Source organism: Mytilus californianus, unplaced genomic scaffold, assembly GCF_021869535.1.
Source record: "Mytilus californianus isolate M0D057914Y unplaced genomic scaffold, xbMytCali1.0.p SCAF_19, whole genome shotgun sequence".
In the NCBI taxonomy this organism is placed as follows: Eukaryota; Metazoa; Mollusca; class Bivalvia; order Mytilida; family Mytilidae; genus Mytilus; species Mytilus californianus.
In genome coordinates, this window is record NW_026262667.1 from 6,678,471 (window position 1) to 6,750,559 (window position 72,089).

The 72,089-nt window shown below is 32.3% G+C and overlaps 2 long non-coding RNA genes across 2 annotated transcripts; both read left to right on the top strand.

Moving 5' to 3' along the window:
• Positions 1 to 18,316: 18,316 nt before the first annotated feature.
• Positions 18,317 to 37,140, top strand: LOC127727181 (uncharacterized). Its single transcript, XR_007993819.1, has 4 exons — positions 18,317 to 19,868; positions 24,169 to 24,224; positions 25,241 to 25,296; positions 36,590 to 37,140. It is a non-coding gene; the product is annotated as an uncharacterized LOC127727181 (long non-coding RNA).
• A 6,353-nt stretch (positions 37,141 to 43,493) lies between these two features.
• Positions 43,494 to 50,919, top strand: LOC127727179 (uncharacterized). The gene is made up of 4 exons (XR_007993817.1): positions 43,494 to 44,249; positions 47,128 to 47,356; positions 48,464 to 48,543; positions 49,493 to 50,919. It is a non-coding gene; the product is annotated as an uncharacterized LOC127727179 (long non-coding RNA).
• The last annotated feature ends 21,170 nt before the right edge of the window (positions 50,920 to 72,089 follow it).

Genomic DNA, 72,089 nt, shown 5'->3' on the forward strand with positions numbered 1-72,089 from the left:
TATATATATATATATATATATATATATATATATATATATATAAGAAAAAGTTAAGTAGAATCCGTATGCTGGTAACATATAAGATAATTATTAAAAGATAATAACGGTTTCAATTCATCACTTTTACTAGTACTTTAACTGCTTTCACAGATCTTCAGGTAACGTGACTTGTGACTTGTATACATAAGTATAATATAAAACAATTGATTGACGTTAACAATAGTATGACGTTAACAAATACAAGGGAGACTACTAATTTCATTTTAAGTCTTTAAAATGATACGTTAAAATTAAAATATTATTTATCATTTAATCCCAGGTTGAGAATGTTTATGAATAATTCTTCTTTCTTCCTCCGGAGAAAATCATTTTGACGATTGACCATATACAATGGAAATATTTTAAATCGTCCATATGAACAACGATGGAAATTCATAAACATTCTCAAGTGAAAGTACTAATAAAAGTGATGAATTGAAACCGTTATTATCTTTTAATAATTTTCTTATATATATATATATATATATATATATATATATATACACAAGTCTAAATTGAAAACAACGTTCAAACCTATGATTGCGTTGGATAAAAACTGCAATTTTTATACGTGTGCATGCAAAAAAAATTTCTTGTTAGAGGGGTCTAAATACAGCACAAGCAACATTTTCCAAAAGACCAAAAAAGTGAAAAAGTATATTTTAGCAAAACGCATTTGACTAACAGGTCGAACAACAAATGTTTTTTAAACCCTGCTGACTGCCATTGGCGATTGCCAAATAAACGGATCAATGATGTAATAAATGGATCTTAATTATATATATATATATATATATATATATATATATATATATATATATATCGTGTCTTCATTAAAATGATATAAGAGGTTGTGAATTGAAGAAATAATCAAATTAGAACCACATGGGATAACTGATTGATTGTATCTAGAGAAAGAAGATGAAATTCTTGCTTGGTTGATTCTTGTCTTATTTGATATATTGATGACAATATATGACAAAACATTTGCCAGAGTCGAGCAGTTGTATTTTGTCAATATTTTCGATTTTCGATCGTTATCGAAAATAATAGTCGAGAGCAGAACATGTCTTCTGCTTCAATTTAAGATGTGGTTAAAGCACGAAAATGTGAACAAAAGGAAAATAACTTAATTAAAAGTAGTCCATGTTCCAAAGCACATAATATGGTTTATCATTATTTAGGTATTAGTTGGTTATAAAACAATTCGCCACATTATTACAATTACGTACGGCAAATATAGAGCTTTCACAACAACCTTATTATTGGTGTTTACAATTTACCAAATGTTATTTTGTCAAGACATCGAAGTCAAATATGAATACTTTATGTTGCATATAAAGATCAATTTTATTTTCTAAAGTTAACGATATCATAAATTTGATACATTTATATTGTACAAAAGTGCACTATCTTTTGAACAAAACATACATGTATATGGTATCAACAATTAAATATCTTGCAATAGTACTATAAATGTCCGTTATATCCCCTTTGTAAGGTGAAATTGATATAATACACTGGGGAAGTAAAGGTTGGTATCAACACACTGACAAATCAACAAACAGTTATCAAATGTCTACATCTCACTTGATTTCGGGTGGTGAAATAAGTTCTTTTCTTTTCGGGATAATAATACTACTGTCAACATTTTTCGAACCATCAATCCTTTGAACCTAAAGTAAATTTTCTTGCTTTAATCTGAACTGGAATGTTTGTCTACGGGTGTCTACTATGAGGACAGCTATTTGAAATTGCAACGTTTTATTTAAAATCTAATACACAAGATTATGGACGCTTTAAGGAACACACTTCACATCATTAGTAATAAAAAATTTCGATCTAAAGATCATAAAGATCTACAACAAAGAGAATGAATAGAGATTGTATTTGACAATATTTTGAGAAATAATGCTAATTTGCATAGAGGCCATATTACCTTATCCTCACGACATCCATTTTAATAGGATTAAATATGCCCTTAAAATAAATAATCAAATATGCCAATTCCTAAGTCGCATCAACAATTATATAGGTGATTTGTTCATATTTTGTGCTATCTGTTCATTTAAAATTGAAAATTTGTTTGATGTGGTTGAGCTTTTGATATTGCCATTTGTCAAGGAACTTTCCGTTCTGAATTTTCCTTTGAGGTTGGTACTTTTGTTATTTTAACTTTGTCAACTTTGAAAATGTTCGGCCTTGTTTTGTTTAAAATCGGAAGCGTAAACGTAATATAATTCTATATTAAATAACCAAATTTCGTAACAAACCAAGATAAGAAATACAAATCTAGATATAAGAACAGATTTATCTTGATTTGTACGCATATAGGGAAATACTTTGGATGTTGTATTTTTAAGGTGAATATATCGCCTGTTTTTTTTTTTTAATTTTCGGCTTAAATGTTTAACACATTTGATGATTTTATCTTTTCCATATCGTAATATTCAAATTTTAATTATTTTCCTCAGAATTACACAAAGTATTTGTAACAATAGACTAAGTGTTAGATCCAAGGCTGAAAAAAACTTGTTTATCTGCAAACTGATATAATGAATATATATATATTAGATCTTGAACTAAGTACGATTATTCAATTAAAAAGGACCTAACTTTCTTAATAAAATACCTTGAATGAAAAAAAAAAACGTACGAATTTGTCTTAAAGGTCAAATAATTCAACACCTCCACTGAATGGTGGTCTTTCATGGCTTCGGAAAAGAGAGGCGAAAGATACCAAAGAGATGTTCAAACTCATAAGTCGAAAACGAATTGACAATGCCATGGCAAAATCCGAAAAAAACGATCAAAAGACAAACATCAGCACAGAAACACAACACAATCATAAAGAATGAGCAGCACTTACCCCATCACAAATCATAACATCACGGAATGGGTCATACATCCCTTATGAAATATGTCCTTAAATTTTTGTTGGATGCTTCCTTCAAGAAAAAATATTGCCACTAAAAAAATAACAGCGTAGTTGTTTTAGGTGCTTATACAGTAATAATAGCAAACCATGCTGCAATACATATATATGTACAACTTAAAATTATATATTATGTATTGCCATAGCATGTTCTGTATGCTTTTGAAAATAAATATTCATTCATTCATTCATTCAACTTTCAATTATATTATCGTTTAGAATTTCAAAGGTTCTTAAACATTTTTAAACAGTCAACCGTCGATACAACTGATATAGAAAAAATGATGCGTTTTATTTTATATCAAAATAGGAGTATGAAAAAATGATGAATGAAGGAACTCTTAAATTTTTCAGAATACAAAGCTAACCTATATTTGCAAAACGAAATCTAGCAGTTGCCGAAGTGGCTAGATTTTGATATGAAAATAATTTTAGCCAACTATATATCAATATTGATTATCTAGTTAGATAAAAACAAAAAGGATCTGGATTCGTATAAACACAAGTTAATTGAGAAATGTAGACAGGTCTGAGCATTTCGTTTACTTAACGTAGGACGGGCAAAGTTATTGGTCAGCATCCTGAATGAGAGGTCCAGGTCAAACTCATTTGACATGTTTTGAAGTATTATTTTTGTCTCAGACTCGAGAACACACGTTTTAATTTATTTGTTAAAATTTAGATCTGTTTTACGTAAAAAAACGTTTGTTGCCGACCTTTTAAAACTCGAGGGGATTCCAACGAAAGAGTTGTTGATTTGTTCTGGCCTTATCATTATAGATAACTGTGGTTCATTTATTTTCATTGGTATAAATTTCAATGAGTTGACAAAAACTTGTATTTTATTTCGTGGTTTTGCCAAAGTCTGCATAAAAGCTGATAGAAAATTTGTGCTTCGCTGAACGTTTTAATTCTAGGGACACCTATACCCACGGAATCCACGAAAAATGGTATCCCTCGATTGATAACAAATCCACAGTATAAATCAAGTCTATCGAAGCATTTTACGCTTTACACCACTATTCAATATGCTCAATTGAAAGATCGAATAAAATTATATAATCTTTTTATATAGAGCTTTTTTTAGAAAGTGGGAATTGCAAATACACATTTATTGTTATAAGCCATGAAAACAAAAAACCCGAGTCCAAATATAAATACACCCAGAATGATATAATCAAAATGCTGGACCTTTTCATCGACAACATATTTATTGAGTTTGGTGAGTTGATATTTCAATCAATAATCTTGACGAAAAAGACAAGTCGAAATTATTATGTAGTTAATATCCATAGATTTTCACTATCTATTCTTTAAGTTTACTTGCATTGTAGTGCAATACCTGTTTCTCGTAATTGTTGACATAATTGCTAGCAACTCCAATCTTTTCAGATAACCTGTTAAATAATTGCATATTTCCAAGTGTCCTTGACAGTTAAGTTTCCCTAAACATTTTAGACTACCTGCAGTTTCGAAGTAGAGTATTTCAACTGAAAATTACTAGAAAGCAAAGATTGTTTTTTTTTTGCAAGGGAAGTGTTTTCTGTTTCAGCATGAGATCATTGTCGATAGAAAAAAAAACACAAATTATATGTGAAAGATGACATAAAATATAGTAACCTTTCAATTGTTCAATATTGCTTTCTGCCACACTTACAATATAATTTTCAGTGTATAATATCAACTGAAAATATTCGACAGTGAATTTTGTTTATCCAATAAAGCATTTCTTGTAAAACTGTATTTGACAGAAACACAACAACAACAAGGTATATATTTGAACATTTAACATTTTATCATTCTACCGATCGTAACTAGAACGGTGGAAAAGGGGGGGGGGGGGGGGGGGGGGGGTCAACTTTGCTTGTTAAACCCTGTCATATATTCATGTGCTTGTCCAGCTTGTCCATACGAAGGAACCTCGTTGGTGGTTATCTTACAAAAAATACGTATTTTAATACATGAGCTGCGTCGGATTAAAGTCGACCTTATGTATTATACATCTGTTATCCTATTTTGGGATGAAAAAATATCTCTATGAAAGTCTGTAACTGTTTAAGAATTGAGTTGTTATAAGAACCCTACAAAACAGACTAAAATACATCTTTTATTTCGTCATTGAATGTTCCAAAATCAATCAAAGTCTTCTACATGTATATGGCTGAAACAAGGTATATATAATAGCAAAAAAGTTGTATTTTATTTTATATAGTTGAGTGCCGAAAGTGAACCATGAGGTACATTCATATGCAAAATTATGTCCAACCATAGTTTGAGCTTGTACCAAGTCAGGCTATCTAGACCATCATGGTTGTTTTTTATGTCTTTTGTTGATTGTGTGTTTTTTTCCCGAGAAGTTGGGTGTTTGTGGTTGATTTTGTCTGATGTTCTGTTCAGCTTTTTTTGTGGGTCCTGTTATATCACTTTGAATTATTATTAAATATCGTTCACTATTATTTTCATTAATACACTTTTTGGGGGAGGGGGTTTCAAGTATGATTGCCGTGCAACAGAGAAGAATTAAGTTTTTCTCGTGCGTTTCATGAACAAGATAGTGGATAAATGTTTATACATAAGTTCAATTTATGTATAATGGTGTTCAGAAAGCACATAAAATCGGCGAACAATGTTTTTCTTGAAGGATTTAAGAGTCAGTTATTTACTGAACAATTTTTTTTTTATTTCTGCTTTTTGTTTTTAAATACTTAGAAAAAAATGTTCAAAGATAAAAAGAAAATCATTTAATCCTCCAAATATTTATGTATCCATCATAATGGCGCTCCAACATGTGTGGCTTGTTGTTGATTGCGAACTTGAATCGGGGTTATTTCAAAATAAATTACTCTATTGTTGCATACTATATATACCCTGCATAAAGTGTGTGTTTTTTTTTTAAATTTGTGTCACCTTTTTTTTATCAATATATGCCCCCATATGCGTTTATCTATACATAAGGGTAAACATAAGGAGTAACTGTTTCAAGAGGATACTTAATCTTGGGTTTCGCTCTTTAGGTTTATAGGCATCACAATTCTGAAGGAATAATCTAAGCATGACAGCTTTATATAAAGTTATCAATATATTCTAATGTTTAACAGTAAGTATAAAACCAAGGTATTGTAATTTACACAACTAAATAAATCAATAACTGTCAGCATGTCCGTCACACTTAAAATATTCTTAAAAACAAAATATCATCTTTTATTAATACCGCAAAAGAAATAAAAATACATCTTAATAATTTTAAGTTATTTCTTTGCATGAATTTTATAAGTAGCTGGTAGAATTTTATGATTGACAATGTCGTATATTTGATTTGCCATACTAACCAGTAGTAGCAGGTAAATATATATTAATTTTTTCCAATAAATTGAAATGAGGATTTGTATTTATAATAAAACAGAAATATCAAAATTGCATTTTATATCATATGTGATTGGTGATTAAAATCCTACAAAGGGAAACGAAAATATAAGACTTTTTAGAGTATTATGTCCTAGTGTGTTTGTGTTAAATGACAATATATAGGATGCATAAAATATCTTGGAATACAATGAGATTTTTTTTCTAAATCTGTGCAAAATTAGTATAACAGGAATGCATATATTAAATACTCTTTTCTAATTAAAAGGTGTTGTTAAAAGCAACCACATGTTCAATATAAGAAATGAAGTTGAAATAAATCCCTTGTAATCAAAACCGAATTTGATATGAATCATTTATATTTTAGATATTGAAAATATTGCATCAAAAGGATTGAAGGTTGGACATGTAAAGCACGATTGAAGGTTTAATGAAAACAAATTTTATTTGATTTTTTCATCCTCACAATTGAACTTCAAACAAATTTAAACTTTATAAAATGTTGACCTAATGTCAATATTGTACTGGATTCATTTGACCACGTTGTCTAAACTAACTCAATTATCAATCCATAGATATAGTTTGCTCATTTTTTAAGTTCTAATTTAACGTTCGGCAACTAGCGTCCACGGTAAAAATACCAAGATGAAATCTGAAATGCGCACCGGACGAACCTTAGTTGTAATGTTAAATTGAGTTAACATTTAAATTTAGAGAATAAAATATGCTGATGTAGAAAATACTTAATATCTAGATTTCATGATTTATTTTTAAAAATTCAATTTGTAGATTTTGGCTATTTTAGTAAGTAGTCAGAAACTGGCAAGTGAAGTTTAATAAAAAAAAAACAATACATGCAAGAAGAGAGACAGACAAAGACATATTACTTTTCATTTCAGTAGAGTTACACTAGCACCAAAAAATACGCATACACATCTAGGTGTGATATTTAGTAGTAGAGCTTGTATAGGGAGTACGTATCATATTGATACACTGAAAGAGGAACTTTGAAGCAGCTAAAAGCTAAAAGCTAAACTAAAAAATGAATACTAAAATTTCGAGTGAAAAACAATATGTGGAAAACGTATTTGACTTGTATTCGTACGATACTTGAGCATTCACCAAACATTTGGGTGATTGTGGACAACTTAGTTCTAGTTGGTTGGAAAATATTCAAACGTAGGCTGATCATATAAGTACAGGATTATCTTTTATAAATATTTAGGATCAATCGAAATTATTTTTTCTAACTGTAGGCATCGATAGCCATAGCCATATATTACATCAACCTTTTAGAAAGTTTGTTTTACAACTTCGTTGTCAGATTAGTGATTTGATTATGACAGTTAATTCCATTCTCGTCGCCTGGTTATACTTTGCTAGTATTTGCAATTAAGCTAGCTTACTTAAACATCACAGTGTGACCTTGCTTTCAAATCGTGGGCCGTCTTAAGGTCAAGTTACAGTAAATGGCACAGATGTTTGTAAAATTTTGCAAGCAACTTTGGCTCGTTGAACTACAACCAAAAAATGGTAAAATTATACATTCATCTCTTTTATTTCTGAAATTTAAAAATTGAATTCTTTCAAAATAGAGGAACAATTGTTCAGAAAGCACATAAAATCGGCGAAAAATGTTTTTCTTGAAGGATTTAAGAGTCAGTTATTTACTGAACAATTTTTTTTTTATTTCTGCTTTTTGTTTTTAAATACTTAGAAAAAAATGTTCAAAGATAAAAAGAAAATCATTTAATCCTCCAAATATTTATGTATCCATCATAATGGCGCTCCAACATGTGTGGCTTGTTGTTGATTGCGAACTTGAATCGGGGTTATTTCAAAATAAATTACTCTATTGTTGCATACTATATATACCCTGCATAATGTGTGTGTTTTTTTTTTAAATTTGTGTCACCTTTTTTTTATCAATATATGCCCCCATATGCGTTTATCTATACATAAGGGTAATCATAAGGAGTAACTGTTTCAAGAGGATACTTAATCTTGGGTTTCGCTCTTTAGGTTTATAGGCATCACAATTCTGAAGGAATAATCTAAGCATGACAGCTTTATATAAAGTTATCAATATATTCTAATGTTTAACAGTAAGTATAAAACCAAGGTATTGCAATTTACACAACTAAATAAATCAATAACTGTCAGCATGTCCGTCACACTTAAAATATTCTTAAAAACAAAATATCATCTTTTATTAATACCGCAAAAGAAATAAAAATACATCTTAATAATTTTAAGTTATTTCTTTGCATGAATTTTATAAGTAGCTGGTAGAATTTTATGATTGACAATGTCGTATATTTGATTTGCCATACTAACCAGTAGTAGCAGGTAAATATATATTAATTTTTTCCAATAAATTGAAATGAGGATTTGTATTTATAATAAAACAGAAATATCAAAATTGCATTTTATATCATATGTGATTGGTGATTAAAATCCTACAAAGGGAAACGAAAATATAAGACTTTTTAGAGTATTATGTCCTAGTGTGTTTGTGTTAAATGACAATATATAGGATGCATAAAATATCTTGGAATACAATGAGATTTTTTTTCTAAATCTGTGCAAAATTAGTATAACAGGAATGCATATATTAAATACTCTTTTCTAATTAAAAGGTGTTGTTAAAAGCAACCACATGTTCAATATAAGAAATGAAGTTGAAATAAATCCACATTTTATTTCGGATGTATGTAATATATCAATGCCTTCCCATGCACGTGAGATAGTTATTCATTTAACGAATATGAATTTGTTATTATAATTTCGGCTGCATGAAAATGATTTCTTTTTAAAGTAAATATACGGCAATAAGGAGGAACAGACCTTTTAATAAAACCTCTGTTATAAGTGTTTACCTCTAAAGTAGTAATACTAACCCTTACATCAGCAAGTCAAATATAAATATTGTATTGCATCGTGAAAATTATGGTTTTATAGTAAGATTAAGTTAAATAATTCAAATAAATATTGGATTATCCTGTACATAGTTCACCATGTTTTGAATGATATCATATCTTTCTGTACTTCTTTAAAGATTTTGTTATATATACCCAGTTTGTAAACTGAACTTGATAGCATTATGAAAGATCTTGCATCGATGGATCAAAGGGTTGAAACGAACAAAATGATTTAAAATATAATTCAAACTCCAGATTTTTTTTGATGATTGTATCTGTCTGGGTACTAGAGATGAAACCTGACAATTTACATAATAAACACGACACACTAGAACATATACCATAACGATTCATTACATTACCTTTTTAAACTGACACTGAAATCAATCATTTAAGCATTAACACTATGTTGCTTTCTTTTATTCCAATTGACCTTTTGGCTAGGAGCTATGAGTGTGACGGTGGAGATACTAAGATAAACGGTAAATGTACACCGGACGTACTTAATTGGTATTATAATTAATTGTAAAATTCAACATGAAACCTTTTCATCAAAATGATTTGAAATGTATTTTAACACCAGTTTTTACAAACTTTACATTTTAGTGCACATTTAAGACATCGTAAACTGAATTTGATACTAGTTTCTTTTCTTTTCTTTATTCAAAATGAACAATTGACTGAATGTTACAATGGAGAATGAAGGTGTAAATATGTTATTTTAAGACATTGTCAATTGGTACTTGGGTTCGAATAAGTTCCTTTCAAAACTATCAATACCATGTTACATTAAAGGCTGCAGTAGTTTACCGATCTAAAAATCAATGTATGAAACAAAACCTTCGGGAAAAAAGAAACGAAATTGGGTACTTCGACAGGTATCCGTCATCTGCTGTGCATGCTTAACCCGCCTTGATAATCCTGAATCAGTCAATATTTTACAATAAGAATATAAATTTCCTGACACTTAATATGGGATATTATACACTTGGTTATCAACATAAAACATGGTATGATAGCCACTGAAACAACTATCTACTAGAGATCACACAACGTGAATGTAAAAAGGTGTGTACAAATGTAACTTTACAGCTTCAAACATAATACCATATTTATATCGTACAGTAATTTATAGATGGCCCCTACATGGCAAAATGTGAAACATTAAAAAGAAAACCAATGACCTGATTTAAGCCAGAAGAAAAAGTCTTTGGCTGTTTTCTGCTCTTTGGTCGGGTTGTTGTCTCTTTGACACATTCCCCGTTTCCATTCTTAATTTTATATATAATAAACCAACGACAATCACTGAATTGTGGGAATTTTGATATTGGAGATTGGCGCCGCGATAGGAGTGGTTCAGTATGATATTGGGCGCTCAGCCTTCCTCTTACCTGTGTGGGCTATCTTGACCTTTTTTTTATCTTTTGTTTGTTTTTCAATAGTCAGGATTTTACATACCCCCATACATTACCACCTGACAAGGGTATCAATGGCTAAAATATAGGAAATAATGCAGTATACAATATGCATCTCTGACTAATTGATGTTTTACAATAAGAGTATTTAAGGTTAAATATAAATTTTGTTTGATTAATCTATCTCTCATGTTTGCAACCAAGAAACACATTGTCTTTGTTGAGAACAAAGTTTACAAAAACGATTTTAACAATATTTGAAAAAAGACTGCAACAATTGAAAAATTATTGGGCATTAAAAAAAGATGTTCAATGGTTCCTTCACCATGTTTACATAAAGTCTATGACTTGGTATCTTTTGATTTAATTTTATACAAAAAGGTATTAGATGCTATGATTTTAAGCAAACATTTGTATTGAAAGCTTCTAAATAAACATCTCGACATTTCGGTATCATGAAATATTGTGACCATTCTGTTGCATCAATAACCAACAATTCTTCCCATTTCATTACTTTTGGTTGTTGAATAACTTTGATATACACATTTGGCTTTCACATTACACATAATTCTCTTTAAGAATGTATAACCAGTGCTAGACTGATCGAAATCTTGATTTAAACAGTTCTTTTTAAGGCATTTTTTCATAGTGTTAGGAAGTTCTGAAATCAGACCATAATATTTGATAAAATTGTTGATTTGTACTCTTTCTTGAAATTGTTCAAATTTTTACGATTAATGAGGTCACTTACTTAAAACACACCTCCCTTTTTCCACATTGAATATAATATGGTAAATTATCAAAAGAAGAAAATTTCAAAATATCTAGGGATTAAATGCCACTGACAGATATCTCAGTATAAGTTTTGCAATAGAAAAGCAGAGTAAAATTCCTTCCAAAAATAATTTTTACATCTTTTAGAAATCTCAATTAGATTTTCTTTCTGTAGATGTTAAACCCTTTTCATCCCCATACTGTATAAGATCTGCCAGTAACAACTTCTGCCAACCAATACCAGGGCTGTCTTGACTTGGAACAGCTACATCACGAATTGTGCCGTGGATTGGGTTAGGGGTACAACATGATTTTTAAGCGCTCAGCCCTTCACTCAACATTACCAGTTGTGTGTTTGCGCACAATAGGAACAGACTGTAAAAATAGGTTGAAATGGCTTTATTCATTAGAACCGTACGATAAAAATGAACTAGCATGTTAGGATAAAGTGTAAAAACTTCATAAATATTCAAACAAAACTTTATAGCAATACCTATTTGTTTTTTCTTATTTTCCGTGGAATATGTTTTCGTGGGTTGATACAAAAATGTATTTTCGTGGATATTTAATTTAGTCGTTTATCAGAAGTTTGTATACAAACCTAAATACAATGTTAACTTCGTTGTACATTTAAAACCATGGTTTCCTTATACCTACGAAAGCAACGAAATCAAACAATAATATCGATAAAGAAACAATTCAAAAGATTTACATTTTATTCTCATTTTGTCATCAACAGATTTGAAATAGATGTGGACAAATCCTTATCTGTTCTCTTGAAAACAGTTGTTATTTTCATTTTAATATATAAATTTTCATGATGACAGAATTAATTATGAATGTAGTGCAAAATTTATTTAAATTAACGATTCCTAATCCCTGACTTCCTAATTTCATGCATTTGGTGGTCGTCTGACTTAAGACAATATTGCGGAATTCCACAACATCAACATTTATACAATGTCGGTCTATATAACAATAGCAATTGTAAAAAGAAAATCTTTGATTATGTATAGCATATGAATTTAATTTGTAACAACTGAAATTGCAATATCAGCAATTATGATTGATCACAGTCAGGTAAAACCGGTGGGTCATTTTGTGCTGAGTTGTTAATTGTCTGTTTAATTCGTTTGTGGTTTGAATTCTGTATTTTCGATTCATTTCACATATGTCTTATTTATCAGTATAGTCGAGTTACTAGTTGTTCGTCTACAGTGTTTTTGTTTTATGTTGTTTGTTTTCATGTGTGTTTACTGTTTGGTCTTACATGATCTTGCCTTATATTACAGTTATTTTATTTTTATTTTCTATATGTATGTAAAAATCAGCTATTTCATTTATATGATTTTACATTTAAAGCAACTTTATGGACAGGATTTTTTTTTGTTTATACACAGTTTTGATTTAGAAGAAAAACCGATATGGTTAGAAAATACAAATAATAAAACCATTACAAACATAATTTCATTTTAATATACTTGTCATGGTTAGAAAATGCATAAAATACCACCATTACAAACTGAATCCCAATTCAATATTCTTTACGTGTCTATAAATAAACAAATCTGTTTTATTTTTTGAAAATTTACCTGTGATAATATAAACGTCACAAAAAATACGTCACGTTTTGTGACGTTGATCCATTCATGTGACGCGCAGTTTATATTTCGTTTGTGGTGTCCTGGTGTGCTGTCGTACATTCATGGGAGGTGTCCGTTGTTATTCTGCGGTTTACATGTTGTAATGTACTATAATATTATGTTTTTATCTGTGCTGAGTGTTCTTGCGTTTGTTTGTACTGTATTCCTGTCACGTAGTGTTGTCATTTTAGCGGTATTTTTAACATTGCCATATAAGGGGGAAGTTTGGCTAGCCATAAAATCAGGTTCAACCCACCATTTATTCTTAAAATGTCCTGTACCAAGTCAGGAATATGGCAGTTGTTATCAGATAGTCCGTTTCTATGTTTGTTTGCGTTTGCTTTCGTTGTAGTTCAGTGTTTCTGTTGTTCCGTTGTTTTTCTCTTATAGTTGATGTGTTTCCTTCGGTTTTAGTTTGTTACCCGGATTTGTTTTCGCTTAAGCGAATTAAGACTATTGAACAGCGGTATACTACTGTTGCCTTTATCTATATCGTTTCGGAGATTTTTTATAATTGTTTATAATCATTTATCTCTAACAGATAATGTAAATGTTTGACTGACATAACGGAGTCAATTTTTGCGGTAATTTGATTAGGGACATTTAGTTTTGAATTTTCCTCGGAGTTCAGTAATTTTGTGATTTTACTTTTTTTTCACCTAATACCCGTATGATCCGTGAATTAAGAAATTGTCCGTCGTTTAATGATGAGTCAGTGAATATTGTATTTTGTCAACGTAATATAAAACAGTCCTAGGTATATTAAAAAATAAAAAATAACATCAACTTTTGTATGGAAGATTATTAGTGCCACATGATTTTTCTTTACTTTGTGTTATTTAACACTATTTATCATAAAGCCACTGTTGTGTCGCCTTAAATTCAAACATTAATCAGTACCATACATTTAATTTGAACATTCTGCAGATTTTCACAAGACACTAGTCTGTCAGATATCAGAATTTTTATAGTTTTCAATTTTTGTTTCTTATGTGCATAAGGGGTTTAAACGTCTTGCATCTAGTGCAAAACTGTAAAAATAACAACATTTAAAGATGTGTGTTACATGTTCTCATGGGTAAGGCTTAGTTGATATCTGTTTTGTCCAAATCTATGTGATAAAATCGACATGTAAGGTAGTAATATCAATTTCGACATGTTTGTGACATCATAAAGAAAAAAAGTTAAATTTTTGCACCAAAGGCTCAATAGAATCCAACTTCTTTCTATGATTGACTTAAGGTGGTTTCGACGTTTTGTGATATTTTTTTTCATTTAGAACACTTCTTTGAATGATGTTTACTGTAAACCAGAAGTCGGGGACCCTATCATTATTTTACATCATTAAAAAGGAAATTTTCGTATCTACATATAGTTTTTCCAGAAAAATCTATGTATTAGAAATTAGAAATTTTATGATTTTAAGACAAATTTATGATTTTTTTTTAACTAAAATTAACTTTTTTAAAATATCTATGGTGAAGTCATCATTGAATCATTTTCCTCTTGCTGCAAATTTTGGTGCAGTGGAGAGAAAGCTGATAAACAGTTCTTGAAATCTAAAAAACAATGCACGGATCTTAATGATAATCGTATAAAACATTTTGAAAGTGTATAATGATACATATTTCTAACAAACAGTTCTATCAACATTATATCTTGACTTTATAGCTTGCTGTTCGGTGTGAGCCAAGGCTCCGTGTTGAAGGCGTACTTTGACCTATAATTGTTTACTTTTTATACATTGTGACTTGGATGGAGAGTTGTCTCATTGGCACTCATACCACATCTTCTTATTTATATTTAGGACAAATTAAATACTATAGTACACTATTTTTGTTTGCAAATGGCGTTGTCGTTGTCGTTGTTGTTTTTTGTAAGTACCCTTCTAAAGTACTCAACCCTTTTTAAAAAAAATCGGGTACTGGGGGTATGATAATAGATAAACAAAATTCAACAAAGACTGAACTGGAAGCTTCTACTGAACACTATAAAATTAAGAGATGTATTGACTTCCCAGATTGCACATGGATCCTTATAAATTTTGTTTAATATCTACATCAAATAAATGTCTTATTACACATGTTTCAGTTTTCTGAAATAAGATATACTTACAATTAGTTTAAATGTCCCTTTGTTAGCTTTCGCCTCTCATTTACAACCGTTTCGGAACTTGTTTCATGTATCAGATATTGTTAAGAAGTTTTGTTTAATAATCATAATGTATAGTCAATTGTTTTTGTTGTTTCTGTTATGGTTTAGGTTGGATAATCTGTTATGTCTTATCGTTTTTAGTCAAAATAATTATAAATTTGCCTTTCAATACCATTATTGTCATGAAAATTGTGAAAATAATTGTATAAGTTCCAGATTGCTTGTTAGTTACGTAAGCGCGTCACTGTTTTTGATAACCTGTGGTGTTTTTCGTTGATGGAGAATATGTTCGTTGTTGTTCTGTGGTTTGTATGTTGTGTCGACTATTATATTATATGTTTGTGCGTTTCTCTGTTATGAATGTTCTTGCGTGTGTTTGTGCTGTTTTTCTGTCACTTAGTGTTTTAGCGATATTTTTTAACATTGTCATAAAGCGGGAGGTTTGGCATGCCATGAAACCAGGTTCAACCCACCTTTTTTCTTAAAATGTCCTGTACCAAGTCAGGAATATGGCAGTTGTTATCAAATAGTTCGTTTCTATGTGTGTTGGCGTTTCTTTTTGTTGCACTTCGGTGTTCCTGTTGTTCCTTTGTTTTCCTCTTATAGTTGATGTGTTTCCCTCGATTTTGGTTTGCAACCCGGATTTGTTTTCTCTAAATCGATTTATGACTTTTGAACACCGGTATACTACTGTTGCCTTTGTTCATCTAGACAAAACAAAATATCCCTTGATATTGTTCACAATACCAGCAATTATGTATATGAGATATTCTTTATTACAATCCGGATTTGCCTTTATACAAGTATACAAATGAAATGAACCCATCTGAAGTAATTCCTTTTAAAACAAGCTTTATAATAAACAAATAAAGTTCAAATATTATACTGTTTTCGATTTCAACATTCAATTTTGTGACTGTGCACCGGGTTTTAATTCCAAGATAGCAAACACAACGGATGTCACCAGTGGTTCATGCACTGTTTAAACTTATACAAAAATAAGGAGATGTGGTACGATTGCCAATGAGACAAATATCCACCAAAATTCATATGAAGTGGATATACCCAATTATAGGCAGCCGTGCGGCATTTAATTGTGTTTAAAATGGGTTCATAAGGCGTTTTCCTTAGTTGATTAATGCATTTAGTGATATTTGTTTTCGAATATCTGTTTTTGTTTTTGAATGTAATAGTTTTATATATTTATTAACATTTTTACATTCAGCTTTCTTGAAGTTTATGTTATCTACATACCAAACGTTTTATCATTTTGTTTTTGTTTGTCTTTGATTGTCATGGTGTTTTCTTAAATTCATAGCTTCAATTGCTCTTTTAATATTTTCTTGTTTTTTCATGACTGTAAAACGTTGTTTGTTCTACATTAAGTATTTTCGATATAAAAAAAAAGAAAAAACGAAAGAGACGCACAAAAGGATGGGCTTGTGGGTAGTATTCCTGTGGCTACTAATTATTTTCTTCTCATCGAATATTTGTTCTATTGGTGTAATAAAAATATGACAACCGAGACAAGCTCTTTCCAAATCAAAATTTAACAGAAATGTTAAGCATTTTTGACAACATATGAGTTTTTGATACTCAAATCATACATCTCAATCATGTTAATTTGAACCAACTATGCTGCTCTTTATGCTGGCCTTTTCCTATATTTTTATGAGATAGACTTCATATAATAGCTTCTTAGGAAGAATGAAAAGAAGCCATTATTATCCTTTAAGTTGACGTTCCGCTATACGGATGATGTCCTCCCACTAAATAATTCAAAAATTGGTTACTATGTTGAACTCATCTATCCCATCAAACTTGAATTAATCTCAGTTCAAATTTGACATTTCTCACTTCCAGAGTGATAATTCTTACTCCATACTTCATATTTGTCCCTTTCAAGTTGACATTTCTTACATTCAAATTCATATCTATCACTTCGAAGTTGACATTTCTTACTTGCAAGTTAATAATTCTTACTTCATAGTTGTTATTTCAAACTAAAAACTGAGCAACACGATAATGTAGATTAACATTTGAAAATGTATACCGATTACCTAATGCCAAATTACCTTCAAAGATAATAGCTGTAGAAAATAACAACAAATCTTGATCTCCTTTTTGTTTTTATAAAAAGTATGAAAATTTGAAAAGAACTTTTCTAATTAAATCAAAAAGTTTTTTCATATCCCTCAAGGCTATAACCGTTGTGAAAATGTCAAATATTGAACATGATTTCTATGTTGTCATCAGTAAAAACATATTTGAATCTTAAAAACACTGGTTTGAATGGTTCGCAGGTTATTCCTTGGAAACGACATTAATGGCCATTTCCTTAATTATCAAACAAGAAACATTATTTCATAAGTCGAAGAGTAAAAAAGTATATTGAATATGACCTAAATTTTATTATCAGTAATAACATATTAAGTTTCAATCGGATCGGATCGATCAATCTCATGATATCTCAAGAAATCGACCTAAAGTGTCTTTTAAAAATCAATCAACGACAATAACTCCAGGCAAAAAGGAAAATCCCCAATATAGAAATTGCCCTACACTTTTGTGTCAATAAACGCATACTGCAAAGTGGTTTATTTTCGTGGAGCTTAAATTTGGTGATTTAAACGGCTTTCCAGGGTTTTACTTTTGCATTTTTCTTGATTTTGAATATGAATCTCGTAACAGATTAAATTTACGTTGGGGATTTTTTCACAGACAAGTTAATACACTTTCAGAAAACAATTTGCACAGATTTTGATGATTGCATTGAAATATTATAGTTTTATTGGACATCCATAATGTTTCTGCTTGACTCAGTTGCATTCAGTCAATGCTGGTAAAACTATATTTAATAACAAATTGGTTAAGCATTGCGATGGGTAAATATCAGTTACAATATCATGTTGTTAAGCTTTTGTTTGTAGTCTAAGGAAGCTCTCACATTGGCAGTACTTTTTTTATTACAAAGCTGCATTCAAGTTTACTTAATTGGCATTAAGAAAGTCAAAGTTAATATTTAGATTTCCAATAATTGTTTACAATACCTTTTTCAGCATTAATATAACTTGAAAGCAATGATGTTATAACACACAGTGAAATTGAAAAAAAAAACAGACAAAAAAAACGCGCATTTGCTTCATTCGAAGATCAACACACACAAGCAAATTGTCAGACCATATATGATATTTATTGATATAACTTGAAATCTATGCATGGAAAGAGAATTGTTAAAGATACGTGTGACAAAAAACTGGTAACCGTGTTTAATATGAAATAATTCACTTCATGTCACATGTGAATTCAATGAAAATTTTGGAATCAAGCCATTGTCAGTAGGAACAAAAATAAATATTAAGAGGATGATATATGTGATACAATGATTCAAAAACTTTGAAGACAAAGAAATAAAAGAATTTAATCAGAGGAAATCAAAGATACCAGGCTTATAGTTGCATACGTCAGACAGGCGTTTTAGTCTACCCAATATTCATTCTTGACGCTCAACATTTTTTTAATATAAGGCCAAACAAAGTGCGAAGTTGAAGAGCTTTTAGAACAAATATTCAGAAAGGACAGGACTGTGAACGTGTGAGATCAACACATAAAAGAAAATTATCTGGTTATTGAAGTATTTTTTAGATCTATTCATAAAAAGTGAGATGTTTAAAAATGTGTGTGAAAACTATAATTCTAATATCCTATTTTGATAGGCTGAGATCCGTTGATGTGTGTATTGGTAAGTATATGTTTTGCAGATCTTTGGGAATGTGCCAAGCATTCAATATTTGCGATTTTTTTCTAATAGTGAAAATCCCGTTTATAGTATTTATTTGTGAACAATGCTAATTGAACGGTCCTGAAATCATTATGAAGATACAGCTGGAGCCAAAGTCAGCCACTACCCGCCATTCTATCCCAAGTTAAAAGAAGTCGCAATAGAAATATATGGTTGGATTTTTTCATCATTTCTGAATGCTGACTAATATTTGGTCATTAAACCAGAATCAGGGTAACTTCAAGTCAAGATAATATTCCCCTTTACAACAGCGAAAATCATGATAATTAATTACAAAAGAGAGGCAGATAATACCAAAGGGATATTCAAACTCACAAGTCGAAGACAAATTGACAACGCTATTGGAATAAACGAAAAACGACCGAAAGACAAAACAAAACATAGAAAACTATAACGATTGTACAACACTAACCCAACCAACAACAGGTGTGATCTCTGGGGTTCAAGATAATTAAACAGAATGTGCTCAACATGTAGCAACTATGGTATCTCTCGTGAAAGTGCAAAGTCGGTGATAGATAAAATTCGAGGAAAAGAGGACTGGATTTTGGATTGGAGCATAAATGTCGGCATCTGTGAAAATGATATTCCATTACGCTCAAAACAAAATGTGAAGGCGTTCGTTACATTTGTAAAGAAATGACCTCCACTTCACCTTTGAAAACCCAGGTTTAATATACAGCTTCCTTGTAAGCAGCAACACTTTTCGGTGAAATCATGATAGAAATGCATGCTCTGGAATATTGCATGAGTTGGGAGAAATATATTACACACAGAGGTGCTGCTGGAATGTTCTACACAGAAATGAAAAGTTCTCAATCGGTAAGCTGAAATCATATTTATTGTCGTAATTTTATTTTTCTCAACCGACCCTCACTGTTAATTTCTAGAAGAAAGTCTAGATAAGAGGTACCCTTAACTGTAGCTGTTGTTTTCTTGGAAAAGTGGGGTGGGGAGGGGGTAGCAGGGGGAAAAGCGAAATCCCGCAAAAATAAAACACTTTTTCCCCGACCCCGAAAAATTAATTATTAATTCCCGAATCCCGATGAGTGTAAATCTCGACGTCCGACATTTGAAGAAATATAGCTGTATTTAGATTTATGAATTTAATGTTTGAACAGCTAAATGAAATTAGCATACATGTTGTCTTATATTTTGAAGTTTATTAATGTTTTAACCTTTGCATTTATTCTGACAAAGATTAGAAAAAAGATGAAACAAAAAGTTATGTGGAGGCTTTCGAAATGTACCCGCTATGCTATTTAAAGATATCAAATTAAGAATAATGTATGGAAGCAGCAAACACACAAGTATCTATTTTGAAAGAGGCCCTTTTCCCCGTGAATTCGAATATCAAAATGTACAAACACCTATCTTCAGATGATGATGAAGATGATGATGATGAAGATGATGATAAGAATGTCATTTTACTGTCCAGTGGCAAGAAAATAATGCATATCTATAACAAGAATATGTTAATAAAATTTTGAAAGGAATATTGCCTTGTACTAGATCGCTGATTGCGACGAACTTATAATGTGCTAGTCTACGAGGTAATATTTCGCAGGAAGACAAACCAATCTAACAGGACACATTATGCTGATTCCAGGCCAACCAGTCTAGCCTTCATCTAACTTCCAAAGGGACTCAGCAACCTTAGATGTTCGAAAGATTGAAGATAATAATCTGTCAGCTATCATTATTTTCATTTTCGAACTGCTTGGATTTAGTTCAAAGTTTGCAAAAGAATGCCAAACAAATTCTCATCATGAAATCTTATCATCAATATTTATATGTTAGCCATATATTAACCCAAAAAGCTATCCTGCTACTCGATCTTTTTTATACAAAGATGCTTATTTCTGAAAAAAATATCTTTTCCAGAAGTCCTTGACTCATACCACTTCCCCACAACTAGATGCGTTAATTGGCCACAGTTGGTCAAATATGTCCATGTCGACATGTTTTTGACAATAAAGTGACATCAAAAGTACCCTTTCATCAGTTATGAGTCAAGATGATTCAATCGTTTCATTTCATCAATGAAATTTATCGTCGAAATTCTTTACTAAATTTACTTTTTTTTTCAATTTCATAGGCCAAATAACTGCTCTGATAAAAAATCTTCCTATTAATTTCATCATAGCAATATTAAACCTTTCTTGGATGTATCTAAACCTCAACTTAATCTGAGAGAGTTTCCCAGTATCCTTGTAAAATAGAAGGATACAGCCTTGATAAAAACAGATTGGCTACTTACATAACACAAATAACGTCACAATAATGTTAAATTCATAACCAGACCTATATCTGAATTCAAATATAAAAATAACAAGATGTGGAATAATTGCCAACAAGACAAGTCTCCACAAGAGACCAAATGACACAAAAATTATAGGGAACCGTACGGCCTTCAACAATGAGCAACCCAAACCGCATTGTCAGCTATAAAAGGCAGCGAAATGACAAATGTAAAGCAATCGGCCTTATTGGATGTATCAAAGACTGTGTCATTAACCGTTGAAAATATTGAACGAATCTGAACGAAATATGAACCAGCACTTTTCCAATTTATAACCACCGCTTTTACATATATAACGTTTCAGACAATAAATTGTAAAACAATCCATTTTAGTAAATATAACTGTATTGTGAGTTATGGATATCAAATGTTGAAAGACTTCATGAAATGAAACAAAAACAAAAAATATTTAAAAACATGTCTAGCTAAAACAAAATTTAATTTCACATTTTAACTCTTCGCAGATCTGATTTCAAAGGAACCTTTAAAAAAGAGGGACGAAAGATACCAGAGGGACAGTCAAACTCATAGATCGAAAACAAACTGACAACGCCATGGCCAAAAATAAAAAGACAAACAGACAAATAATAGTACAAATGACACAACATAGAAAACTAAAGACTAAGCAACACAAACCCCACTAAAAACTGGGGGTGATCTCAGGTGCTCCGGAAGGGTAAGCAGATCCTGCTCCACATGCGGCACCCGTCGTGTTGCTTATGTTATTACAAATCCGGTAAATAGTCTAATCCGGTAAGTCACATTCGGGAAAAGGGAAGGGTATTGTAGTTACGACATAAGGAATATATCCGATATCATCTGTGAAACGGTTATTCCATAACGGTCAACCAACTCGTGATGGCGTCCGTAAAATTTACGAAGGGATGATTTCAACTTCACCATTTGGAACTCTTGGCTTAATAGCTTCCTTGTGAGCAGCAATCCTCTATCAAGGAAATCATGATAGGAAACACAAGCCCGGGAATATCGTATCAATTGGGAGATATATACTCCGTATGCAGAGGCTGCTGGAATGTTGCTACATAGAAATGGAAAGTTCACAATTGGGAATAAAAAATAGTCGAAAATATTGACCCAATTTGATAAAAATAAAAAAATAATAAACACGGATCTGTTCATTGATTTAACAATCAAAAGATTATTCAGGCATAATGTTTCATGCAATATATTGAATAACAAATTGAGCAAACACAACTGTATTTTGAGTTATCGTTAACCATGTTAACGGTTTGGAAAAGCGTAATGAAAATAAAGAGAAAAATATGCATGTTTGAAAGAAATAACACACAGGCAATGTAGTTTCAACCATTTTGTGTAAAACATTCGAGGACGACTTTAAATGTCGACTTAGTTCGAGTAAAGAATGGCGCCGTGCATGTATCAGTACTTACAGAAAGGTACAAAAAGTATTCGGTCACAATGACAACGTGTTTTCTTTTTTTTTCTGCTAAGTTTTAAATGGCCTTGCCCTCCGTCATTAATGTCACTGAGTATTTATCTTTAGCGTTCTGCATCACATGGTATACCGTCATGTGACGTTTGTTGTCATCTGCTATTTTGGTATCGCCGGAACGAGTAAAATAACAAGGTCAGGAACTGTCAACGGATGTCAAAAACATGATAATAGAATTGTTCCGGAATTGGTTTTCTCCTCGAAAAATTAGTGACCTCCTTAAAACCCCAAAGTCAACAGTTATTGACATTGTTCGCAAATTTTCAGACACAGGTTCTGTTAAAAATTAATCGAGAAGTGGCCGACCATTATAAAACCACGCGATAACCGCAAGCTAAAATGCATTGTAAAACAAGTCATTGTAAAAAATATAAAATACTATTGTTATATTAAAAATAAATGAAGTGAATATCAGTATAGAATTATACTTTTATCTTGAATTAGAGGAAAGTCTTTAAAATTGTCAAAGTTGACCAAGTCTGACAAAAACTAAATTGGATCAGCTGTTAACCGTCTAGAGCTTGCATTTTCTATCATGATTTCCATGATAGATGGTTGCTTCTCACAAGAAAGCTATCAAACCAAGAATTCCAAGTGGTGAAGTTGAAATCATCCCTTCGAAAATTTTACTGACGCCATCACGAGTAAGTTGACAGATGACGACGGATATGTTCCGATTGTTGTGACCACAATCTGAACTCTTTTCGGAGCACCTGAGATCATCCCCATTTTGGAAGGGTTTGTGTTGCCCAATCATCAGTTTTCTTTGTTGTGTTTTGTTTACTAGTGTTTGTCTTTTCGTCGTTTTTCATTTTTTGTCATGGCATTGTCGGTTAGTTTTCGACTAATGAGTTTAAATATCCCTTTGGTATCTTTCGCTTCTCATCTTTAGCACTGGCCAAGCCAATACTAAAAAATTGCTCACTTTGCAACCTCAGACTAATAACCACGAGTGAAAAAAAAAACAACATCTGCACCCTATACATATATCATAATCGTCCAAAAAAATGGATAACAAAAAATGATTTCTTCACCCGAGTCAAGAAATGCCCACTTAACCGTTTTATTGAGGACTTCTTGAGAACTCAAATAACAATTTTATGACAAACGAAAAAAATGTGAAATCCAAGTTTTGGACACAAAACAAAATATTTTTTCAAAGTATTTGTCAGAAAATATGAAAATGTGATATTTGCACAATAAACTATAGTAAATATAACTGCATTATTAGTTGTGAATTATACAGTAAAACTTATTCAAAATGTCTTTAGCGTTGTCAACAAAAGATGTTTTCAAATGATCGTAAGGAAATATGTTAAAAGTTTCATTTTACAGAATTGTTTCAGATATGGGATTCCTTTCATCATTTGCATGCATACATATTAAACAGAGAGAGACACCTGTACGTATCAGTTATTTTGAGTCTTTTCATTTATACTGACTATGTCATATTAATTTTTGTTACATAAAACGTCTTAAGATAAATGTAATAGAGGGGCGAAAGATACCAGGTGTACATTCAAACTCATAAATCAAAAATAAACTGACAACGCCATGGCTAAAAAATAAAAAGACAAACAGACAAATAATAGTACACAAGACACAACATAGAAAACTAAAGACTAAGCAACACGAACCCCACTAAAAACTGGGAGTGATCTCAGGTGCTCCGGAAGGGTAAGCAGATCCTGCTCCACATGTGGCACCCGTCGTGTTGCTCATGTTATTACGAATCCAGTAAATAGTCAAATTCGGTAGGTCACATTCGTGGTGAAAAAAGAGGTGGATTGTAATTACGACATAAGGAACATATCCGATATCATCTGTGAAACGGTTATTCCATAACAGTCAACCAACTCGTGATGGCGTCCGTAAAATTTACGAAGGGATGATTTCAACTTCACCATTTGGAACTCTTGGTTTAATAGCTTCCTTGTGAGCAGCAACCCACTATCAAAGAAAATCGTGATGGGAAATACAAGCAATATTAAATTCGTTACCATATGGATCTTCAATTCGAAGAAAGTCTTGGTAATTTACTTATATATTTATCAAACCAGAAAGGAAAACGGTTTAGCGTTGTAAACAAAAGATGTTTTCAAATGATTGCAGGAAATGTGTTAACTTGACTTTTTAAACAGTAGATATCCACCATTTTCTACATAAGGAAATGCCTGTACATTTTCAGGAATATGACAATTGTTTTCCATTCGTTTGATGTGTTTGAGCTTTTGATTTTGCCATTGGATAAGGGATTTTCCGATTTGAATTTTCATTGGAGTTCGGTTTTTTGGTTATTCCATTTTTTTTGTATTACTGTTTGAGGAAATGTATTTGTATTATGATTTATGATTTATAATGGCCAATCTAAATTAAATTAACGTTAACAAAATGTTTCATTTTAAAGAACTGTTTCAGATATGGGATTCCTTTTATCATTAGTATGCGTATGTATTAAACAGAGACACAAACCGGTACGTAACAGTTATTGTTAGTCTTTTCATTTATACTAACTATGTCATATTAATATATGTTACAGAAAACGTATTAAGACAAATGTAAGAAAGCAGCAAATATACTAGCCTTAATTTAGAAACCTCTCGTATTTTCATTTCAAACGACATGTATATACTTGTCTTTTTACAATTTGTTGGATAAAAGATAAATTTTATTGTAAAATTTTATTCAAGTTGTTAATCTTAATTTCAATGAACACACTAATAACATATGAACAAAATGGTTCAGTGATTTTGTTTAAGTGAACGTTACGTCATTGTGACTTCTGGATTAACATTTTTTAAAAAGGTGAATGAAAATGAAACTTAATTGATTACGTCATCAACAAATCAAATACTAAATTGAGGCGACACAAGTTTATCGATCTTCAAATATCAAATATCAAAGACAAATCAAGGTAACAAAGAAAAACTTTGTATGTAATCGCATTAACTCCTATGTCACTCGAGTCCACACACAATCAGAATGTCACAATCTGGAATAGGACATAACCGGTAAAATTACAGATCAAAGAACTATACTTTTTTCTAAAGATCTAAGACCGCGAAAATATGTTTTTGAGTTTAAACACCAACACATCATATCGATCAACCAATTCGTGATCGTAAAACAATAATGACTTTTTTCAAGTTTTTGATCTTCAATTTATAGAAATTCTCGATAATCGTCAAAATTATTATACAATAACTATATTTCTAGCAGATTTTGAAAATATATTCCACGAATAAAAAGATTTTCTTCGAGTTTGAGATATTGGTAACGAGTTTTACATTTCATTAGCCTTTTGATTTATTGGTATGAAGCTGTCAACATTTACCAGCAAGACAATCATTGCATGTGTCCATTGACCATAATAAAGAATAAAAAGTTTTAAAGAATAACTTAATGAGACATAAACTCAATGAAAAGAAACCCATGATGTCTAGCGGTCAACATTAAAATCAATATTCGACGGGAGCCTAACAAATTATTGCTCGTCCTGCCAATGAAGTCAATGATCAATCTAGTTTGAACAACATATTCCCTTCCAACACTCTTTTAACCCTGTATACCAACATTCCACATGTGAAATTATAAAATTGTTTTGAATAAACATTGAATGACAAAATTTCTTCTTATGTGACGTTTACATTTTCTGACGTCAGACACGCGAAGCAATCAATGTGGTTTTTAATTTGATAGATGCTTTTGTTCTTTTTTGTAAATAATTGTTTGTTTTGATATTGTAACACAGTGATGACTGCTGCACCCATATTTTGACTATTTTATTTATAATGTCTGTTTTGTTCACGCATCGTTGTAAATATAATGGAATTTGATGAGACTGTCGTACAAGTGAGAGGTTTAGCGCTTTAAACCACGTTCAATCCACCATTTTCTTCATTTGAAAATGCCTGTACCAAGTCAGGAATATGACAGTTGTTGTCCATTCGTTTGATGTGTTTTGTCATTTGATTTTGCCATGTGATTTGGGACTTTCCGATTGAATTTTCCTCGGAGTTCAGTATTTTTGTGATTTTACTTTTTAATGTTTGTATATCTCACATGCCATTCTATACTTCTGTTTTTAATCTTTTTCACTCTAAACTCTGACAACAGTATGAATGATATAAAGTAGTATACAATGTAAAATGTAAAAAGTGGATATGTGGTATTCCATAGTTAACCAATTTTGATCTGAAATGGTCGTTTTGATCCACACAGTCTTTAATGGATTGAACAATAAATTATTCGATTATTTTCAGTCTTTTTGTCAATTTTTAGCCTTAATCACTGCGGTAAGTTCATATCTGTTCAGTCTATGTTCCAACTGTTCAGTAGTTGTTATTTACCTGTACACATCAACAACAGACTATATTGTCTGAAAAGCTACCAAACAGTACTGAACTGACTGCAAGCGAATTGTCTGAACAACACTGACTTTATCGTAATCTAGAAGTCTAAAAATTGACCGAAAGACTGAATATGACTTAATAATTTATTGATCAGACATTTCATGACCTTCTACGACTATAATTCATTTACTACTGATGATTGCCAATGAGAGAACTTTCCAATTGCGATCAAATGACGATCAGTTAGTAACTATAGGACACCGTACGACCTTCAACAATGAGGAAAGCATACACCATATAGCAAACACGAAATGACAAATGATTAACTTTTCAAACGAGAAAACTATCAGTTTGATTTTTGTACAAACTAATAAATGAAAGACATATTTGTTTATCTCGTTTGTTGTTTTGTATAGTGTGTTCTTGTGTTGTGCTGTTGCACCACTGTCCTGTTCGGGGTGGGGTTTAGTGCAATATAACTAGTTTAACCCCGCCACATTCTATATGTGCCTGTCCCAAGTCAGGAGTCTGTACTTCAGTGTTGTCGTTTGTTGCTGAATATCATATTTATTTTCCGTTCATTTTTTTGTACATAAATCAGGCCGTTAGTTTTCTCGTTTGAACTGTTTTACACATATCATTTCGGGGCCTTTTATAGCTGCCTATGCGATATGGGTTTTACTCATTGTTGAATGCCGTATGGTGACCTATAGTTAAAATTGAGAATGGAAATGGGGAATGTGTCAAAGAAACAACAACCCGACCAAAGATCAGAAAACAGCCGAAGGCCACCAATGGGTCTTCAACACAGCTGTTCATTTCTGTGTCATTTGGTCTCTTTTGAAGAGTTTTCTCATTGGCAATCATACCACGTCTTCTTATTTTTATATTCATGATATTTATCAACAATTGGTATCAACTGAATCACAAGCTCCTGACTAGGGATATACATAATGTGATGGGTTTAAACATGTTTGCAGTCGCCTAACCTTCACCCTGATCCTAGAGAGTGGTGTATCACACAACTTAAGAACAATTTATAAAATCAGTTGAAAAAGGCTTGACTCATGAAATCGAAATACAAACATCACAAACAAAAGAACTAAAAATACAACACAAAGTACAGATCTTAGAGTACTCGGTAATTACTGAAAGCTATTTCAAAGCCAATAACAACGTATAAAAGCATGTTTCTAAGACTATAGTACGTCACGTGTAGTATATTTTCCAGTCACTCAATAACCCATATTTTAACTAGTGCTTACATCCTTGTGAACTTGCGATTAAGGATACTTCCGAATGTACAAGTTCAGGTTCATATCGTGACCTTTTCCTCGATATTGACACGTACGAACGACTTGAAACTGGAATCTGTGACAAACGTAATGATTTGAACTTTCAGATCGTAAACTGCACATTTCTTACTATCAGTAACATGCCCTCTGATTCGTAGTATGGCGTTTACATACATCGAATGAAACATTAAGCTCGTACATATTAATGCTACATAGACCTCATTGGCATGGTATCCTCCTCACACAAAAACTGATCAAACAAAAGTTTTTATAACATCACGAGTTTGTTAGCAGATATATATGATTATGTATCTCAAATCACCAGCGATATGCTATCGTTGACTTAGAAATCAAATTACCAGAATATTCGTCTAATTTGTCATTTTACCGATTGCATCCTATTCCCAAATGGTGATATTTGACTGAATGTGGATTTGCATGGCGGCTGATGTATACATAGCAGTAGACGCTTATCTTGTCGATGCAGCCGTTCTCTTTTTTTATTTAAGTTCAAGCGCTTCTCGCAGTTTTCATTTTTACCTTGATTTGTCTTTTCAATCGATTTATGAGATTTGAACATCGGTAAGCTATTGTTGCATGTATATATATATATATATATATATATTGCTATTTTGTGTCGTCTCTTTCAATGCAAAACTACAATTGTATAGATCTTCTTCAGTAAGCTTAAAGATAATCATTTACTCACAATTAGTTATATTTATGTACAATTTATAATATTAAGATTTTTGACGGTCAATTTGAAATAGCTGTGGACAAAAGCACAAATTATTTATTCATGCATATGTGGTCAATATTTTCGACAATTTCGGACAGATTGCTGAAAGTCAAGAAAAAGATACTTTTAGAATTTAATGTTGCTTTTAAGTGTGATTATTTTTACGGATTCACTATTTGCTCTATACCTTATAACAAAAATATTCAATATTATCCAATCAGTTGTATTTTCATGATTCTGTTTTTACACAAGTATTTCCCTTTTTACACTAAAAGACAAAGTGAAAGAATTGGTCCTAGTTTGTTTCAATAAAAGAATGCCAACGTGATAAAAGTATTCTGTCTTAGGGAGGGATAAAACACTGATTCAACAAGAAAATTATTTGAAACTGACATTATCAATGTGCTTGATTTCTTGATTCACAACATATTTGTAACGTTTGGAGGACGTGATTATCAACAAGAAATCGATATTCCCACGAAATCATCCCTTTAAAATTCACTAGAATTTATGAGATGAAAGTGCTCTTTGAAATATGGGATATTGAGTGATTGAGTGATTGGACACCATTCATATATCCAAAAGTGAAATTAAAGAACTTTGCAAGATGCTTTCTTTTTCTTTTTGAGAAAGTTCTGTGTGAAATCTACTTCATATTAGTACAAAAAACAAGTCTGGCAATAATGCATAAAAACACAAAAAAACGGCATTTCATTTATATACATGTATTATATACATAAAAACTATCAAAGAAGTTATCATTAACGTTTGTCCTAAAGCATATGCAATTAATTGAATTAATTTATTTTGCAGTGTAAAAAAATCTTTTGAATGTTTTAGACATAATTGCATGCTTCTAGATGTACTTTTAATCCGGTTTACAGTTTGACTTTTTGACTCTCTACACTTCATTACACGCAATTTAATCAACCAAAAGTTCTCCTATTTAAGGTGGCATGGGAGTATAAAAGAAAAATGATAGAATTTGTTCATACGTTGCCAAAATGAAGTATAATAAACAAAACAATAAAATTGATAGGTCATCATTTTTTTCAAGCTACATGTTGTGAAAAGGAAACATTTTGTATGGATTATACAGAATGTAACGTCATTATGTGAATATAAGGTAACTAAATGATAGAATTATGAAATGAAATACGAGAAGATAGCTCTTAGAAAAATGTTTTCAGAATATCAATAGAAAAAATTAGATCACCGTACGTTTTATTCTGTTATAACATAAAATAGAAAAATTTCATGTAGATTCCTAAGGAATGATGCTACTTCAGAATTATCTCCCCTTAATATGCTTATTTGAAAAAGAATGAAAACCAAGCGAAGACTATTTTTGTTTGTGAAAATGTGTAATTATAAGTTCAAATCTTATAAATGTGTTCGTTTAATTGAAAATTCACATTTGTTAAGTTTATTCCTGGATTAAAATTTGCTAACTTGATTGACAATCTGGACATATTCTGTTCTACATTATATATTTAACAATCCTAGAAGGCGGAAGACAACCATACGACCTGAATTAAGTAAAATTGAGAACGGAAATGGGGAATATGTCAAAGAGACAACAACCGGACCAAAGAGCAGACAACAGCCGAAGGCCACCAATGGGTCTTCAATGCAGCGAGAAAATCCCACACCTGGAGGTGGTCCTCATCTGGCACATTAATAAAATTGTTTGCTAGTTCAGTGAAAATGGACGTCACACTAAACTCTAAAACATATAAATGAACTAAAATTTAAAAAACATACTAGACTAACAAAGGTCAAATGCTCCTGACTTGAGACAGGCGCCAAAAGGTGGTGGGGTTAAACATGTTTTGTGAGATCTCAACCCTCCCCCTATACCTTTAGCCAATGTAGAATAAAGAAACACATAACAATACGCACAGTTAAACTCAGTTTAAAAGAAGTCCGAGTCCAATGTCAGAATAGGTATTTCCGATGCAAAGACCCTATGGGTGAATCAATATTAATACCAAAATATGCAATCCTTAATGACTTGACAACAGTATCGTAACCATATCCATTCCGAATTAGTCTATTTAAAGGTTTGGTTAGCTTTTGAGGTGAATGCCGACATTTTTGTGCTTTGTAAAGAATATTACCATAAAATATTGGATGTGAAATACCTGAACGTATAAGATGTCTGCATGTTGATTTATATTTACGTGTTCGTTTGAAATATATGATTGCTTATGTATTTGCAACAACTCATTTGAAGTCTTTTTCTGTAATAAAAAAGGCAAATATGGTAAATATATTTTATGGAAGTTTGATAAGACGACTAAATTTTCCTTGACAACAACTATGTACGTTTCAGAAATAAAATGTATCAAAAGGTAGTATGCTTTCCTATTGGCACCAATGTCGCCCCTTTAAAAGCAGACGTGTTCCTGTATTGTTATCGATAATACTTTATGAACAAACTAAGTAATGACCCGTCTAAATCCATTCAATAGATACATTTAACAACACTTTCCGTTATCTTGATTATAATTTTTCGTTAAATAATCATAAACTCTCTAAAAATACTGACGATATTTACCTACAGGAACTTTAATAAATCAAATATAAACAGCCCTTGCTGTCCTTTCCTATGTTAAGATATTTCAGTTTCACACGGTAAAATATGTTAAAAAATGTACGATAAAAGAGACGATTGCTCGTTCCCTATTGTTAATTTTCCTTTTTTGGACGAGTATGTTCCTTTACCCTCTCTTACTGTATATATACCCCAACTCGTTCTTTATGCTTTAGATACAGCGCTAACACAACGCTGGAACTTAACGTATTTAAAGGTATTACAACGTAAAGACTTTGTGACGTTACTGTATACTTTGGCATTGTAGTGCGATTACATTTTATAACATGCCAGGACGAGGAATGTACGGGAAGACAATACATAACATACCGCACGACCCAGTTAGAAACGATTCGATAACCACACCAATTCGTATTGTTTACGTTGTAGTTAGGGTTAGCTAGTTGTAGCTAGTTGTAGACAATCTGATCGGTACCAGAGATTAAACGACTGCTTGATGAATACACCGCCCGTTCTTGATAACTTGACAAAACTGTTATAACGGTTCCGATTAATCACCATTGCAATTTCAACAGACATTGAAAAGGCATTCTTACACATAGAATAATGTACATAATGAAACACATATACAATTGAGGATAACTCGGTATTATCTACATTGACCGATAACCTTTATGTCCATCAACAACCATTTGAGTATACAGCGACAGGAATTCACGACTTAGTGAAATTGACCGATTTTTTTCGTACAAGAAACTATTACAAACGACAGCCTATGTATTACGCTTCATTCAAAATTGTAGATTGTCATAGGAAGATAGAACGTTTACTCCATGTAATGTGAAGGAAATACAAAAGTCAGCATTTTTTTGGATTCGGTCATGCCAAATCCTAACTACCCCGAGGAATACGACACGCTAGTAAAAGGAGATCGTACAAACAGAACAACATTATCCGATGTTACAGAAGTATAGATAATGCACCAATTCTCCAGCCTGCTTAATTTCGGCAAACACACTAGTAACTACGTTGATGTAGTACCAGATGCACTCGAGAGTTTACTACACTCAGGAACTAGTAGTATCATATAGCATCGTCAAAACTTTTGGATACCGTCAGTTTGTAAATATTATTTTACGTAAATGCACTACATGTCTTTAAGTAAATGGGACTTCGTATAAAGCTCCAGATCCGCCGCCTTTACCAAAAGCACGCCTACAAGATGCACCGAAATTAACAGTGATCGGTATCGACTTTACAGGAGTTTTACATGTAAGAGACGAGCACTTAAATATAACTAAACATATGTGTGCTTATTAACATGTACGTCAACAAGAACAGTACCGAATTTATCAAAAGAATCTTTTATGCAAGCTTTTCGCCGTTTCACAAGTCAGGAGTCTACACAGACAATGCTTTGACTTTTGTTGCAGCTTCAAGGAAGAAAGATAAGAAGTTAGCAATATCCTTTAACTCTACGTTCCGCTATATAGATGATGTTCTTTCACTAAATAATACAAAATTTAGTGACTATGTTGAACGAATCTATCCCATCGAACTAGAGATAAAGGATACTACAGATACAGTTAAGTCTGCCTCATATCTTGACTTACATCTAGAAATTGACAATGAGGGTCGGTTGAAAACAAAACTTTACGACAAAAGAGATGATTTCAGCTTCCCAATTGTGAACTTTCCATTTCTATGTAGCAACATTCCAGCAGCGCCTGCATACGGAGTATATATCTCCCAATTGATACGATATTCCCGGGCTTGTGTTTCCTATCATGATTTCCTTGATAGAGGATTGCTGCTCACAAGGAAGCTATTAAGCCAAGAGTTCCAAATGGTGAAGTTGAGATCATCCCTTCGTAAATTTTACGGACGCCATCACGAGTTGGTTGACCGTTATGGAATAACCGTTTCACAGATGATATCGGATATGTTCCTTATGTCGTAACTACAATACCCTTCCCTTTTCACGAATGTGACTTACCGAATTAGACTATTTACCGGATTTGTAATAACATAAGCAACACGACGGGTGCCACATGTGGAGCAGGATCTGCTTACCCTTCCTGAGCACCTGAGATCACCCCCAGTTTTTGGTGGGGTTCGTGTTGCTTAGTCTTTAGTTTTCTATGTTGTGTCATCTGTACTATCATTTGTATGTTTGTCTTTTTATTTTTTTGCCATGGCGTTGTCAGTTTGTTTTCGATCTATGAGTTTGACTGTCCCTCTGGTATCTTTCGTCCCTCTTTCAAAGGAAGTCAAACAAATAATTGAATCGCAAAATGTACAAAATGAAATCGCAGATTTAGGTGAGCAGTGGATATTTATTTCTAATCGTGATCCCCGTCATGGTGGATTTTGGAAGAGACTAATAGCAGTAGCAAAAACCACGTTGAAGAAAGTACTCGGAAAATCACTGGTCGACTTTTAAACTTTGTTCTCTATCGTTAAACGTTACGGCAGTAGAAAGTATAATGAACGACAGACACTTACTTATACCTCAACTGATATTAACGACAGCGAACCACTTACTCCACCGCTTCTGTTATATGGTAGAAGAATAAGATCGTTATCTTATCCACATTTAGAACAGAATCAAGTGAACCCGTTTTAAGGACTATTCGTCACTCACTAAACAAAAATTACGACAAAGAGAAATATAAAGACACTTTTTGACAAGATGGAAAAATTACTATTTAACATTATTAAGAGAATATCACAAAGCATATGAAAATAACAAGGAACACATTAAAAGTGGTGACGTTGTGCTTGTACACGATTAGTCATAGAGAATCAATTGGAAAATAAGCATTGTAACTGAACTTATTCGAGGAAACGATAGGCATTCGTCCAAGACGTCAACCGAGTTTAAAAGCTGGTGAACAAGTACGTAATTGGTTGAATCTGCCATCAAATCGAGATGATAAAGAACATATGTGAACTGTTAACAACCCCACTTTTATATGAACTGTGAATCGTAATTAAGTGTTAAAGTTTCAAATTTTGTTACCAGTATAGAGAGACATTAATTATTTTCTATACATAGAGAATTAATTTTCAAGCGTCAAGATATTTTTAATTTGAAATTTTTTATTCACATTGTATAGTTGTATTGTATTGTATATAGAAATTTATCTTTTTTACGGCCCCCAGAATGTTGTAAATACAGTGCGTACACAACGCTGGAACGTAACGTATTTTCAGGTATTATAACGTAAATACTTTGTGACTATACACATGTTTACTTGGGCATTTTAGATCGATTACAATTTATAACACGTATTCTCGACACTTTATGCTCGTGTATGTGGTAACGTTTCAGATTTCAATACAAGTAATCTTTCAATTCGTTTGATGTGTTTGAGATTTTGATTTTGCCATTTGATAAAGGACTTTCCGTTTCGAATTCTCCTTGGAGTTTTGTTTCTTTTGTTATTTTACTTTTTTCCCTTATTTTAATGTGTTTGAGATTTCGATTTTGACATTTGATAAAGGACACCGTTTTGAATTTTCCTTGGAGTTCGTCATTTTTAATATTCTTTTTTTTTTAATCACTGCTATTAAGTCAGGGATTTCGTTTACACAAATTACTGAAAACCTTCGCGTTTATTAAATTCTTTCAGAGAAATAAAGATTTGTTTGGAAGTTAAGCTGTAGAAAACTTATCACAAACTGATAAAATAAATCTTATTTTTTACGGTGATGTTGTTTATAGAGCTTGTAAATTTAGATACGATTGGGGTAAATTTATCAAGCCATTAAATAAACTCATTAAAAAAGGTTCTCAAATTAACACTGGAATACATGATCTAGAAATCGAGGATGTTCAGAGTTATTGAATCTAGTTTTGCGAAAGCATTGATTTTCTATCAATAATTTAAATCATAACTAAATATTATTGCTATACATCTCTGAACGTTAACGGTACCTATATGTTTGCATTATGCAAGATCATATATTTTTGTAATGGTTTATAACGTCTTTTTACTTAACCCATTGGATATTTACTGTTTTATAGTTAAGTCTTAGATACCTGCTATTAGAGATTTCCAATAAATGACATACGTACGTAACTCGACGTACGGACCTAATGGGACTGGTTATTGCCAACGATTGAATTTGATTAAATACGTCGCTGAAGTTTAAACAAAGTATTCCAAGACTATTGAAAGCACACACTGAAATTTTGGTCCATATACAATAATTTTATCATGACGAAAAATGATAGATATCTTCCATTTTTGTTTATCACGTGGTTCTCCAGATTCCCGCCTTTATTGTCACTGACATAAGATCACGTATAAACATACGTATTCCATACCTATCATACGATCGATTTGAGTTATCATTCATGGTTTTGATTATGACAATTATTTTTCAATATACTTTGCAGATGAACGCCCCATTATGCTTTTTTTGTTGATATCCGATGTTTTTCTTCTGTCTTTCTTTCTTCTTTATCTATCTTTTTATTATATTTGTTGCGGGGTAAACGTTTAGAAGGATATTTTGACAATTTCAGAAATGTCGAAACTACTGTTTGTCAGAATCTCTCTCTTTTTAAAAGTTGAAAATTGAGATAAAACTATCGCTTCTATTTAATTTCTTAACAAAAGTATGTTTCATGTATTATAAAATGTATTGATAAAAAATTCCCTATATAGGTTGTATTTCAAAAGGTGTGCTCGATTTAGGATTGTTGTTTTGTTTAACGAGAATGCTATTGGAGTCCAAATACAAAAGACATTTCCAGGCATTGTTTTTTAAATCCCTTGAAGTAAATTAACTTGTAGTATTTTATCCATTTTATAGATAAGCAATTAATGGAGGTCACAGACTTTGTATTATACCGCAGGAAGACATGTTACCCTATCCGGACACATGATTCTGGACCGACCAATATCTGCTCTTACTCCTAAAGATTGTTTGCTTGGCAGAGAGGCAGCCAATCTTCGATTTGAACCGGGCAAGGATCGAGCCAAAGACTTCCGACACTCCAGCAGTGGTGCAGCTTCCATTGACGCAATTAGGCAACCGCCTTATCAAATTGTTGACCATTTAAAAAGAGATATAAAGAGAAAATATATACCGTGTATTTCATAGTATAGAGTATACAGAGTGACGACGGCTCAACACGTTGACTGCTTTACTCTTTGCTCACTCATTCCTCATTATTAACGTCTTGAAAAAATATACGTCACACTTTCTTTCCTAAAATTAACAAGGTAGATGCAAATATCTTTTTTAAGGAACAGACAAAGTATACCTCGCAAAAAACTGTTTCAAACAAGAGGTCATAACTGTGAAACTGACATGATGCTTGATTTTTGTTTTTTGAAAATAAACTTGTTACTTTATTTGGATTAGGTTTTCAACAGACACTTGGCATTCCTACTTTTTATGTAGTACTCTTCCTACTGACATGTACCGTGATTAATATAAGCAAGACTTCATAGTTCACCCAGGTACTATATTCTATGCATTCTGACAAAAGCTAAACGTATAAAGTTAAAAGACATAGTGGATCATAAACTTTAATATCACCAAATCTATACATTCCAGCAGCGCCTGCATACGGAGTATATGTCTCCCAATTGATACGATATTCCCGGGCTTGTGTTTCCTATCATGATTTTCTTGATAGAGGATTGCTGCTCACAAGGAAGCTATTAAACCAAGAGTTTCAAATGGTGAAGTTGAAGTCATCCCTTCGTAAATTTTACGGACGCCATCACGAGTTGGTTGACCGTTATGGAATAACCGTTTCACAGATGATATCGGATATGTTCCTTATGTCGTAACTACAATACCCTTCCCTTTTCACGAATTTGACTTACCGAATTAGACTATTTTCCGGATTTGTAATAACATAAGCAACACGACGGGTGCCACATGTGGAGCAGGATCTGCTTACCCTTCCGGAGCACCTGAGATCACCCCCAGTTTTTGGTGGGGTTCGTGTTGCTTAGTCTTTAGTTTTCTATGTTGTGTCATCTGTACTATTATTTGTCTGTTTGTCTTTTTATTTTTGGCCATGACGTTGTCAGTTTGTTTTCGATCTATGAGTTTGACTGTCCCTCTGGTATCTTTCGTCCCTCTTTCTATACAAAAGCATTTTAGAGGATGTGATATATTTAGTTCTGTCAATTATTTTTGTTTTGATTGGTTTGAATACTGAGAATTAAACTTTTAATCAGCAGTTTCATTGAAGTATATTGATTTAATGCGCACTAGAAATATTATTATTTCATGACAAAATTCCACAAATATGGACTTTTCATAGATAGGATCTTTGTACCAGTGTGTGACCTATCAAGGAGGCCCGTTGCAAGACAAAATGTCTGCCCCTATATAACATGCTCTCTTTTCCCGGTATAATTGAAATATATGCTGTTATCATGGTCGACCTAGTATATATATCTATTGTATTATTTTTTTTACTTGTCCTGAATATGCATGCAGTTTTTCGTCTCTTAATGTCCGGCAACAACAATCAATTAGTCAATTAATCAAAGGTGTTTAAAATTATAATTTTTCTTGTATTTATAAATGTTGAAAACTATTTTTCGATTCAGATGTTCAATTAACCGTCCACTCCCTATTGACATTGACGTCTTTTAACCAAGTTGAGGCTTTGACTGCCAAGGTTCAAATAATGAGCCTCACCAGAAATAAAATTCCCTACTGTCGATTGATTGATAGTTGGTTGCTTAACGTCCGGTGGCAAATTTTTCATGCATATTTAACGTGCAGCAAGCGTGGAATTCTCTCTACAGGAGGCATCGGCTTTAACGTCCCCACTCTGATCGGAAGTGACTGCGTAATTGTACATCCCGCACAGCCAAACGGACTCCCCACTTTGACAATGGTTTAGATGCCGGTCGGAACAAGACCAATAGTGACCATATTTCTATTCCCCGGTTACCCTTGAGGGTTTACTGGCGAGGCGAGCACGCTACCATAAGACCAAAGAGACAGTTACGAATATGGAATATACATATACATGTACATGTATTAATCAAAACATTTGCAACAAGAATATTTGGCCTTATGACACCGTTCCCCTTCACATGATCATATGTCCATGTTCAGTGCACAACTTAATCCTTGTCAAACTCTAATTTGGTATTTAATTTTAAACGTTCTATATTTCGAACCCAACGGAAGAACGGATGGATGCACAGACCAGTAAATATAATATCCCCTTGCTATCATAAGTTGCTCATAAAACTAAAATGATCATCCTACTTAACAAAATTTCAATCAAATATTCCGTTTTTTATACGTATTTGCATAATTTAAACGCAAAACATTTTAGAAATACAATTTAAGAGCAATGACATTAAATTACGAATACGTTTGTACGGAATCCATGCATCATTATAATTAAAGACAAGAAGTAAAAACAATAATTGATTCAGTAAAGTGCAATCATATTTTTTCTTGGAGATGCGTCCTCATAAATTCCATTTGATAAAATTCTACGGAAAGGTGACAAAGTATTATCAGAAAGATGCACCAGTGATCTGAATTTCTACCTCTGACAAAAGTATCTTGAAATAAATTATAGAAGTATGCTAAAAAAAAAAAAGAACAATCAATTCGTGTACAACTTTTACATTCCGGCGTGTTTGAAACTCTTGTTTTAATCTTATAACTTATAAATCAAAATGAGAATATCGTCTCGCTTCAGATTCCATTTTTTTTTTTATTTTTTCAAACTTAATTTTGATTTAGTAGCTTTAAGAATTCGCCGTTTGAGAGATAGATATATGGGTCAAGTGAAATGACAAAGTAATGATCGGTGCATTTGATTACCGGTACCTGAATTAATTATTCCCTTGAAAGGTTGTTGTCAATAAAATCATCCCAAATTTAATAACAAAATATGTAAAGAATTCAAATAGCAGATCGTGCTAATTTTTAAATAGCATCTATTCGACCAAATATGTGTTTTCTACGAGCCAAAAATTTATGCAGTCTATGCTCCCCTCCGTCATCCTTCTATGCACTAGGCCGAGATACGGTCAGATAGGTTGGTTATATCGAGTAATGTCATTTTATTGGAAATCTCCATTACTAGTTGTTATTGGCTTTAAATTAGCTTTCAGTAAATGCAGAGGACTCAAAGATTTATTTTTGTTTCGATCTGATGAGTCAAGCCTTTTTTAATAGATTTTTATAGTTTGTATCTATGTTGTGCTGCTACACTACTATTTGGGGTTAGGGAGAGGGTTGGGGGTCTTCAAACATGTTTAAATCCGCCATATTATGTATGTGCCTGCTCCTAGTCAGGAGCTTGTAATTCAGTGGTTGTCGTTTGTTGCTGAATATCATGTTTGTTTTTCATATATTGTGATGTACATATAAATCAGGCCGTCGGCTTTTTCATTTGGATAGTTTAACATTTGTCATGTCGGGGACTTTATAGCTTGATATGCAGTATGGGTTATCCTCGTTGTTGTACGATGACCTATAGTTGTTATCTGCTACGTCATTTGATCGCCATTGGAAAGTTGTCTCATTGGCAATCATCACTTGTAAATGAATTTTAGTCTTAAACGGTCATTTTGATTTTAAAAATATCTGAAAAGTGTGAACAATAACTTATTAAGTCAGTATTTCAATCAATTTTCCGACTTATTGATTAGGGAAAATTAAGCTCTGTTCAGACAATTAATTCGCTTGCAGTTAATTCAGTACTGTTCAGACAATTCGTTTGCAATCAATTCAGCACTGTTCAGTAGCTTTGTAGACAATTCAGGATGACGTTAATGTGTATAGGTATATAACAATTATTTAAGAGGCAATAATGTTTTAGGCTCCCGTCAAATATTGATTGCTAAGTTGTCGGCTAGACGTCATTGTTTTTTTTTTATTGCGTTTTGTCTCATTTAGATATTTCTAATAACCTTTTCTTCTTTAGTGTGGACAATGGTCAAATGCGATGGTTGTCTGCATGGTAAATTTTGACTGCTTCATACCGATAAATCAAAAGGCTTATAACGCAATGTAAAATTCTTTACCAATATGTCAAATTCGTCGAAAATATTTTATTAGTCGAAAATGACAGAAATATAAGTTTTGCGCTTTTAACAAATTTTTTTTCCAAATAATCGTCAAATAATATGTCAGATAAGGTATTTTTTGGAAAAACGGAAAAGAACAGTTATGGTGAGTCTTTCCGAATATACATGCTATTTCATTTAGGTAAAATAAGACAAATGTACTCAAGCCTCAAACATACATATCTTTAATTTGGAAACGACCATATTTTCATTTTTTAACGACAAATATCTGTTTGTTTATTTAACTATTTTTCATACATAAGATAATAAAATCTTAATTGGAATTTAAAATCTTTCAAACATATTGACTAAATCTGACCAAAATAATTCAGTAGTTTTGTTAATAAGTATATTTCACATTGACAATAACAAATTATGGTAATCTAAAGTTTTTGAGAATAAATTGAATTAAGAACATTTTGACAAATGTTTCGGCATTGGGAATTATGGGTTACCAGTGTTGAAAATCTAAGTAGAAGATATAATATAGATTTGGCTGCTGGATCCCAATTTTTGTCATATTAAACTATTATGTCTGTGTGGGTTGCTCACTCAATTTTGTCAACAACTAAAACAACGGAACTATAAACAACTGTCATGCATGTGGAAGGTTATGCTAGCTATACAACCAGGTTAAACCCACCCTTTTCTTCGGAAAATGCTATTAATATAGATTAACAAGTGTCATATTTTTACCTTCAACTCTCTTTGATTGGAGGCAAATAATTAAAAATGTATTCTCCTCCCTATTGGTTTCTGATAAAGGATTCATCTTTTCAATAAAACGCGTGTCTTGCAGACAGTAATTATGACAAGATTTTGATTTCAAGTATTCGAAAACATCTCTCCGTTTCTCTCTAGAATTTACACCTTGACAGTTGTATGAGAAAAATTTTAATGTATCCTTAGTCATTTAAATAGCTGGATATAGAAAAACATCCATTTATAAATTTCATTTCTCTGATTACACTTTGACTCATACAACTGTCTATTTATAAATCTAACTTCATGCATAAATAAATCTTGGTAAAACACTGTGCAAACATAAAAGTTGTAATAAATAAAAAAAGTAAGAGTTAAAAAAGTCACGATTGTCATATTATGACATTTTTTGTCTTTCTTGAACAATTAAAAACAAGTTTTGGATTACCTGTTTCCAAAGAAAAGGGTTAGGTGGAAAAAAAACCCAACAAATTTATACCCACTAAACTTAATTTCAACACTCAAAGGGAGATAATCCAAATCCAAACATATTATCTCTCCTTAATTGTAGGATTGAAGAACATTTGTTTTAGTCAGTATAGCAATTGTAAATATGCCTAATGTGACCTTCCAGGTATTATAGATCGAACATTATAAAATGTGTGAGTTTTGTTTTGTTCAATATTTTGCAGTCCAATTTGTCTTACTGAGGTTCTTTTCGTTGTTATTCTTATCAGTTTTCTTAGTTTTATTGTACAAATAAACAGGGCAAATAAAAGTTTACCTTATATTTTCTCCCTTCTTCTATGGTTTACTATATATATATATATATATATATATATAAGAATTAGAGCAAACACAAAGTTCCATTCATTATATAAGTAACTATACGAATGCTGTAAAGTTAATGAAATTATTGTTGCCTTTTAATTTAATTTCATATGTATATATAATCAGTCTTAATAGCTAGAGATGTGTTTGTCATTATATAAAAGTGCACTTTTTTGCTTTTTACTTGTTTCTTTTATTGTCGCACACATACATGTAAGTGTACAATGTATGTATAAATTCTTTTTAAATTGTTTTGGTAGCATTTTTATGCTTATTTTTTCAGTCTTGTTTTGAACGTTATATAATTAGAGTAGTAAGTCCTAGCTGTTTTACATCTTTAACATTCTTTTTTGGTTTTTTTATTGTTCTCTTAATGAACATGTATTATGAGAGTTCAAAATGTTTGCATTATACATGAAGGCATATACGGGGGAAACAAACGATATGTACTACAATAACAAAATAAAAAGTGGACCAAATAAGCAAAGCAACAAGAAAATCAATTAAGTAATTAAAGTAGCATGCATTTTCATATAAATGAATATATATCTAATATATAAGCAATGCAAACATGACACAACGTTGGTTCATGTCTGTCATTTTTGTTTTTCGCAAAATGTTTTGTTATGAATTAGGCCTTTAGTTTTCTCAATTAAATTGTTTCATATTTTCCATGTCGGTGCCTTTTATAAACGACTATACGGTATTGGTTTTCCACATTGCTGAAGGCCGTACAGTTGGCTATAATGGCTTACATCAACTTCATTTGAACTTTGGTGGATAGTTGTCTCATTGGAAAACTTAACACATCTCCTTATTTTTATAAAGTAAATGTAGGAAGCATCAAATATACTATTCGCAATTGAAAACCACCTTAAGTTTATTTTAAATGACAAGTTATGATAGTCTTTTCTTTTTTGACATAAAAGTAAGATAAAGCGCAATATCAATATAAAAGTCTATTTTTGTTTTATATTCATTCATCACACTACATATCTACACATACTATACAATCACTATACCCGATTTTTAATTAGATTTCCAAAATCATCAAAATGTTTGTCAACAAGCATCTCAAATTAGCCGTCAGCAATAAGTAAACCTAGATGTAGATTACTGTGTGTGGATTTATGGATTTATGTTTTTCTAAAACTGAATAACAAAAAAAAAATGTATCTGAAATACTAGATCAACTTTATAGAACTTTGCCCAATTCTGAACGAAAAACGGATTATCGCTCTTGTCAACAGATATTTTCAATTGTTCGTCAAAAATTGTAAAATTGATATCTTATTACGATATGGATTTTTTTACTGACATATTGTAAACTGTAGGTTTTGATGGAAATTTCGGTGGGAAGTGGTTTTATTCGTTATCTACGGCAGCGATAAAAAAAGATCACAAACAAACACATTCAAATGCTTTTCTTGAATTGATGCCGATCCTTGTGGCAGCTGTTTTAATGAGGTGTATCATTGCTAATAAAAATGGTGTTATCTTGATCTGCAAAAAAAGTCTACTTTCGAGATTATAAAGAAAAGCACAGATCAAAATCTTTATATATCATGCAACTAAGAAGGACATGAACATGGTGTGCATGAACAAACAATTTCTTTTTTCAGTACAAAACACGTAATAGGTTAATAAAACGTTTTTAATGATGCCTTTTCTCAGTTTCAGTTACATCGATTCAGAACACTAGAATCGGATGCACACCCTTTTAAGGACCCGAGTCCAAACATTGGGTTTAATCAAACTACCAAACAATTACGGACAAGTCAATATCTAAAATGACTTAGAACATGGATGATTTTGGGATCATACAAGTTAAGGAAATCATCCCTTCGAAAATTTAGCAGACGCTATCACGAGTAAGTTGACTATTATGGAATATCTGTTCACAGATGACAACGAATATGTTCCAATTGTCGTTACCACAATCGAGTCCTCTTTTCCTCGAATGTGATCTACTGTATCATACTTATCATCAGGTGTGGACTTACATGAGCAACCCATCGGGCACCACGTGTGGAGCAGGATCTACTTACCTATCCTGAACACTCCCGGTGTTGATGGGGTTCGTGTTGTTCAGTCCTCAGTGTTCTATATTTTGTTTTGTAAACTGTTGTTTGTCTTTAAATAGTTTTTTACCATGGCATTATCAGATTTTTTTCGACTAATGACTTTGAATGACCCTTTGGTATGTTTCGACTCACTCTTAGAGATTTAAATGTTAAATGATATGACATTTACGAATAACCTGGCCGCATTATCGGAAGAAACATTTATTTATTCTGTTTTCCATTGTCAAAAAGTTCTTCAACTAAATTATTCTGTCATTAAAGTCCACCTTTGTGGAATAAGATATATAACTATTTGAAGGCAAAATGTAAAGATCTTTAAGTATTTTGTGACGACAAACCATGTCCTAGGCTTCAATTGATTTTAATATTTGGCAAATGATCTAAAAATTAGAAAAAAAACAGACAAAGCTTACCTATCATTTATGATATTCTCTAAAAAATTGTTACAAAATTACAAACGGGAGAGTTGTTAGAGTTCATTGACGACTTGTTAGAAACATCATGTGATTTCTTTCTGTGGGTTCCTCCGATGCGGCAAACTAACTGTTGTCAAATCAGAACAATTAAAACCTGCTATTAATTTATTATATCAGACTTTCATTAACAGATTATATTACTAACATACACTTAAAACAGTCAAAACTAATCCATTTCGTTAAAGTATATTCAGCTACACAAAAGGAATAGTCTTAGTTCGTATCTAGTCTTAAAAAGTAAAATCACAAAAAAACTGAACTCCGTGGAAAATTCAATCGGAAAGTCCATAATCACATGGCAAAATCAAATGACCAAACACATCAACCGAATGGACAACAACTGTCATATTCCTGACTTGGTACAGGCATTTTCAAAATGTAGAAAATGGTGGATTGAACCTGGTTTTATAGCGCTAAACCTCTCACTTGTACGACAGTCTCATCAAATTCCGTTATATTTACAACTATGCGTGAACAGACATAATAAATAAAATAGTCAAAATATGGGTACAGCAGTCATCACTGTGTTACAATATCAAAACAAACAATCATTTACAAAAAGCACAAAAGCATTTATCAAATTAAAAACCACATTCATTGCTTCGCGTGTCTGACGTCAGAAAATGTAAACGTCACTTAAGAAGATATTTTGTCGTTCAATGTTTATTCAAAACAATTTCATAATTTCACATGGGGAATGTTGGTATACAGGGTTAAAAAATCAAAAGTTATGTTAGAATTAATTTCAGAAATAGACCGAGATTTAAAATTGTCCAGAAGTTCTTTAGAATTTTTAAGAATCCACATATGGTTAATACCACTACGTGAGTAAAATAAATTTGTCGTTTGTCGTTCAAAGTATTTTCAAATTTATAATATAACAATAACATAATGACATATAATAGAACAATAACATAATGACGGGATCTTTTAAAGTACAGAGTCACGTTATAAGAACCAAAGAAACACAAAAAGTCGCATATACAAAACACACCAGCAAAAATGAAAGATAATACAAACACATTGACGGATGTATAAGTAATATCAAATGGATATCACAGAAAACAAACCAAACAGTAAAAGTAATATTAATAATAGAACAAAGACAAATGAAAGAACAATATAAAACGTTGTTAAGATGATAAACAACGTCAGTACGCAGAATGTATATTTCAAGACCATCATGTATTATTTGTGAAGTTGGTCTTGGTACCTTCCGATGAACATTTTTAGAAAAAGGACGAGACGTTCTTTGACATACCCCTGGTTCATCAACTTCCTGCTCAGACACTGGTGACGTTTTACAAAGTCTGTGTAGGAGCTGCAAACTCTTGAATATCGAATAAGTTGGGAAATGTATATCCCATATGCAGGTGAAGTTTGTATATTGCTACTAAGGTGGGGGAAATTTATAATTTTAAAATTAAAAATCGTCTCGTTCGACATATATTCTGGTACTGAGATGACTGTGTATGTCAAATTCGAGATATAAGTCTAAAAATGAGGCGGAGGAAGCCGTGTCTGTTGTTTCTTTAATTTCTAGTTCTCGGGGATATATTAATGGAACCCAATCAGAAAAGTTCGGATTGTTAACTGAAAGAAGATCATCAATATATCTAAAAGTGAAATTAAATAATCTGGCTTCTTTGATCTTCTTGTTTTTGACAAGTGTCTGAAGGAACTCCGATTCATATGAAAATGAAAGAGTCTTAGATTGTATGTACTCTAAAAGATCTTTGGAATTTTTTAGTATCCACATCTAATTCACGCCACCTCTAGAATAGGCAGTGTCACAATAACTTTGAAGCCCGGCTTTGATTGCTGATAAAATTGATGTTAATGATTTAGAAAGAGGTTTCGTGGAGCACTTGGAAGACCCAGCAATATACTGTTGTTTGTAGGGACACTTATGTAGTTTAGGTATCCAATACCGTGACGGAAGATTCAGTTCTTCATCTTTGGTTGAAATTCCAAAGGAACATAGCACAGACCTATGATTATCTAGGATTTCCTCTTCAGAAAGTGTTGTGGGGGTATATGTTGGGTTTCCAAGTGAATTGTCAATACCTAATACATACTTCTAAGTATCGACATGATATAGGACCATAAGTGTTTATTACATATGTAGTTTAAATATATAGTATACATTATTTGCTAGCACAATATACATGATAATTGTTTGTGGGTAGATAATGACAATTGAAGACACATAGTTTGGAAAGTAGCTCGTTACTACAGGAAGCTAGCTAAGGTAACCATCACTATTGGTTGGATACTCTTGCAAAGGAACAGGATGCCAGCTGAGGCAACCATTGCTATTAGTTGAATACTGTCGCAAAAGAAAACAAAAACTTCAGGAACAACACTCGAAGCCTCAACATAAAATTTAATTGAACTTGGCAGTATTTGTGAAACACAGTAAGTAAGTATTTAATCTCGTCAGATCATCGACAGAAACTGAGTATCGAGTGTATCACGCATGTGGCCATATGCTGTCCAAGTTTAAACAGGCGGGTTGCTAAGGCATTCCCAACAAGTAATGCTGCAAAACACTAGGTTTGGTTATTATAATTTGGGGCGTAAACCTTACATTTTATGACGAGCAGAGCGAGGCAAAACAAATTTCAAAGCGTTACCGATATAAGTTGGGAAGTTCTGGGTATTTGTTTTGCTTAATAATTTATCTGTTATGCCTGGCAAAAGCGTCCAAATATGGTCTGACAACAGCCATTTCAAATTAATGCGAACATTTCCCATAGAGTAATTGCTGGAAATATATTTACCCTACCTGCCAAAAAATATCAAAAAGTATGTATTCTCTTGTGGATACTAGTTAATAATCTGTATGTGATACTTTGTTTTTAAATAAAGTTTCATAATTAGCAATATGCATCAGCGGGTACCAGAGAGGGAAGAAAGACTGATCGGTCCATTTTCATTTCAAATATTACAATATTCATATTTTTAGGAACAGGTAAGCATGTCTATGCCACTCCTGAACAGTGAAATACGAAAGATTTGTAGTTAACAATTAACAAATGTGTATAACACTAATAAATCTTGTCTCTACTATATCTAAGATTGACTTTTTGCAAATGTTCTCCTAATACTTTAGATTATAAGCAAACAATATATAAACGGGACTGAATAAGTGGTAGCAGAATGGTTGTTGTAGGTCGGGAACATCGCAACAATGATGTTATATCTTCTTATAGATAACAGCTACGTTGTTATAAAACTCAATTTTCGATTCCTGTTTATGGTACATTAGGGAGTGACCTCTTTTATTTGTCTTAGGCGGAGCGCTGTATTTTTTTTTTTTTTTGGTCTTTAAAATTAGATTATAGCAAAAATTCCCAAACAGAAACTTCTTGTTTTCTTTCTCTACGATCAAAGAAATTTCTTCACAGTTGAGAAATAGATTTTTATTAAGAATAAAAAAACTGTCAACCCTCCCTTACAGTTACATGGTCGCTCACTTTATTCTACAATACTTAATGAATAGTATACTGTGGTTGGTTTTAGGTTCAAGAACAAGAACAAGAACTATTAGATACTGGATAACGAACTAGATATAACTTCGCCCAGTGAGCCCTACGAAGAATGTAAGTGGGTGACAGTGTCCAACTAACAGCTATGGCTACCTTAGATAGCTTCATATTGTAACGAGTAACTATCAAAATTATTAGCCGTTTTCATTTCTTAGTTCAAGTTGGTTGTCAAATAAAGGCAACAGTAGTATACCGCTGTTCGAAACTCATAAATCGATAGAGATAAAAAAAAATCCGGGTTACAAACTAAAACTGAGGGAAACGCATCAAATATAAGAGGAGAACAACGACACAACAAAAACACAACAGTAAAATGTAACACACACAGAAACGAGCTATAATATAACAATGGCCATTTTTCTAACTTGGTACAGGACATTTTAAGAAAAAAATGGTGGGTTGAACCTGGTTTTGTGGCAATGTTAAATATAACATTAAAATGACAACATTACATGAAAGGATTACAATACAAATAAATGGGAGAACATATAGGACAAAGAAACACACGAATAATAGCTAACAAAAGGCACCAGGTTTAAAATCCAACACGCCAGACGTGCGTATCGTCCACACAAGACTAACCAGTGACGCTCAGATGAAAAATGTTTGAAAGCTAAAACAAGTACAAAGCTGAAGAGCACCGAGGACCAAAACTTCTAAAAAGTTGCGCCCAACACGGCCAGGGTTTTCTGCCTGGGACAAGAACATCCTTATTATTTAGAATAATTTATAATTTTGCAAACAGTAAATTTTATAAAATGACTATATAATAGATATACATGATAAAACCGAAGTGGGGACTAACTACAGAATAAAATCGGATACATTACATAAAACAATTTAATCCAACACAATAAAATACACAGCCGAGTTAGCCAAAGCCTCAACGCACAAAGTGACGTCACATTTGACATTCTAAGAAAAAACACACAAAGTGACTTCACATTTGAATTTGTCAGCTTGTTTGTATCTGCAATGTCCTGGTTTTCTTTGTTTATTTCAGTTTTACAACTTACAATCAAGATAGGTAAAGGGGGATTGAAATGGGGATGGAGCGCACTTCACACTTGTTTCTATGGTTCAGATAGGTAAGAGTGGAGATTTGTAGGCATTTAAAACCGGTTAAATCCTAACAAATGTTGGCTCGACCAGTTAGTTTCAATCAGGTGCAGACTTTTATTCTAGTACCAATCCAAAAGTGGCAAATAGCTGAAGATACAAAATAAAATACAATTTTACAATGTGTCAAATGATTATTAAAGTGAATAAATCATTTGGTATGGAGCAACGACGTTGTCTGGAATTTTGCAATTAAATGCCCCCAATAAGGCGTAGTCCAGAATGTAGCAGTGCATTACTACCAATATAAAAATAGTTAAATTTCTACTAAAACTTGAGTTAACAATTAAATACATCACTGGCAATGGGAAGGCATTGAATATGATATTTTAAAAGTTACTAACGATTTGGTAAGCCACAAATTGTGACACAAAAAGAATTTTTGAAACAGTCCTCCTTTGCCAAGTGATGTGACGTGGCATTGTCATTTACAAAAGACAGATATGAGCCTGCAGTAACAATAAAAATATAACGGTAAAGTGTAGATTTAACCCCGGATAATATAAATTGATCGTGAATACGAATAAATAACTTATGTACACAAATTAACACAGTTGTTTGTTGTTGCATGTGTGTGGGTCTTTGAGAAAATATGACAAAACTAAAGTAATGCCTATTGATCAATTACGTAAAAGTGTGACTTGTGGTTTTAAAACGCAAATCAATGAAAGGAGAAACAAAATTAACACTTATATGTAAATACACACACGCACAACAACAACAGCTATCGTTGAAAATAGTCCATTTCTGACAACTTGAAATATATTCTAAGAGCAGCGACACCAGTTGGCAACACACCAATTTGGCGTCATTGTGAGTTCCAATTACTCCAAAGTCTCCAACGTGTGATCTTGTCAGTAGTGATGCTGACTGTCCAGATTTATTATTAGTTACATGCGAAAGAACTTGGTCAGTATATTATTACAAAATGTCGACTGATACAGTGCAAACAAACGACAGATAAAAATACTAGTCAAGTTGCCGTAAATGGTAGACTGATGTTTTGTTTATCTTTAAACTGATGGCAGTGATTCTGTATAGTCGATAAAAACCGATTGCGTAAGCATTTTAAATGAATTGGGTCGGCATTAGTCAGCTTTCCTGGCTAAATGCATGTTAGTAAAAAAACGCCGTCAACACAACATAACCGTCCATAAACTCATAATACAAGTTAAATAAGTTTGTATTTCATCTTGTCATATATAAGGTTCCTTATGGATTAAATTTTCTACTATGTATGTCCTACTTAATCTACCTTAATCCTATAAACCAAATATCATGTCAAACATTTTGCCTTAATTTATAAGCCAGACATGCACTTAGAATTACACCATTTTGATACGTTAAGTGTTGAAATATCGCCATAAATAAGCTGTAGTATTGCTTTATCAAGTAATACATATGTCTTATTCAATTTCCCTTAATTTACATAAGAATCAACATCATGTAAAATAACATGCCTTAAATCTATAAGACAGAACGCTATTTGGGATAACTTAATTTTAGTGCTGTATAATTTGATACATTGCCATAAATAAGTCGTCTTCTTCCATTGTAGGGCACTTTAAAGAGAGGCAAAAAATACCAAAGGGACATTCATACTCATAATTTGAAAATAAATTGACAATGCCAGGGCAAAAAACGAAAAACGAAAAACGACGAAGAGACAAAAAACAGTGCACAAAACACAACATAGGAAATAAATGACTGAACAACCCAAACCTCACCAAAAACAGGGTTTGATTTCAGGTGTTCTGGAAGGTAAGCAAATCCTGCTCCACGTGTGGAACCCGTCGTGTTGATCGTGTTAGTCCAACCCGGTGATATGCTTAGGTCGGTAGGTAACATTCGAGGAAATGAGGACGGAATTGTTTATGACAGTTGTAACACATTTGTCGTCATCTGCGAACCTTATTTCAGTTTGCATTAACGGGATTACGCAGCTATTACGAGGTTCATATACGATTCCATACGTATACAGATCCGTAGGTTGAGGTTTATTTTTAAGACTGACAAAATTTGAAATCATAAGAAAACGAATTTTAGTCTGAAACGGTCATTTTCATCAGAACAGATCTTAAAAGTCTGAACAATTAATTATTAAGTGATGTTAAGTCTTTCAGTCTTGTTTTATGTTCAGACTTTTCAGATGATGTTAAGATCAAAATGACTGTTTCAGACTAAAATTCGTTTACTAGTGAATAGATTTATAAAGTTAGTATCAGTATATTCTTTAACCTTTTTCAATCGTTTATATTAACCAAATGCATATTATATAAAATTTGAAAGATAACATATTACGATAAAGTGTAAAAAATGTAACTAGCCTGTTTGTAATCATCCTATTTACATTTCAACATAACAAGTAATTATTATTCAACTAAAACAACCAAACTATAGTGTGTTATGCTTCAACAATTTTCCGACTGTGAAGAAAAGAAATCACTAAACTTTATAATTGGGTTCAAATAACAGAACGGTATTTTACCTTTTTTTTAATCTTCCACCATGAAACAAAATGCTGACAATTGCATGTATTGCAAAGCAGAGTACAAAGTTGGGAGTTGTTGGCACTGAACAACATTATTAAGTATTGATTAGGCACCAACTATTCCGTTCGGGTTGTATATTTGAAAACACTTGTAAATGGAGTAATTAAGGAATATTTTGTAGGAACCTTTAAATGATTCTATTGTTGTGTGAACTAATATTTGAAATACAAAAATAACTTAGAAAAAATAATTACAGTAAGTTAAAAGAGAAAACAATAGTTTGCCATATTCAAGTTTTAAAAAAAAGAAGATGTGGTATGAGACCAAATGACGTAAAAGTCAACAACTATAGGTCACCGTACTGCTTTCAACAACGAGTAAAACCTATTACGTATGGTAAGCTGATTGAGACAGGCACACACAGAATGTGTCGAGATTAAACATGTTTGCTGGCAACGAACCTTCCTTATAACCTGGGACAATGATATAACAGTACAACATAAGAATAAACTGTTAAAATCAGGTGAAAAGGGCCTAACTCATCAGGTCGATAGAAAGCACAAAAAATAAACAAAATACGAAAAAGACACAAAAGACACAAAGTAAAGATATGAGAGTACTCGCAGTTACTGAAAGCTGGTTCAAAGCAAATAATAATTTTACAAAATCATGTATCTAAAAATAAAATATCAATCAGTAAACATCCAACATCCAATGAATTTAGTGTAAAGTCGTCATTAACAGCAAGATAAAACATGACAAAATATCGGTATCGACAGATTATAGAACCATGCATGTACATATATGTATAATAATAATATTAACTTGGGTTTTGATTTATTGATAACAAAATCAATATTTATACCGATAATAACAATATTAAAGATCTAATGACAGTGTAGATCGATTACATATAATTGTCTTTTCATAATGCTGATAGAAGTAGGAAAAATGGTTATAGTGCCATACGAAAACGAATATAGTTTTCCAGGGGGTGTCAACAGCTTACTTTATAAAGCATAATTTCATCTTATTAATGTTAAGTTATAACATCAAAACGCCAAGGTAAAATAATTAAAGCAATTATTTACCTAACAAAACCAAAAAAAAATTATTTAAAATGAACTTTGTCAAAGTTTAAAATGATATAAAATAAGTTATCATATACTAAGAGTAAATAACTTATAATTGTTACAGTATGATAATAGGATTAAATTTACGTGAATTCCATATTTTCCGAAATGGTGATTAGCTGGCTGATATGAAAAAATTATCAACTGCTTCCGGCTATTATCGCATGCTTTTCCGTAACGTTATCGCATGGCATTCCGACGTTACTCGGCAAATTCTTGAAAAATACACCGCAATGGTACGTTTTCAGTGAAAAACATAACAAAGTAGGATACAAAATAAATATTAGTAATCAGGAAAGTATATTATGTAAAATGCAAAACAAATGATACAATAAATGCATTTTTCAAAGTATCCAGCATAATTTAGCAAGTTACTTTACAAATGTTGACTTTTCCAAACAGTGTTCATTATGTTTTTGTTGATTTTTTTTATCGTCAATATTAAGGTATATTATATTGTTGTTTTTTCCTCTGTTGAGGCATATGATAGAAAGATTTCATATCAGATGTATTACATTTGGCTTCCGTCGACCGTAAACTTTTCTCTTTTTTTACTTCTACTTGAAAAACACTTAAAGGGATTATTATATTAAACTGTTATTTTTCTCCATTGTTGAAGCATATGGTAAAAAGATCATAACATGTCATTTTTCATATCAGATGTATTATAAGCCATCGGTCAATATCAGCCCTCGAGCCTTTGGTTGTTGTGTTGATATTGAACCTTGGTCTGATATTTTGTTTATTTTCTTTGGTTACATCTTCTGACATCAGACTCGGACTTCTCTTGAACTGAATTTTAATGTGCGTATTGTTATGCGTTTACTTTTCTACATTGGCTAGAGGTATAGGGGGAGGGTTGAGATCTCATAAACATGTTTAACCCCGCCGCATTTTTGCGCCTGTCCCAAGTCAGGAGCCTCTAGCCTCTGTTCGTCTTGTATTATTTTTAATTGTAGTTTCTTGTGTACAATTTGGAGTTTAGTATGGCGTTCATTATCACTGAACTAGTATATATATTTGTTTAGGGGCCAGCTGAAGGACGCCTCCGGGTGCGGGAATTTCTCGCTGCATTGAAGACCTGTTGGTGACCTTCTGCTGTTGTCTGTTCTATGGTCGGGTTGTTGTCTCTTTGACACATTCCCCATTTCCATTCTCAATTTTATTTTTTACAGAGTTTGTCTTTAGTGCCGTGTGGAGACAGTAGAGTGCCTCCCCGTGCTTCAGGTTTATGCTCTTGTAATATACTAGATTATGGAGTGTGTGTCCGAGCGAGAACTTCTCTAGTTCATTACTTTAGGAATATTTATCAAAAAGTAGTATATCAATATTCAGCCCCATTCTACTATTTAGTCAGACGTCAGTCACTACCCTGATATACCCTTTCTTTTTCGGGTAATTAATACGGATAGCGTTTGACATCTTTAGCCGAACAGATTTATCATTTTTACATAATTTAATTCATTGTATGCTGGTTCATATTCTGGACGCCAGTCTTTGCTCCTTTCTAATATAATTCACAAACAAAAAACGAACATGAAGCTTAGAAATGGAAAAATATTAAATACTAAACTCGTTCAAAGGGTATCTACACGTCTCAATCTTCAAAATCGCTTATCTAAAAATACTACCATCGCTAACATTTTTAACAATAAAAATCGTGGTTACCCTTCTATCGATAAGTGTCACGCCAAAAAATGACTTACATGTCCCCGTCTTTCCACCAACAATACGGTAAGGTCCACGTTTAATGGTCGCACATTTTCTTTAAATTTTGAAACTGATATAACTTGAAAAACAAACAGTATAATTTATTTACTCACATGAAACAAACCGGGATGCGGTATTCAGTACGTAGGTGAATCTGGACGATATTTATCTAAGCGCACTCAAGAACATCTGTATCGTTTTAAAAGACCCAATAAATTCAAAAGTATCATTTATCAACACCTTAAGAAGCACAATCATCCTATTAAATATTTAGCAGTTCAACCTTTAGAAGTAGTAAATAAGCAGCCTGGTGAATCTCATTCAAAGTTTGTACGATCGCGGAAAATAATTGAATTAAATTGGATTAAAAAATTACAGACAGTCTACTCTCTCGGTCTTAATGATAATATCATGGGAATTGGTAATATATCAAGAACCGATTCTGTTAACATTTTGGATATAGTTTCTAAAACTGTTCGTAAAAACCGTTCTCATGGTCGTAGAAAAAATCGCAATCAAAGAAAATTTCGGACCAATCATACCAATGTTTCTGACCTAATTTCTATTTCAAAAAACAACGGCAGACATCTGTTAACAAAGCTCTGTTTATTACCGGTTAATAAGTTAAATAAAATTTTAGAGGATTGCAGCACAATTTCATATAGCAGTCCTAAGTATGAAATCGTTCAAATTATAATGGCATATTGTTATTCTAAACTGTTTCCCAAAATTGATCGCCCTGAAGATCATAAAAAACAGTTTATTAAAATAAAGTATGTCAATAAAGGTTTTGATTTTGTAAATATTGCCGGTATTTTTAACGACCATTCTGTTAAAGAACAAATTCCGGGATATTTTGATAATACTGAGCTCCCTCTTATTTGTTATATTTACAAGAAATCTACCCGGAAATTTGTGTTTAATTATAGCCAATTGTGTAAAGATGTTAATATCAGTGAAAATACACCTACTCCATTTAATTGCAGTAATTCCGAATACATTTATGGACCCATTTCCCATGTTATAACAGGAGATCTTAACATCGTTCAAGACCGAGAGTTAAAATCATTCCTCAGTAAAGGACCTCAATATCGTCCCCCGTCAATTATTAATTGGAATGAGTGTCGTAATATCATCCACGACTCACTCCATACTTACTGTTTGAAATGGATAAAACGGGAAAAAGCTGACAAAAAAATTTTTGGACTCTTTTTTTAAATCAGTAATGAACATAGTTGATAAACGTATTCAACATTTTAAAGAACATTTTACTCTTAACAATAACCACAATAAACCTATTTCTCGTATCAAACATAAACTAAAAGAACTAGCCAAGGAATTTGTTTTTGTCCCGGCCGATAAAGCTGCTAATAATATTATTATTGTTTGACCTAAATTTTACATTGAGGTTCTGAAAAAAGAAATCACCAATTCACCAACATTCCAACTGACTCCATTTTCAGAAAACGACATCTGTAACAAACATAAACTTTTAGCTACCGCTTTACAAACAGAACCAAATACAATGAAATTCCCAACTATGTATTGGCTTCCGAAGCTACACAAAACACCCTACAAATATAGATTCATTTCGTCTTCAAGCCATTGTTCCACTACTAAATTGTCTATTCTTCTTACCAGTACACTTAGTACAATCAAAAACCTGATAATAAATTGTTCAAATAAGGCCTTCGAAAATAGTGGAATTAATTACTTTTGGAGTGTCAAGAACTCGTTGGAAGTACTTGATAAATTGCATGCATATATTGGTGATTTTGAATCTGTTCAAAGTTTTGATTTTTCTACCCTATATACCACATTGCCTCACATTCTCATTAAGAAAAAATGCAAACACCTATTTAAATGGGCATTTAAAAAGTCAGAATGTGAATATATATGTTCAAACTCTTTTAGGTCATTTTTTAGTAGCAATAAACAAAAAAACTATGTCAATTGGACATGCTTTGATATTATATATGCCCTTGAATTTTTACTAGATAACATTTTTGTTCGCTTTGGAGATTCCGTATATCGTCAGGTTATCGGAATTCCAATGGGGACTAACTGTGCACCACTTATTGCGGACCTTTTTTTGTATTGCTATGAGTTACAATTTATGACAAAAATCAGCAAAGACCCATCGAAACAACATCTGATACACAAATTTAAAAATACTTTTAGATATTTGGATGATATTTTGGCTCTCAATAATGACGACTTCAGTATGTATACTAAAGAAATTTATCCTGTTGAACTTACTTTAAATAAAGCTAATACTAACAATAACCACTGCCCTTTCCTCGATCTTGATATCTATATCATTAACGGAAAGCTTAATACTAAAATATATGATAAAAGATATGATTCTTCATTTCCTATCGTTAATTATCCATTTTTAGATGGTGACGTTCCCTTGTCACCATCTTACGTTGTTTATATATCTCAGCTTGTACGATTCGCTCGTGTATGTAACAATGTTTTAGATTTTAACGAGAGAAATTTATGTATTACTGAAAAATTATTACACCAGGGTTTTCGATATCACAAACTAGTCAAAACATTTACTAAATTTTATCATCGGTATAAGGACATCATTCGTAAATATAGCTCAACATGCAGACTTCATATACGTTCAGGTATTTCACATCCAATTTTATATGGAAATATTCTTTATAAAGCACAAAAATGTCAGTATTCACCTCTGAAGCTAACAAAACCTATAAATAGACTTATTAAGAAAGGATATAGTTACGATACTGTTGTCAGGTCATTAAAGATTGCATATTTTGGCGTTAATATTGATTCACTTATAGGGTCTTTGCATCGGCACTAAACACATTTATTTAAAAACCAGTTGTTGGCATGACACGGGTTATGTTCTTCTCATATATGTTATGATGGTATGATACTAAACCCCTAACGGGAAGGATTGTGCCTGATATTCATATGATGAAGACATAATCTTTCAATCAGTTTAATTGAAGTCTGGAGCTGGCATGTCAGTTAACTGCTAGTAGTCTGTTGTTATTTATGTATTATTGTCATTTTGTTTATTTTCTTTGGTTACATCTTCTGACATCAGACTCGGACTTCTCTTGAACTGAATTTTAATGTGCGTATTGTTATGCGTTTACTTTTCTACATTGGCTAGAGGTATAGGGGGAGGGTTGAGATATCATAAACATGTTTAACCCCGCCGCATTTTTGCGCCTGTCCCAAGTCAGGAGCCTCTAGCCTTTGTTCGTCTTGTATTATTTTTAATTTTAGTTTCTTGTGTACAATTTGGAGTTTAGTATGGCGTTCATTATCACTGAACTAGTATATATATTTGTTTAGGGGCCAGCTGAAGGACGCCTCCGGGTGCGGGAATTTCTCGCTGCATTGAAGACCTGTTGGTGACCTTCTGCTGTTGTCTGTTCTATGGTCGGGTGGTTGTCTCTTTGACACATTCCCCATTTCCATTCTCAATTTTATGAAAATATATCTGATATTAACATTTTCAATACATATATTTACTTCTTGTCCTTAATTTAATTTTTTTCTCTGAAGGCTTTTTTCCAAAGTATGTCTTCGACTCTTGGTCAACTTTGCTTTATTATTTATGGTTACTTCCTTTACTGCGATTTGAAACCCACCCCATAATAATCAACAATGCCTCTTTTTCAAACACACATTTATCTATCAAATTATTAGTTAATTCTTGGTTCACTTTATCTTGCACATCATGAATAATTTTTTTTTTCCAATACACAGTTACCTTTTCTGATACCCAAGTCTTAAATTTAAGAATTATTCTTTTATGAGCTGTAGACTGTATAACAGCAGGTTTAAATAACAGAAAAAATCTTCCAGCTGTAAAAAAATCTGATCTTATGAAGATCATGTCTATCCTACTAGCTTGTGACCAGTCTCTTCCTCTCTATGTGAATTGCTGTTGACATCCAATTAAGCTCCTCCAAATATCTAACATTTAAAAGATTTTATCAATGTCAATCAAACCGTATACGGGTTGAGTAAATTTACATGGACAGTCTTATCAATTGGTTTAATTGTCCTATTGAAATAGCCCCCCTAGCATTGGTATTCCTAAACCGTGTTCTTTCAAATTATCAATTATGTTTAAAAAAAAAAGGATTTTTAGATGGTATACAGGTGGGTGAATATATACTAATAAATATAAAAATCGAATTATTTATGTATGAATAAGAAGATGTGGTATGAGTGCCAATGAGACAACTCTCCATACAAGTCACAATGTATAGAAAGTAAACAATAATAGGTCAAAGTACGGCCTTCAACACGGAGCCTTGACTCACACCGAACAGCAAGCTATAAAGGGCTCCAAAATAACTAGTGTAAAACAATTGAAACAGGAAAACCAACGGTCTTATCTATATAAAAAAAACGAGAAACGAGAAACACATATGAACCACACCAACAAACGACAACCTCTGAACAACAGGTTTCTGACTTAGGACAGGTGCATACACATGCAGCGGGTTTAAACGTTTTAACAGGCGCCAACCTTCACCCTAACCTGAAACAGTAGTGTAACATTACAACATAATACTATAAAATATCAATTGAATGACGTAACTCGATCAAAAAGACATATAAACAAAAACAAGTAAACATACACTGAACGAATAAGTTTGATCTATGACACAATATAGATACAATATAAATAAAAAAAGATGTAGAAACAATGTCAAAAAGACAACTCTAACCTGGGACAAAATGACGTTAAATAAAATAACTTACACAGGTAAATTTGAATATAACAATTTTGTTGTTAGGAGTACGGAAACATTTTTTACAAAATAAATAAATTCGTTGTTCACAGTACGAGTACAGAAGTGAAAATTTATCGTCATACTAAATAATCAAACTTGGTACATATCAAAAATAGTGAGATGAGATATAACACAAAATAAGTAAACATTGAATAACAGAAATGCATTACAAATTGTGTCAACAGGTTCAATTAACAAGAAAACACGATTTGAGAGTACTAGCAGTTACTGAAAGCTAGTTAAAAGCCAAAAACAATAAGTAATAAAAAAACATGCATCAGAGACTAGAACCAATTGAAACACATCCCACGGATTTAGTGTTTTAACGCCATGGACAGTCAAAGAAGACATGACTTGTGCAATGCCAAAATAAAAGTATCGACAGGTAGTAGGATAGTTAGAATTTAACCTTATATTATATAGATAAAGCAATCTCTAAATAGAAAATAAACGTGGATGTGTGTTTATACATCCAAAAACCATTCGAAAAGAATACAAATTTAGTTATGTATTAATTTGTTGGTGACAAAATCGATGTTAGTGCCAATGTAAGCAATATTCAAAGATCTTATTACAACATTAATGAGATAACCTTTACTTATAAGTTTGTTTAAAGGTTCGACGAACTTACACGGATCACATAGTACAATATTATCGTAAAATTTAGGATGTGAAATACCGTTTTTAATATGTTTTCTACAGGTACAGTCAAATGTACTAATCAAATCTTTGTATCTATGAAAAAAAAATAGTAAATGTTTTAAGTAATTTATGGTAACGAAATCCCTGACTTAATAATTTACGAGTGATGCATTGATTACGTTTGTTTAAATATATGACTTCACTACACACACGGACATAACGAACGAGTTGGGATATATAAACACCGTATGATGGAGCCAAAAGAACATCGCCGTCTGAAAAAGGAAAATTAACATAGGAATGAAAAATCGTCTCTTTTGTCGTCAATTTTAGTATGGAGTGTCCCTTTAGAAACTGAAATGTTTAAATCTAGAAAAAGACAACTACTGCTGTTTATGTTAGATTTATCCAAAGTAAGTTTCTTTGGGTAAATTTCGGTAGTATATGAGGAAAACGCTGGATTATTTAACGAAAATATCATCACGATAACGGTAAATATTGTTGAATGTGTCAACTAAATGTAACAATGACGTGTCTTTACTGAGTTTGGTCATAAACTGTGATTCATAGCAATACAGGAAAAAATCTGCTATTAAAGGGGCGCAATTAGTGCCCATAGGAATACCTACTACCTGTCGATACACTTTATCGACGTAACGTACATATATGTTGTCCAGGGGAAAATTTAAAGCTTCAATCATCTCTTCACATTTCCTGTAAGTGTATCTAGCATACTTTCCTTTTCCGTTACAGAAAAAGGCTTTAAACGAGTTGAAGCAAAAAAATTTGCAATGAGATTTTTCAAAAGACCATTTAATTAAATCTGAAAACTTTTTCTTGATAAGATTGTTTGGAAGTGTAGTGTAGAGAGTAAAAAAATCATAACTGTCAACAGAATGAAAAGGACCATATAAAGCACGTATTTTATCTATATGCACATTTATACGTACTAATCGTGCGTCCCAATATCTAAATATATTGATTGCACAAGGTCATGTTTTTCTCTGTCTGTTAATGACGTCTTTACACTAAATATATTGGATGTTGAACGTGTGCTGATTGATATTTTAGTTTTAGATGCATGACTTTTTTATTAGTTGTTATTGGCTTTGAACTAGCTGTCAGTTACTGCGAGTACTCACAGATCTGTAACTAGTGTCTTATTTGTTGTAGGGGTGTATTTATACCCTGCCACGTCATGTATGTGTTTTTGTTACTTGTTTTTCTGCTTTGTATCGATCTAATGAGTTAAGCCCTTTTCAACTGATTTTTATTCTTTGTTCATATGTTGTACTGTTACACCACTGTCCCTGGTTAGGGGGGGGGGGGGGGGCTTACAATTCTAATCCTGCCACATTCTTAATGTGCCTGTCCCAAGTCAGGCGCCTGTAATTTAGTGGTGGTCGTTTGTTGCTGTATATCATATTTGTATATCTTTTATTATTTTTTACATAAATCAGGCCGTTAGTTTCCTCGTTTAAATCGTTTTACATTTGTCATTTCGGAGCCTTTATAGCTGACTATACGGTATTGAGTTTGCATATTGTTGAAGGCATACAGTCCCCTATAGTTGTTAACTTTTATGTTATTTGGTTTCTGTCGGAGATTTGTCTCACTGGCAATTATACCACATCTAGTTTTTATAAACATAAACATGTAGAACTTTTATGAAATATAGATTTTCGAGTTTGTAAGTCTAAACGTTTTCCGCGAAGAACTCGTAAGTAGTGATAAAATTTGTGTACATAACTCAAATTGATTGTCAATTTTATATAAGAGTGCCAACATTACTTCTTTTTATTAAAATTTGTAGTCTTGGTATACAAAGAGGGTTTGGTATCACTAATTTGTTTCTTTATTATTTTTGTTCAATTCAAGCGTATCAGAGCTGATATAACCAAATAATACCTTTGATATCTGGGGTCCTACTTCTTGTTTCTGATGTATCCTTAATTTAAAGTTTACTAGGATATATGAGATGTAAGCACTCACTGAAATGCAGGTTATTGAGTGACATGACATCATCAATATATATAATAGAGAAACTAAAGAACTTTGTGAGATGTTTTTTTTTTGCCTTTCAGAAAATATTGCATAAATACTGCTTCATATGGGAAAGGGCCATCTTCCAAAGACGTCTGCTACTACTGTGGTGCCACGTGAAAATATTTTCTCCGGAAAAGCCTTCAGATCTTACATAAGCAGCAGTCTTTGAATAACTTTTAATTATGTTTAGACACAAAATAGTATGAGAACAAGCTCAATTTTATAATCTAAAATGTCGATAATACAAAAGGTCACTTTGGAAAGAAAACATTTATTGACTTAGAGTTTAAAAACGAGTTTTACCAATATTTGAACCTTGTAATAATTGGATATTTACGACAGACCTCCTTCTGATTTTCTGAATAACAATAGACCTGTTTTAGAACACAAAGAAATTGTAAAACTTTCAGTTTATGTTTCAGTATTCAGTGGAGTCGCCCCTGAAGCAGAAAGTGGCAGTTTCTTTTTACCGATGACGGTGTACGATTACGCAGGCAAGCTAGTTAGTTGAGTGAAAGACCATATTGAGTATGGAACCCCTTCCTTTCCTTTACAGACGTTCATCAGTGAAGTCGGTTCTAAACGAAAGCAGATTTGTTTAGTGTACTTAAACTGAAAATCGATGCTTTAAATTCATAATTGAATTTTTATTGGAGATCTCTTTTTACGGACTATGCCTTGTTTTTAAATCGTGACTGTAAAGTGTACAGTTGGTATGTGGGTGATATCATGAATTGTATTTCTAGCAACACCCTTGTTGTAGTTCACTAACTTACATTGAACAAAGAATTCTCGAATATTAGAAAGGATGATTTCAGGTTTCTTCTTGACTCGATGTTGCAAACACATATTTTTGTTTTGTGTTATTGACTAATGTATAAACAAAATACACTAGGTTCGGTTGAACCTGTAATATAGATCATAGATAAATATATTTGCGTTACAAGGTCAAATAAGTCTCGTTATGAGTATCTATTTGCATAGGTGTTTCCGGTGGTGTATTCTTAGAAGGAAATAAATCATTCGACGGTTTGTATTCTACCAGTCTACATGTTAAAAATGTAATTGCTATTCAAGTTTCTTTAACTTTATGTAAATAGAATATTTTTTATTTTTACTGTCTTTATTTTTAATAGAACACAAATAATAGATGCAGATCTACAATGTCGAATTTACAGTATTGTGTATATTGTGCAAGGTGTTGATCATACTTCTAGAGAAGAAAATATGATAAGGCCACACCAAATTAATTTCTAGTTCTTCGGACTATTTCCTTGAAAAAGGGTAGCGAGCAAGCGATTGTTTTTTTTCTCTGAAATTTGATTTTTTGCAGGAGAAAGAATTTTTTACTAGCGAGCGATATTATTTTTGAAATATTAAAAAAATAAAATCTAAAAAAAGCACTTTATGTAAGCGAGCGATCAGAAATTTACAGTTTTAGTGCTTCATGTTTTTATTTATCTCATATCCTAGTTCTTATATTACCCTACTTTGCTTCTCAATTTGTTTTCCAACACACTGTTGAACTTTTCACAACATTACTAGTACAAAAAAGGTTAACTAGTAGAAAAACCTACAACTTTGTATAGTCTGCTCAAATAAAGATCCTGCTGAACATGAAAAAGTGCAACAGCTTTGAAAAGGCAGACATCCATGTTTGATGTAAGTTACAATTGATGTATTATAACATAAAGGAGATGTAGTATGATTGCCAATGAGACAACTATCCACCAAAGTTCAAATGAAGTGGATGTATGCAATTATAGGCAACTGTTCAGTCTTCAACCCATACTGCTATTCGGCTATACATGCCATGGCCCTAACATGAAAAATATTAAACAAATCAATTGACAAAATTAACGACATAATTCATAACAAAACAATTTACGAAAGAAAATTTTGACAGGCATGAACCAACCACAACCAGTGAACTGTGTATATGCTCCTGACTTGAGACAGGCACAGATAGAATGGTATGCTGTTTCAAATAAACGTATGCAAAGCATATATGCATGCATAAAGCTTTTATATACATTTGTACAGCTATACATATTTGTGTATTTATAAAGGGCTGTCCATCAATAACCATCCCAAGTTCAAATGCATCACATCAGATGCTGTATATATATATATATATATATATAAACAAGTCTAAATTGAAAACAACGTTCAAACCTATGATTGCGTTGGATAAAAACCGCAATTTTTATACGTGTGCATGCAAACAATTTCTTGTTAGAGGGGTCTAAATACAGCACAAACAACATTTTCCAAAAGACCAAAAAAGTGAAAAAGTATATTTTAACAAAACGCATTTGACTAACAGGTCGAACAACAAATGTTCTTAAATCCTGCTGACTGCCATTGGCGATTGCCAAATAAACGGATCACAATGTGTAATAAATGGATCTTAACTATAAATTTAATACCAAACAGAAAACAATAAACTTGCGGCGAAGATGGTATACCGCATACAAAGATGCTAAGTTTTTTTTGTACACCATATCCGGATTTCGACAATTAATGTCTCTTCAGTGATGTTAGGAATCGAAACGGTTATTGGAAGGCTACATAATTTACCTCAATTTAGGATAGACTCTTGAATTTTGAGGAGTCAAAATAGGATGAACGGATCATATAAACCCGAAGGCAAATATAATACAAGCCCAAACGAAAAAATATAAACAAGTCTAAATTGAAAACATCGTTCTAACCTATGATTGCGTTGGATAAAAACCGCAATTTTTATACGTGTGCATGCAAATAATTTCTTGTTAGAGGGGTCTAAATACAGCACAAACAACATTTTCCAAAAGACCAAAAAAGTGAAAAAGTATATTTTAACAAAACGCATTTGACTAACAGGTCGAACAACAAATGTTCTTAAATCCTGCTGACTGCCATTGGCGATTGCCAAATAAACGGATCACAAGGTGTAATAAATGGATCTTAACTATAAATTTAATACCAAACAGAAAACAATAAAACTATATATATATATATATATACTAAACAAGAGGAACATTTCAGTACATTCAATTTAGGGTGTAATACCACCAAATTATAGTACGTCACGTCCGGTTTCATACAAAAAAGGGTCGAAAAAAAATACTCCTTGAATTTGACAACTAAGGAAAAGTTTCAAAGTCAATATACCATGACAGAGGAGGTGGGGCCAAATAATCTCCATGGAAATGAGATGTGCCAATGTTAATACAACTGCATACCAAATAGCATTGACCTACCACTAGGGCTTCCCCATAAATTAACCTAATCACAAACTAATACATGTAAAATAAGTAAAACTTTTCAAGTCAATAGACAATCACTGAGGGGCTAGGGCCAAAAATCTCCATGGAAATAAGATGTGACAATTCGAATACAACTGCATACTAAATATGATTGACCTTTCACTAGTGGTTCCCCTTAAATTGACCTAATCAGAAACTATTACATGTAAATTAACCAAACGTATCAAAGTCAAAAGACCATGACTGACGGGCCAAGTAACCTCCATGAAAATGAGATATGCCAATGCTTATGCAACTGTATATTAAATATCATTGACCTACCCCTAGTGGTTCTGAACTTCTCTATAAACTGACCTATTCACAAATTAATACATTGTTGACGTCACCGCCGCCGGAAACAACATACTTATGTCTTGCTTTTTGTTACCGTCAAGGCGAGACAAAAAAGGGGATGAAATTTGATTGATTTACTTCCGGTGTTGGTTATTATCTTATATGCAATGAAATATTATGTAAAATTTTCATTGTAGTACTGGACAGGATGAAACTTTACTCATTTCAAATATTTCTTTATTTGAAACAAAGATAAATTCTGCACTTTTTTTTTTTGGAAAGATGCCAATTTAACAAAGACTTATAGGAGAAAACAATGGTGGTATTACTTCTTAGTCATTGCTTTGCTTAAGAATTTAATTGCAATTAAATCTTTATGTTTATTGGGATATTGCTCTGTGTTGAAGGCCATACCTTGAACTTTACTCATTACTGCCATACTGGTTGCTAACCTCAACAAATGTGGTCTCTGGTGGAAAGTTTGTCTCATTGACAATCATACAAATTCTTAGTTTTAGAAGATTTTGTAAATTGTAAAGTTTGATTGATGTATTATATTCAATTACCCCAGAAGCTTTCTTATCAAATTCTATGCTTTATAACTTTGTAACGATACTAGCAAATACAAAGATTCAAGGAAAAAACCTTTTATTCTAAAAAATAAAAAAAAGTAAAAAATATAATAGTTTCATTGCGTGCCCTTTCATTGTATGTTACACCTTTTCGGGATTTGCTTTCATTCTTATGCATGTTATATTGTCATAATTTGGGTCTTTCAATTCGGTGGCGGTGCAAGAAGCACTTCAAACAAATCGGTATAAGAATTGTCCAAATCACATTCCACTGCTGTGTTTGGCAGTAAGGTCTTTGCTTGCGTTTCCACTGTTACTATAAATATTTCACTCATGACGTCGTACGTTTAGAATATATATCATATCATTTGGCCATAATAAACGTTGTGAATGTTAGATCTAGATCGTTATTGTTGTCAATTTCCGTGTTTGTAAGGCGTAAATTTCAAACGCACAACTGATTAAAAATTTTGTTACATAAATTTAGAGACGGACGCGCGCGGCTCCGTTATGGACGCGGGTTTTTAAAAAAAGTACTTTTTTCTCGTCGACCTTTCACAACACGCGGGGAATCAGACGAGCGAGGTATTAATTGGGCGTGGCCTAAGGACTGTTTTTTGCGTAACACCCGTCATTTAAAATATCTGTTCACATGTTGTAATCATATGTTTCCTGTTGCTTTATTTAAAGCCTGGATGTTGCAAACCCACAGATTCATTTTGTTTTGTGTTTTTGAGCCCTGTATTGAAAAAAAGCTTTATGTTCGGCTGACCATGAGATGAAGAACATTCTTTGTTTACTTGCTATTGCTGGATATATGAACTCATCATAGATACCAGGCTTAAAATTTAGTACGTCAGACGCGTGTTTCAGATACAAAAGACTCATCAGTGACGCACGAATCAAAAACTTTTAAAAGCCTAAATAAAATGCGAGGTTAAAGAGTACTGAGAACCAAAAATCCCGAAAAGTTCTGAAGGTTTTGCAGTAAAGGTAATCTATTCCTGGGGGAAATGAAAAATATTAAAAACCAAAATTTATTGTGTCAAAAGTTCTATATCAAATCAATGTTTGGTGGACCGTTATGGAATATCTGTTGCACATATGACGACGTATATGTTCCAACTGTCGTATCTACAATCCCGTCCCCTTTTCCCCGAATGTGACCTAACGAATTTGACTTATCATCGGTTTTGTACTTATTAACTTCGTGTTGCTCAATCTTTAGTTTTCTATGTTGTTTTTTGTGTACTGTTGTTTGTCTGTCTGTCTTTTTCTTTTCTAACCATGGCGTTGTTAGTTTATTTTCGACTGATGAGTTTGAATTTCCCGTTGGTATCTTTCGCCTCTCTTTTATGAGTTTATTTATTCACATAGTAGAATTTATAAAAAAAATCGAAAAAAAATACATGAATATGGTATATGTAAAATAAAGGCAAGTGTTCATTCTTAACATCCCATGGGCACGTGGATAAAAGTCGACAAAACTTTATCCTCTTTTGTCTTTTTTATTATAATGTTCTTGTGGGTAATGTCATTTGCAAATATATTGACAGAAATACTGATAATGCTCGAGTCGCAGGCGAGACCATACTCTACTTAAGAGTCAATAAAACTGTCTAAACGAGTTAGCGTTTCTGCATATGTAACTACATTTACGACATACATCAAATGAAAAATTACTAATGTTTTTAAAAGAAAGGCATTAACTTTATAATCGAGTCTTGACTTTTAACAGGTAAATGTAGATATATTTTTCTGAAAACAATGACAGAAGACAAAGTGATATACTCTTTAGACTTTTATACATAATATGACAGTTTTTGATGTCATTATTCATAAAAAAATTATCATTTGTTTTTTCACAAAAGGGGGAAGCCCATTACCGACCAAATCAATATATATTTCTCTTGGGTAGTCTTTATATTACAATAGGGCCTTTTTCAGAAGTAGCCATTATGTAAATATTTCTAATTTTTGGGCATTTTTTTCTTCACTAAAGATAAAAAAATAATTTGGCATGTTGTTATTTTTAAATGAATAAATGTTTAGATGAAGCTTTAAATATGAAATAATTGTAAGCATTCGTTACTCATTTTAAACATCCTTTTAACCCTTACTATGCCGTAAAGCCTATATTTAGGCTTTCTGTACTCCTTTTAAATGCCAACGGTCTTTTTTTAGGCTTAGCAACTGTTGCCTATTTCGTCTGTTTTGTAACAATGCACATTACGTCACAGATGGTAGGGACAATACATTGAGGCTCGACACGGGATTTCAATGCGGGAAGATTTCGGTTTTATTCAAGTAAAGTAAAGGAGGGGTTTAAATTTAAAAAAGAATAAAACGATAGAATTTGTTCATACTTTGATTAAATGAAGACTCATGTTGTTTTCAAAACTATATTAAAAAGTGAGGTCACGGAGATTTTTTCCAAGCTGCAGGTTATGATTTTTTAATAAAACTATCGGAATAATACAATAAAACACACAATTATCTTCCTTTAGATGAAAAGTCTTACAAAATGAATGCATTCCTCATTTAAAATGCATATTTCATTAAAGATCTAGACCGATTGTTTTCTAGTATTTTATATTTTACAATCCGAGTTGAGGAAAGAAACCCGATCTACCTTAAATTTTATATCTTCAAAATAAACACCCTCCAAACACATAGATACCCGTATTTTTTAATCAAAGAATGTTTAAAATGGCTCTTTTACCCTCTTGCTACCAGTTGTTTTTCAAGGTTGCATTTTGTGTGCCAGAAAATACGACAGCTCGACGCCTGTGATGTCAGATGTCCAACAATGACGTAATTCGATATATGACGTCACGCCAACATGACCGTTACATTTGGGACGCATTGAAGAAAAATATAACACTGTTTAATCTTTGGTCTTTTATTTGAAAAAGATACAGCAATGAGGAGAAGTTTGCATAAATTAAAACATGGACATATGTGTCCCTCCGGCACAGTCGGTGTGGACACATGTGTTCCTCCGGCAGTAAGAGGGTTAAATATTTGGCGAGTTATTTATTGACAGGAGGAGAGAAATCCTGAAAGTCCGAAATCGATGTCTATCATCAAACTAGTTTATCATGATGATTCACGTTAACTGTATTATCTATGTTCAATAGAATCATTCCCCCAATGGTTTAACTAAATGTGGTAGATCTACATATCGTGTACTTCAATTTCTGCCAGGTCAATCTAACCTGCAAACAGTTCATATTGTGAATCCGATGACCAACTGTTGAAACTCTACCGAACTTTTAAGAGATCGCAGATTTGCATAACATAGTCGTTCTTTCTGAGTGTACACATGATATAAAAATTAGAAGATGTGGTATGATTGCTAATAAGACAACTCTCCACCAGAAACCAAATGACGGAGAACTCAGCAACTATAGGTCACCGTATGGCCTTCATGAAGTTTGTTTGAAGGCGCCAACCCTCCCCCAACCTTGGACAGTGGTGTAACAGCACACCATAAGAACAAATTATAAAAATCACTTAGTTTAAACAGTATTTTATATTGGAAAATTATAACAATGCAGTAGTACAATATTTCATAAAATTCAAATATGGGATTCGAAAACATGTTTATATTTCCGTCTCCCGTATCACTTAAAAGATCTTAACTCATCAGATCGAAACAAAGCACAAAAACACAAAAGACACTAAGTATAGATCTGAGAGTACTCGCACGCCGTTACTGAAAGCTAGTTTAAAGCCAATAACAACTAAATAGAAACTGTTCATGTTATTTCCGGAATCCCAAATATACTTAATTATCAAAGATTGTTTCTGTTTTATGATATATCACTAAATCATATACATGTTCAAAATCAATGTACTTCTCAAATATACCCTTATCGCTATTTGGTCCTATCCAGAAAAACAGTCATTTAGACAACTTCCTGTTTGGGTCAAGGGTCTCAAATACAAAGGTCACCAGTAACGAGCTGAGGAAGGAAAATGTTTAGAAAGTGGACACTATGATAGATTATGATCGACTATTTTAAAACACAAATCAAAATTAAAAAAAAAATGCTTTGAATGAGGTGTTTACGATGGTTTAAACATGTCTCTTTGAAAAGTTTTATGCATAATACGTTGTTTAAACAGGGCCCCAGATAGCTTCAACTGGATGAAAAAGTTGTGTTCAGAACTTATACGGATTGGAGTAAATAGCGATAAGGTGTATTCAGTATATACATGTAAATAAAACTTATCATGGCATTTTAAAATAGGTTGAATTTCAATAAGACATACTAAATAAATGTTCGATTTTCAATATTCAAGTTTAACTGATCTAGTACTTTTATAAGTTAAATTTGAAAACAATTCAAAACATAAATGTATCGCTTGCAATTTACTACGGAACCCCTCAAACACGTATGACTCGCGTTTCTTCTGCCGCGTTTCGGATCAAAACATTAAAATCCCGAAGATACTTGTTGTTCTGTGCACACCTCCATCTTGGCCCCTCTCCGTGACGTTCTCTCATTGTGGACGTCATAAGCGGTGCAGTTGTTTTTTGAATAACCAAAATCGTCCCTGGCAAAGTATTGAATCGGTGTGGCAGTGAAAGGGTTAACCTTTTTATGAAATATTGTACTACTGCATTGTTATAATTTTCCAATATAAAATACTGTTTAAACTAAGTGATTTTTATAATTTGTTCTTATGGTGTGCTGTTACACCACTGTCCAAGGTTGGGGGAGGGTTGACGCCTCCAGTCGGAAAGCAAGCCCTTAGAAACGACCGTTGTTGCTACTTTCTTAAGACAACAATGGGACTGATATTAAAACCCGCCATTCTGAAATTGCGTTAATTTCGCGGAAAAAATAATTTGGCGCCAATTTGGAATTTTTTCTTTTTTCTGTTTCTTACTTGCCATTAGGGTCAGAAATAGATTTCTTTCGATTTTTCAAGCATGGTTCTTATTTTCAAAGAAAATAATACTTAAACATGTTATAAATTGTCCGTCTTTTAAAAATAACGTTATGCCTTTGATCGTCGTTTAAGAATTATGCGAAATTGTCTGTTATTTTTTTCTTCTTTTTTTTCCAGATAAACAAAGAATATACAAACTATATAAAAAATTAATAATAAGTATCTCAAAATTAAAACAAAAATCAAGTCTAACGTTCTATCATCCCTTAGTAAACCCCGTTCGAACTAAATTCCAAACGAAAGACATTTTTTGACATTGTAGTTTTTTTATCTTACACATGGATGTCAACTTGCATCTTTACACAATGTACACACATTTAGTGTGTTTGTTTGAAAAAGCAATGGCGAGTTCAGCTGTGAATATTTGACTGGATTAATTATTCTCTTTAAGTCAGTGATTTGTTTGACTTAACTAAAACAAGGTAAGGAAATCGTATACTATCTTTACACAACCTTAACCAAAACTCATTCATCGTTTATAATATTATAAAAAAATTTGTGATGAAGTAATCCTGCAAAACTGCCAAAGGTAAATGAAAAAGTCTTG